Below are 72,089 nucleotides of genomic sequence, written 5' to 3'. Positions count from 1 at the left end.
TGAAGTCACTAATAAACGTAATTTGTTTTCCAACAGTCAGCTTATCCCCTGGAGTTGTGACGTCTTAGGCATCGCTCAGATGTGAACACAGTGTAGGGCAGGTGTACAAAGGATAACCTTTTCGCACAATTAGAACAGTCGGGCAAATATGTGACCGCAGAACATTACCTTGGTTGATGTCGTTTAATGCAGTGAAACGACACAGGGAATCTGGGCTGCACTTCCGATTAATGGAACAGTCATATTGAGGAAGCTGTTCACCTTAAACTATGAAGTTATCTTAAATAGAGTGGACGATTTATAGATAATGTTCTGCGGTTCTTGAGGACGATATACTGCTACAATTTCGCAAGTTGTTTGAAGATTCACGCTGGAAGAAGCTAAAGCTCTCTAATTTGTCCAGTATGAGACTGTTTTTCATCCATGTAGAACATTTTTGCAAGGTGTAATAATGTCGAAGTGAATCCTGAATTTCAGATTTCTGAATCTCTCTATTACCACTGCACTCACAACTTCTGAAAGGGTGACACGGATATGAGATAAAGCTCCATTAGTAAAGCTGTGAATAAAAACTCTGAATTAACTAAATTTGGCAGATTGATGTCACTTCAACAATGGGATCAATAAGTTCAAAGATTAATATGGCCGATAACATCGGCTGCTAGAAAAAAAGTACTATTTGCTGGAATCCGTGAACGTAGGTTGAATATCATACGACATACATAAAACAGTGCAGTGCCTATATACTTTCAACAGATACTGTAGTTCTGTCCTGGTGGTCGCAGAAAGACACTATTGAAGAATTATCGAAATGGGTGATCCTACAAAGGAAAACTAGTGCGGTCGGGTATTTCTCGAACGAGTTAGAAAACGCGAGCCTTCCACGTAAAAGAGACGTACAAGTACATGAAGCAGAAAGATGACAAAAAAAAAAAAAAAGACCTTGGAAGCGAGATGTGGCTGCTTGTGTACCTTCTTGTTTGAGGAAGATCATAGAGGAAAAGTTCATCTTAATCAAAGGTTACCTTTACACAGTGCCTTTGTGAAACATCACTATAGACTATTTGGAAGCAATGCATGGTCTTCCATTAAGACTCGAGCGGCACACAGCATCGACAAGTCCTGGTCACAATGACGATCAACATATAGCGGTAATTATCCGTCCACTTCCCCTTTTCCATTGGAGGCTCTGACATCTTCAGTCTTTACACTTGGTATCTTTCACGACACAGTAATTATGAAAAGCAGAGTACTCTGAAAGAAGAAATCTGGCAATTCTACAGAGAAGGTGTTATGAACGCTCGAAATAGCCACGTTTCCGACCAAGAAAACTCAAACTTACACAAGAATTTAAGAACACCTTCGGCATTATTGTCTGGGCATGTATCTGCAATCACACCGGCCGGCTCATACCGTATGACAACGCTTACAGTAAACTGTAAGCTTCCTGATTCGTTCACATGAAGCGAGTATGTTTCGCTCTTTTTTTGACTCAACAGTGGTGTCGCTCACTTCAAGCAGGGCATCTCTGTCTTCTTTTGTCCGGTACCTTATAGTTTTGACGATCTCCACCCTACTTTCAAATGGTTCAAATGGCTCTGAGCACTATGGGACTTGACATCTGAGGTCATCAGTCCCCTAGACTTAGAACTACTTAAACCTAACAAACCAAAGGGCAGCACACACATCGATGCCCGAGGCAGGCAGGATTCGAACCTGCGACCGTAGCAGCAGCGTGGTTCTGGACTAATGCGCCTACTTTCCAAACAAGTATCTGAAAGCTTCTTCACTGAGTTGATGCAATGAACAAGAATGTATATTCTTTGAATTACATCAAGAAAGTGTATTTCTCTGTAGATTTTGCCGCATCCTATAATACAAGATCAAGAATGTGGTGGAACATATCAAACAAAATGCTCTTGAAGTGTCTTTTAGTATTCTCGCCCGAACACCATTTCGATAAACTTTCATGTTTGTGCCATTGTCGTAGCTTGACCTCTGCAATCATGAATATAGAATCCTAGTTGATCTACTTTCGACAGAACGAGTTTAGTCCAAATTTGTCCTGTTGCTGAAGTGACGTTCTGGATGTCGAGCAAGTGCTCTTCTACAGTAGCCGCATCTACTGCTAAATTTACAAACCTATGAATCAATGTCATTTGGTTAGTGTGGCTTTATGAAGAGTACTATAAAGTATGATAGGAATACCACTTTTTGTTTAAAACATATCTCACATTCTATCCATTTTTTTACAGTTTATATGATTAAATTATTGTTCATGCTTTTGATGCCTATTTTCTAAATGAACTCAATTACAGAGTCCATCACTTGACTGCGTGTTTGAAGGAGATCCAAGAAGTTTACAACAAAAACAAAAAACAAAAATTTCGGTATATTCGAATACACAAGCCATTTACGAACCCTTGTTTCTCCATTTGTTAAAGTTCTTAAACAAAAATGAGCTGAAAACTTCATTCTATTCGCATTTAAGGGATATTAAAGATTTACAATTTTAGTAGGTCCATCCTGTACAGTTTCATTTATCATGGAGGGTGTTAACGTATTAGACCAAGTGCCTGTGATGGAATTTCTAATTACTTCACAACTGCTACTACTAGGCCACCTGATTGTGGAGTAGCAGGAGGTCGACATACCAATGCTTCATATTCGCATGTATCTAAAGAAACAGGAGCTGCGACGATACCCCGGCATTCTCTAGGCACACTTTTACCTGACTGAAGTTATTGGTCGAAGAAATTTTTCGAAAGCTTCCTTTTGTGAGTTCAAAAACTGTTCATGTTGTAGCTTTTCCTGGATCTTTTCAGCACCTGAATCCTATTTTCTAAATCTGTCCCTTTCACGAGTCATTTCCTTGTTGACATTTTTAACTTCACAAAAATGGTTCAAATGGCTCTGAGCACTATGGGACTTAACATCTGTGGTCATCAGTCCCCTAGAACTTAAAACTACTTAAACCTAACTAACCTAAGGACATCACACACATCCATGCCCGAGGCAGGAATCCAACCTGCGACCGTAGCGCTCACGCAGTTCCATACTGAAGCGCCTAGAACCGCACGGCCACACCGGGCGGCTTAACTTTACAGGACAGGCAAAAACACTGTATCTTCACACAGAGTGCACACATAACGCGTGAAACGGCGTGAACTGGAGAAGTGCCTTACGTTTAAACTGACCGCAATGAACAAATCATTCTATATGAAACACCTGCTAACGGAAAAATGTAACGCAACAATGAGTAGAAAGGGCGCGAAGAAGAGGTGAGAAACAATGACTCGCGATCTTCTTAATTTACGCAGAAGCAACAGTCAAGTGTTGACAATAGATATTATTACAGCGCATCGGTATCATAGTCCCTGGTTCCCTCGACTCCGATGCAAGCATAATTTTCTGGAACATACTCAAGTGGCCACATTCAGGTGAGGTTGGGTATATAATTGAATTAGATCACATTAAAAGTAGTTTCAGAGAAACCTTACTTTATTTTTTCAATTTCTCTGTAACAACAAAATTACGGATGACAGCTTTCAAATATCCTTCCAATGTTTTGCGCGGGGCCGCTGGAAGAGCGGTGCCCTGTGCGGATGCATCCTCTGCTCATGCCTAAGGCCGGCCCTGAGTGTGGTAAATTTTTGTATGTACAAGGGAAGTTTCAAAAGATATAGGGAAGACTGTATCTTGCAAGGCGATTATATCCCAGGCTATAGCTACGCCAAGTAACATGGAGTTTCGTTGACTCTAAGAGAGATAACAGCATATTAATTGTTACCATCGAATTCGTTTATAGGAACGAGAGTTTTTAACTAGTAAATCGACATATGGAACTCAAAGTCCTAATTGAAGACGTCGGATCAAAAAGAACGGACATGTGACTGGATCGTGTATCTTCAGTGTAGAATATATGGATATCCCCAGTTATTTATCTCTTTCTTCCACCGAAGTGGTAATGGGATAAGATTCTAGCTTGTATTGTCTGGTATATATTATGGGAAAAAGCGCAGTTATCGCCTTTTTGCACAGAGATCTTCAATCGGTGATTCAAAAGTTATGACAGGTCGCGGACGAATATAGCAGAACGCGTTAGGAAGCAAGAAATTTCGATGTACGAGTGTTATTACTGGAAGACAGTTTTCTGCTACATTTGAAGTGAAACCAATTTCTGAAGAGAAATCAGTGAACACTTTGGTCATGAACGTAAGCAGACTCATGTCATCTCATACGTAAAGAACTCTGGCTAGGCACCAAATGGTAAAGAAATGCGCTGAGGTTCGAGAGTAAAAATGTACCCAGCTGTATTCTAGTGGTATTCTCCAGGTGCACTACATACTTCGTATGCACGTAGAGAACTAGTTATTTCGTACGTTCCACATTTACATCCACATACGTACCGGTACTCCACAAGTAGGCTTTGTGTGTGTGTAGGGAGAGGGGGGCGATTTTGTGCACCAGTACCACTTCCCCCTTTTACTGTTCCAGCCGCTTATGGATAGCGGAAAGGACGATTGCTGATAAGTCTCCATAATTGCTGGTAAGTCTCCGTGTGGGCTCGAGTATCTCTACTTTTATCTCCAGGCTCTTTGCGTGATGATGTAAGCAGGTGGAATCAATCTCTTGGTTGGCTCTTCTAGGAACGGACGCTCTCGGAACTTTAGCAGTAGCACACACCGCGGTGCAGAACGCTGATCTTAGTGTGTCTGCCACCGAAACTGGCTGAGCATCTCCACGTTCGATGTTTTCGAAATCTCTGCGGTTTCCACGAAGAGCGTATCTGGGTGATATAAGAATTGACCAGTGATGCTGCTGAAAATGAAATACAACAAATTTGATAAAGGCTTATTGTAGTTCTAAAAATTGCTTTTATAGTACTGACCGTACAACTACGCCAGCAGACGTAAGCCAACAAAATCAAACTTCATGGAGGTATATTCCGCCTTTACAACTAAATTAAAGGAAGTTCGTGTTCTGACGTACGTGTTACACTTCTTTCATTTGTGAAACTTTTTCAGTGGCCTGTAATATATGTTTGTTTCCTGTATATGGTAAATGCGATATACAATAGTCTCAAGTATGTTCGTATGCTACGTTTTATCTTGTTTTTCTCTCATTTTTTCTGCAGCACAAGTATCGTGAGGTTACATCATCGTTTGGTGTTACGACTTCCGATGTTATTGATCCGTCTGTGTCGTCCTCTGAATCCTCCGGATGGCCGATTGTCGATATCTTCCGATCACATTTATTTCAACACTTGACTTCCACTATTTATTGTATACTGAATGTTTGTTTAGAGCGTGTAGAACTGCTAACTGTGGCTGAGTATTTATCATTCGTCTTACGTTTTTGTTGTGGAGTGCATGTATGATTTGATAATTGTTCATTTGCAATGAATTTGTGTGTGTGTGTGTGTGTGTGCGTGTGTGTGTGTGTGTGTGTGTGTGCGTGTGTGTGTGTGTGTATGTGTGCGTGTGCGTGTGCGTGAGAGAAAGAGAGAGAGACTGGGGGGGGGGGGGAGGGGAGATGAAGTTATTTGTTATTGTGTCTAGTTATGTTTTTACATCTCTGCTTGCTATTTTTTTAGGGGATAGCATTGAGATTATTACAAATAGAATGGATATATTACTGTGATAAATTTTGCTTGTGATAGAGAGGTGGCAGTCATTATAGGTTAAACACCTCACAGAAGAATACAATTTTGTAAAGGGCAACTTCCACTAGTTTAGCTGCCGTCCAAACTGAATAGTTCATGTTGAAATAAAAGCGAGTATGACGTACCTTAATTACATTCCTACAGCTGGCGCATATAATTCTGCACAAGGATAATAAATCTATCACCACATAAACGGCTCGTGTGGATTTCTATTAATAAACTACGCCACTGTGTGCTAAAGTGACGAACGGAAATAGTAGTATTTACTAATAACTGAATACCCAGCGCATTTACTGTGAATTCGAAAATATGCACAGTCCATTAACAACAACTATTCAAACGATGTGTGGAGAGATGAAACAAGTGCCACTTTAATTACGTGCTGCTCGATTTTCGAGGTAACAGATCGCAGCAACATACAAGCGCACAATGCGAGCAGAAAGTTCTGGCACTCAAATTAGATCGCTGTTTATTAGGTACAATGATGTAGCACACTTTGAGACTCAGTACCTCATAAATTACTAAATTTTGGCCGTAACTAACCATCTTATGTCATTATGAGGTACTGAATTACCAAAGTATTAAATTAATACTTTTTTTTATAGATAGCTGTCATTGTTATCTACGAAGGACCGTAATATAATTTTCTGTTGATTATACTGTATTCCTCAAAATCTTTAGTTATTTTCTCACGAACGAGATGAGGTAGTAGGCACCTATTGTGCAGTTAAATAATAAATTAGGGAACTTCACATTGCATGTGCTATGTATATGTTGCTCACCTAATTAGGAATATACACCATTTTCATATAGCTGTTAGCTGTCTACAGATGATAAGTGTATTTGAAGAAAAACGTAGTACTTTATATTCCAATAATAATTTCTTATTTTCACTGTATCTAATGAAATCTGGTAGTGCTAGACATCAGCAGTCAAATTTATTATGTATCGGGGAATGAGACATTAAGAGAACCAATGATTCGTATTGTGGTGCGAATGATCAAGCCATGAGAGAGTTACAATACAAACAGAAATGAATGATCGTCATAAAAAAGGAATGTTGATTAAAATGTCTCAGCGCTAAGTTTAGGCTGTGGAGAAAAAAATATATTGAAGTAGGATCAGTCTATATATAACTCTGCAAATGCATTGAGTTGAAACACTATCATTGCGGAATTATTTGTGAATTTTACAGACTGCGGAACAATAAAGACGTGAACACTCATCAGCCACACCATTGCATTTCAACTAATATCTTTGTGTTTGAATTTCACATATCGGAAGAAGTCTTGCACTATTTCGTGCGCAGTAATATAATGACTAAATTTCATCACACGAAGTTCTGTTAAGTGAACTAATTCTCTGGCTAAAAGTGAAGTTTTTAAAAACAAAGTGCGAATATTACGGCCCATAATAATTGTAGCTGGTTGAAATAAACAGTGTATAACTGAATGGCTGCTTACTGAGGAGATATTGTTAATTTAGTTCATTACTGGTTCAGCCATATGTTGACCACAAATGATCCTTTCCCTCATTCTTTCAAATTTGTCATGTCTGGTTTCCAACACCTCTTGAATTCATTAATGTTTGTTGCGCCGTAACCATCCTCGCAAACTCTGGCTCGCAGTACATCGAAGAAGCTATCAGGAGGGGGAGAGTAAATTGACTTGCATCATGATCAACGTGTAGTTGTTGAGACTTCTTTCTTTCATGTTAACCATTGTCTTTGTGAAAAGTGAAACCAGTAGACTACGATATAGAATTTTCAGCAAACTGGGTGCAGAATACCACAATGTAGCAATTTTAGACAGTCATTTGTTTAACATCCAGAGCCCAGATTCCTTTGGTTGCCTTGGAAGGAAAGTAACAAGACCATTAAAAGTGAAGGGAGAATCTTTTTTGTTTTTTTTTCATGACTTGATTGCGGTCTGTTCAAACGAGCTTCCATAATTACAACTGGACATTTTAGGTTGGGGCAAATTCCCAGGATAAATGCCTAGGCAAATGCCCAAACTTCATAAATGACCAGGCATTTATGCGTTTTAAAGATTAATTGGTAAGCGGCCCCCACAGAAAACTGTAAGCTGATATTTTGTGTTGGAATATGAATTTTGCGACACTGCTTCTTCAGTGATTATGTAAGCAAGTTAAAAAAGCTGCGCAAGAATTAGGGGAGAGTTATTTGAGTGTAAACATAAATTTTTACATATTTAATGAGGTCAGTTCTTGAGGTAGTACACAATAAGAAAAAGGATATGACACTCAAGTATTAAGACATCAGGGAATAACTTCCATGGTACATGAGGGTGCTGTAGAGGGTAAAAACTGTAGAGGAAGACAGAGATTAGAATACATCCAGCAAATACACTCCTGGAAATGGAAAAAAGAACTCATTGACACCGGTGTGTCAGACCCACCATACTTGCTCCGGACACTGCGAGAGGGCTGTACAAGCAATGATCACACGCACGGCACAGCGGACACACCAGGAACCGCGGTGTTGGCCGTCGAATGGCGCTAGCTGCGCAGCATTTGTGCACCGCCGCCGTCAGTGTCAGCCAGTTTGCCGTGGCATACGGAGCTCCATCGCAGTCTTTAACACTGGTAGCATGCCGCGACAGCGTGGACGTGAACCGTATGTGCAGTTGACGGACTTTGAGCGAGGGCGTATAGTGGGCATGCGGGAGGCCGGGTGGACGTACCGCCGAATTGCTCAACACGTGGGGCGTGAGGTCTCCACAGTACATCGATGTTGTCGCCAGTGGTCGGCGGAAGGTGCACGTGCCCGTCGACCTGGGACCGGACCGCAGCGACGCACGGATGCACGCCAAGACCGTAGGATCCTACGCAGTGCCGTAGGGGACCGCACCGCCACTTCCCAGCAAATTAGGGAGACTGTTGCTCCTGGGGTATCGGCGAGGACCATTCGCAACCGTCTCCATGAAGCTGGGCTACGGTCCCGCACACCGTTAGGCCGTCTTCCGCTCACGCCCCAACATCGTGCAGCCCGCCTCCAGTGGTGTTGCGACAGGCGTGAATGGAGGGACGAATTGAGACGTGTCGTCTTCAGTGATAAGAGTCGCTTCTGCCTTGGTGCCAATGATGGTCGTATGCGTGTTTGGCGCCGTGCAGGTGAGCGCCACAATCAGGACTGCGTACGACCGAAGCACACAGGGCCAACACCCGGCATCATGGTGTGGGGAGCGATCTCCTACACTGGCCGTACACCACTGGTGATCGTCGAGGGGACACTGAATAGTGCACGGTACATCCAAACCGTCATCGAACCCATCGTTCTACCATTCCTAGACCGGCAAGGGAACTTGCTGTTCCAACAGGACAATGCACGTCCGCATGTATCCCGTGCCACCCAACGTGCTCTAGAAGGTGTAAGTCAACTACCCTGGCCAGCAAGATCTCCGGATCTGTCCCCCATTGAGCATGTTTGGGACTGGATGAAGCGTCGTCTCACGCGGTCTGCACGTCCAGCACGAACGCTGGTCCAACTGAGGCGCCAGGTGGAAATGGCATGGCAAGCCGTTCCACAGGACTACATCCAGCATCTCTACGATCGTCTCCATGGGAGAATAGCAGCCTGCATTGCTGCAAAAGGTGGATATACACTGTACTAGTGCCGACATTGTGCATGCTCTGTTGCCTGTGTCTATGTGCCTGTGGTTCTGTCAGTGTGATGATGTGATGTATCTGACCCCAGGAATGTGTCAATAAAGTTTCCCTTTCCTGGGACAATGAATTCACGGTGTTCTTATTTCAATTTCCAGGAGTGTATTTCAAATAAAGTATAGTTTATATTTAGTAGCTAGCCAGTAGGTAGTATTTATACTTATATCACGTTACTGAAACAAATTAAAAAGTTTCTCTCAGTCACTGTATCTAAGTCAAGCACTTTTTCTATTCTGAGGGCACCTGAAACGGGTTTTGATATGCTTTCCCATTTTGTTGGAATGTGACTGTTTGTATTCCTTAAAACAATATTTACAAGATACTCCATTCCCTTTTAAATTGAAAAAGTTCCAAACAGATCATTTTTTCTTAACCAGTTTGCAATTGTTCAACAGCCTATTGTCTACAACACAGCAAATAACACAAAGACGACGTTATGTTGCTTCTCACTCAACCACATAGACTTCAATAACTGTCAGTGGGTCAGACCAGTGTCGCCAGTTCACGTTAACTAAATAAACCACAGAATTACCTGATATCACCAGCCACTCACTCAAAATTTCATCTACTCCTTATTTGCAATAATAGCAATGGCAGTAATATATACTTCAAATAGCTGCAATTAGAGTAGAAATAGTCTATCCACAATGATTTTAGCTAGGGATGTGTCACGTACTGATTGAGATTCCACTTTCGAAGAATCGCGGATTCTCTAGGAATCGACTAGTATAGTAATCGAACGATTACAGTGTCTTGGGCGTCGATTTTTGTTATTAAATCTTGTTTAGATTAGTGTTGTCGTCTTATCTTCATAACAGTGCAGTCATATGAAAGTAGATAAGGAAAGGAGCAGAATAAAAAGCTATAAGTTGTATCAAATGTTGCTACATCTCAGAATAAACCATTTCTTTTGTTTTTTCACTGAAAACGGTTTAACATTTAAGAATACATTTATCATAAAGAAACACGTGCCAAATGTTTAATACAGTCAGTAATAAGTTTTCTATCAATAATCATTCCTCAATGGTTTTTTGAGATCTGAAAATTATGATAAGTGTGTTACATTACAAAGCGATGGCTTACGGGCCATCTTTTGAAACCGGATTGTCACTTTACAGTTGTTCAGCGGTGTGTGTGAGTGTGAGTGTGAGTGTGTGTGTGTGTGTGTGTGTGTGTGTGAGAGAGAGAGAGAGAGACCGAGAGTGAAGAGTAGAATTGGGAAAAATAAAAAGAACAAAGGACATTATAGATGATAAATGGCTGTCAGCAACACGCGCCCATCCTTAGCACAGCAAGTTGTTATGCTAGATAAAAACAATTGTTTCTCTCTCTTCTATCCTCTCTTTCTTAGTAATAAAGACAAATGTCAACGTTTGCTAACTTGTAGCATCGGTAAATTATACATTCCAGCAATACAAAGTTAAAAATTACTTTTTTATAAATACCCAGATTTTGGGCATTTAAAATTGCTTTGGGCAAATTCCCGGGAAAATGCCCATTTATAAATGTCCTGGCCACTGTGTATTTGACCGGCCCACATCACTAGTCGTCTTCCTATCCTGTCCACTCGCCAACGGCGTGTGAAACAAATGATTGTCGGTAATCCTCTGTACTGGCTGTAATTGCTCGAATTTTCTCATCGTGGTCATTATGCTAGATGTATGTAGGAGGAAGTAATATGTTGTCCAACTCTTCCCGGGAAGTGTGCTCTCGAAATTTCAATAGTAAACCTATCCGTGACGCACAACGCCTCTCTTGTGAGTCTGCTAACGGAGTTCGTTGACCATCTCGATAACGTTCTCACGCCGACTAAACGATCCCGTCACAAAACGTGCCGCTCTTCTTTGAATCTCCTCTATCTCCTCTACCTCTTAAGGAACCGATATTGACGAACGTGACTCGAGAATCGGTCGAACAAGCGCCTTGTAAGCCACTTCTTCGTGGAAGAGTTAAATATCCATGAGATATTTCTTGTGGACCTTATCAGTCTGGCGTATGCTTCTCGCACTATTTCTTTTGTGTGGCCATTCCACTGGTCATCCTGGGTAGTTTACTCCCAACAGTAGATACCGTTTCCAACACTTTGTCAACAATAGTATAGTTCCACAAAAGTGGATTTTTTTTCTTTTTTGCACGCAACATGTTAAATTTGTATACGTTCAGTGTCAGTTACCATAGCCTGCACCCATCGCCAGTCCTCTATGACATTCTGAAATCGATACCGTCTCCTGGCGTTGCTACTTTGTTACGGACTACCGCATCATCAACGAACAGGAGGAATAGAGGGCGTTGAGTTTCACAGGAACTGTTTGCGGGACCGATGTTGATTTTTAGAGGAGATTTCCGTCATAATTGTTAATCATAAAACATGTTCCCTAATTCTACAACAGATATAATACGTCAACGTTACAGGCCTACATTTGTGTGCAATAAGCATCTAAGAAGATTTACAAGTTAAACAAAACTGCGTTATTCGGTTTTTGCCTAGCAGGACGTCCTGGCAGCCGGCTGTTGCTACAGTAAATATGCAGACTGAAAGTCATATGTCAGACTTCTAGTTATGATGCAAGATTCAGTTGTGAGTCTACCCTTTTTATTACCTTCTTCTCCTAACTGAAACTGATAGCATCAAAGTCGTGCGGCAAGGTCACACAATCATACTGCCCTGCTTGGACTCCCATAATATAGCGCTCTGAGGTACGATACGTAACGAGAGAGTGTTTATCTTTCCACCGACAGCAGCTTTCCCTTTTGTGGTTATTATGTCACACAGTTAAGGCTATTTATGGTGCTGAAATAAGATAAAACTACGTATCTCATGAGTAATTAGTCATTTACCTTAGCCACGAGTACGTTTTCTGTAGCACCAGAACAGAAATTACAACCTTTAGTCCTACTGCCCTCATATCTAGACCCGCAGACGTACCAGGGGACCTGGAAGATGGGGTTGGCAAAGAGCCATGTTTGACGATGCTCTAGCCGCCACATGTATAGTCCGTTCAGAAAATATCCCTCTAAAATTCGCAAAAATCTCATAACTTTTTTTCACAAAGCTTCTTGACACAGTTGGGAAAGAGAATTTTCCAGTCAACTGGATATTGTTTTAAGAGTTTAATATGTGTGAACGAGACGATGTATTTTCTTAAAAAAATAAAGCAGAGTACACCAGTTTTTTACGGAGAAATGAAACATCCGAATCAAACGAATTTTGGTTTTTTAATGCAAAATATGTATTGACACTAAATAACGAAAAGTGTGAGGTCATTCACATGAGTACTAAAAGGAACTCATTAAACTTCGGTTACACGATAGATCAGTCTAATCTAAAACCCGTACATTCAACTAAATACCTAGGTTCAAATGGCTCGGAGCACTATGGGACTTAACATCTGAGGTTATCAGTCCCCTAGAACTTAGAACTATTGAAACCTAACTAACCTAAGGACATCACACACATCCATGCCCGAAGCAGCATTCGAACCTGCGACCGTAGCGGTCGCTCGGTTCCAGATTGTAGCGCCTAGAACCGCTCGGCCACTCCGACCGGCTAAATACCTAGGTATTACAATTGCGAACAATTTAAATTGGAAAGAACACATAGAAAATGTTGTGGGGAAGGCTAACCAAAGACTGCGTTTTATTGGCAGGACAACAAGAAAAGATAACAGACCTACTAAGGAGAGTGCCTACACTATGCTTGTCCGTCCTCTTTTAGAATACTGCTGCGCAGTGTGGGATCCTTACACGGTAGGACTGACGGAGTACATAGAAAAAATTCAAAGAAAGGCAGCACGATTTGTATTATCGCGATATGTGGGAGAGAGTGTCACACAAATGATACAGGATTTGGGCTGGAAATCATTAAAACAAAAGGCGTTTTTCGTTGCGTCGGAATCTTCTCACGAAATTCCAATCACCAACTTTCCCCTCCGTATGCGAAAATATTTTGTTGACACCGACCTACATAGGGCGGAACGATCACCACGATAAAATAAGGGAAATCAGAGCTCGTACGGAAAGATATAGGTGTTCATTATTTCAGTGAGCTACACCACACTGGAATAACAGAGAATTGTGAAGGTGGTTCGATGAACCTTCTGCTAGGCACTTAATGTGATTTGCAGAGTATCCATGTAGAAGTAGATGTAGATATTTATTCACATTACACTGTGAATAAATGTTTGTGAAGTGACCGATTCCAAGGACGATTGCTAAATTGCCAATCATTGTTTAATTGTTGTGTATACAGGGCAGTGGCCTATCTAGGTGTAGCGTGTGTCAATCAACGGTCGACTTCGAAATAATTGTGGAGTATTCGCTGTTACAATACCTCCCGATCGTCAAAATAACGGTGCTACCACCGTGGTCAGATCTTCAGTTTGCTTTCTAAACTGCGGCGTTGGTCCCAAAACATTGCGGAGGAGCTTGTGTCGCGTTACAAACTGTAGCGGAAAACCACCAGCAGATAGATCTAATTCACATGACGTGACGTGCCCAGATATCGCTATGTTTCTAGAGTCCGACCGGCGAACTGTTTACTTCGCATTCAGTCATAATTGACTGCAGATGAAAAATGGCTCTAAGCACTATGGGACTTAACATCTGAGGTCATCAGTCCCCTAGACTTAGAACTACTTAAACCTAAATAACCTAAGGACATCACACACATCCAGGCCCGAGGCAGGATTCGAACCTGCGACGGTAGCAGCAGCGCGGTTCCGGACTGAAACGCCTAGAACCGCTCGGTCACAACGGCCGGATGACTGCAGAAGAGTTTAAATCAGTGAACATATGTACGTTTTACTCCATAAAAAGAGAATGAATATTTATTCATTCTCTTCAGAACCGATGCCCAGGGCATTTAGGAGAATCTCGCCTCAGCTGTCTCACCAAAACACACAAATATCCGCATTACATGTCATGAGACTATCACGTTAAGTTTTCTGGGCGACCATATCGTGTGAATGGTTTGATACGGTCAGTACGTCTTACTCACTTGTGCCATAAAACAGCACTTATGTTCAATGTCCTCCAACTGCCTCTACAGTATTTTCCCTCTTCCACTCTCTCTAGGGCTGGGGAAGTTATTCCCATATGTTTCACATGTCATGTCATCTTGTCCCTTCTTCTAGATAACGTTATCCATATAGTTTTTCCCCTCCAGTTCTGTGGGAAACCACAATTCTTACCTTACAAGTCCTCTTAATTGTTTTCGGCCTTCTGTACCACATCTCAAATGTTCCGTATCTTTCTTTCCGAAATTTCAATAGTTCACGATTTACCTCTACGTATATTGAGCTTCAGACGTACTATTTCAGTATTTTCCTTCTGATTTTAAGGCTTATTTGGTATGTTTTTATATTCTTTGTCTGTCTTAGTATACTGCTTGCGTCCTTGTTATTTGGTCCGCTATGCATTATTTTGCTTCCGAGGTAGAATTCCTCACTTTCCCTACTAAAGTATGAGAACTCAAACCCCTTTCCTATTAGATGGTTCCTCAGTATTTTGCTCCTCCTCAATAACTTCATGTCATTCTCACACTACGTTCAGCGAACTGTTCATTCAATTGAAAGGGTCTTGTGGTTCTTCCTCACTTTCACCACGGAGATAGCAATGTCATCTGCCAATCTTACTACTGATATACAGGGCTATTACAACTGATTGAAGCGATTTCATAAATTCACTGTAGCTCCATTCATTGACATATGGTCACGACACACTACAGATACGTAGAAAAACTCATACAGTTTTGTTCGGCTGAAGCCGCACTTCAGGTTTCTGCCGCCAGAGCGCTCGAGAGCGCAGTGAGACAAAATGGCGACAGGAGCCGAGAAAGCGTATGTCGTGCTTGAAATGCACTCACATCAATCAGTCATAACAGTGCAACGACACTTCAGGACGAAGTTCAACAAAGATCCACCAACTGCTAACTCCATTCGGCGATGGTATGCGCAGTTTAAAGCTTCTGGATGCCTCTGTAAGGGGAAATCAACGGGTCGGCCTGCAGTGAGCGAAGAAACGGTTGAACGCGTGCGGGCAAGTTTCACGCGTAGCCCGCGGAAGTCGACGAATAAAGCAAGCAGGGAGCTAAACGTACCACAGCCGACGGTTTGGAAAATCTTACGGAAAAGGCTAAAGCAGAAGCCTTAACGTTTACAATTACTACAAGCCCTGACACCCGATGACAAAGTCAAACGCTTTGAATTTTCGGCGCGGTTGCAACAGCTCATGGAAGAGGATGCGTTCAGTGCGAAACTTGTTTTCAGTGATAAAGCAACATTTTTTCTTAATGGTGAACAGACACAATGTGCGAATCTGGGCGGTAGAGAATCCTCACGAATTCGTGCAGCAAATTCGCAATCCACCAAAAGTTAACGTGTTTTGTGGAAACTCACGGTTTAAAGTTTACGGCCCCTTTTTCTTCTGCGAAAAAAACGTTACAGGACACATGTATCTGGACATGCTGGAAAATTGGCTCATGCCACAACTGGAGACCGACAGCGCCGACTTCATCTTTCAACAGGATGGTGCTCCACCGCACTTCCATCATGATGTTCGGCATTTCTTAAACAGGAGATTGGAAAACCGATGGATCGGTCGTGGTGGAGATCATGATCAGCAATTCTTGTCATGGCCTCCACGCTCTCCCGACTGAACCCCATGCGATTTCTTTCTGTGGGGTTATGTGAAAGATTCAGTGTTTAAACCTCCTCTACCAAGAAACGTGCCAGAACTGCGAGCTCGCATCAACGATGCTCTCGAACTCATTGAAGGGGACATGCTGCGCCGAGTGTGGGAAGAACTTGATTATCGGCTTGATGTCTGCCGAATCACTAAAGGGGCACATATCGAACATTTGTGAATACCTAAAAAAACTTTTTGAGTTTTTGTATGTGCGTGCAAAGCATTGTGAAAATATCTCAAATAATAAAGATATTGAAGAGCTGTGAAATCGCTTCAATCATTTGTAATAACCCTGTACTTTCATCCTTAGGTAGAATTCCAGTTCTGAAACTTTGTCTCATTTCCTTCATTCACATCTGCTTCTACAGTTTTAATCTGTAAACCACCGTACCGTGCGAGGCGCAATGTGTGTGGAGTACCAAATCGTTTTCTCCCTTTTTCCATTCTCCAAGTTTACCCACAGGATCTTATAATCGTATGTAAGTTTGAGGAAGTGATCCGTTGCTTGACTAATGTTGAAAGGTTCATTTCCGCATGGTCTGCCTTCTATCTGGTTGGATACGGCACGTTACGAGTTCTTCTACATTGCCAAACGCTTAATCCTCGCAGTACCAAAGGCGAAAGGGGAGGGGAGGGAAATTTGTGCTCGTCTTTTGAAATTATCATAATGTGGTGTGGTACACTATATTTTAAATGTCTGAAAAAGATTATGTCGTCTTTGATAATTTCTTGTATGAGATTCCGTAACTGTTTTAAAATTTTCACTACAACTAAACCCAAAAATTTAAGTTTTAGTACTGAATGTGGCTTTAAGCAGATGTATGTTGTGAAAGAAAATCAGCGACAATTTACAAAATTTATATATTTTTTAAATATTTTGTGCTGGGCACAAAGTAGCCATTCCTTTGGTGAAAAAATTAAATGCATCAGTGTTGCATTGTTTTTTGTTTGCAGTTTCAACAGATGTCCTTAGTTATTTGCAGCACGTATTCCAATCTCTGTTTTCCTCTGCAGTTTTTACCCTCTGCAGCTCCCTCTACTACCATGGTAGTTATACCCTGATGTCTCAACAAATGTCCTATCATCCTGTCCCTTCTTCTTCTCAGTGTTACCCATTTATTCCTTTCCTTGCCCTTATTCGGAAAACGTCCCCATTCCTTACTTTATCACTATACTTCATTTTCATCATTCTTCTGTAGCAGCACATATCAAATGCGTCGAGATTCTCTTCTTTTTTCCACAGTACATGTTTCACTACCACAAAACGCTGAGATCCAAACCTACATTCTCAGGAATTATTTCATCAAATTAAGGTCTAGGTTTAATACATTCTCTTGGCCAGTATTGTTGTTTGCTCCGTCCGTCGTAAGTTATTTTGCTGATTACGTAGCACCGTTCCTTAACTTCATGTATTTCATGATCACCAATCTTGATATTAAGTTTTTTGCTGTTTTCATTTCTGCTACTTATCGTTACTTTCGTATTTCTTCGATTTACTCTGAATTGATATTCAGTACTCATTAGACTGTTCATTCCTTTCAGCAGATCCTCTAATTCTTCACTTTCACTGAGGACAGCAACGACATCAGCGAATCCTATCATTGGTATCTTTCCACGTTGGATTTTTATAGCACTCTCGAACCTTTCTTTGATTCTCGACATTGATTCTTGGACGTAAAGATTGAAGATTGCCGGCCGCGGTGGTATCGCGGTTCTAGGCGCGCAGTCCGGAACCGCGCGACTGCTATGGTCGTAGGTTCGAATCCTGCCTCGGGCATGGATGTGAGTGATATCCTTAGGTTAGTTAGGTTTAAGTAGTTCTAAGGGACTGATGACCACAGCTGTTAAGTCCCATAGGGCTCAGAGCCATTTGAACCATTTTTTGATTGAAGATTAGGGGCGAAAGACTACTTCCGTGACTTACACCTTTCTAATTCGAGAACATCATTCTCGATCTTACACTCTTATTGATCGCTCTTGGTTCTTGTACATACTGTGTATTACCCGTCTTTCCTATAGCTTACCCCTGATTTTCTCAGAGTTTCGAACATCAAGCATCACTTGACATTGTCGAAAGCTTTTTCCAGACCGGCAACTTCCATGAAGGTTTCTTGATTTCCCTTTAGTGCCTTTACCTTTCCGAAATTGAAGCTCTTCGTCATCTAACACATCTTCAGTTTTCTTTTCAATTCTTCCGTATACTATTCTTGTCAGCAGCTTGGGTGTAGGAGCTGTTAAGCTGATTGTGTGATTATCACACTTATTATGTGGATAACTTTTTCACAATGTAATGTGGAAAAACATTATTTTAATTTTCCAATGTAATGTATAAAGTCAGATGGCTTATCTCAGGACTCATATATTCTACACACCAACGTGAATAGTTGTTTTGTTGATACTTCATCCAATGATTTTAGGAATTCTGGTGGAACTTTATTTATCCCTTCTGCTTATTCGAACTTATGTCTCCCTAAACCTCTTATAAATTCTGATTCTAGTACTTAATCTGCAACGACTTCTATTTCTCATTCTACTACGTCATCAGACAAGCCTTCCCCCTCGTGAAGGCCTTAACTTTTCACCTATCCGCGCTCTCCTTTGCATATAACAGTGGAATGTCTATTTGTCTCTTAATGTTACCACACTTGCTTTTTATTTCACCGAGGATTGTTTTGACTTTTCTATAAGTTTAGTCAATCCTTCCTACAATCATTTCTTGTCGATATCTTCACATTTTTCCTGCAGCCATTTCACCCTAGCTTCCTTTCACTTCCTAGTTCTCTTATTCCTAAGTAACTTGTTTTTCTGTTTCCATGAATTTCCTTCTTTCATCGTTCAACTGAAGTATTTCTTCTGGTACTCATGGTGTCCTCGGAGCTACCTGCTTTGTAGCAAACGTTTTTCCTTCCAACTTCTGTGATTACCCTTTTTGGACATTTCCATTCCGCTTGAAATGAACTACCTACTGAGCAATTCCTTATCGCGCTATCTTCTCCCTCAGAGAACTTCAAGCGTATCTCCTCTTTCCTTAGTACTTCTGTAACCAACTACTTTGAGCATTGATTCTTCCTGGCTAGTCTCTTCAGCCTACTCTTCTTCACTACTAAATTGTGATAGAAGTCTGTATCTGTTCCTGGATGAGCCTTACAATCCAGCATCTGATTTCGGAATCTCTGCCTCATAATTACGTAATCTAATTGAATTCTGTGGTGTGCGTACTGTAAGACCTTCGGTACACATACCAGCAGATTATTTGACTTGTCGCTCTAACGAAGTAGGCGAGTGTCCGCGATATGTCTCGTGGTCTTATCGTGGCGTGTTTATCTTCTGACGTTAGGTCAGACGACAGAAATGCCACTTGCACGCTTAGAGTAGCAGATTGACGGTGACCAACTTTAAACAGAACTTTATTAATTTTCACACACATTTATTAAAATGATAACAAGCATAAAAATAACTTAACTTGGTTCTGGGTGCTATTTACAATTGACAATCTGAAGTTCCTTTGGTCTTGGTACGTTAATCTTATTCTCACATATCTCTGATACTTGCAAAGTGTCTATTCATTTATATTCATGGCTATGTACAGGAACATGATAATCTTATTAGGCGCAGACTGAAACTTGACTATAGACTGGTACAGACTAATGCGAACTGGTACAGACTAATGCAGACTAATCGGAGGTCTGTACACTCGTTATAATACCTCGAACATTCACGTATCACTGCGCGAGTGTGATCCGCCAGGAGAAAAGGTTCTACGTTAGCATCAATCTCACTGGCTGCGTTACATATTAATACGCGGATCGGCGGAAGCAGAATTTGGTCCGTCTTTATGGCAGCGCCATCTCGTAGTGCGGAGACGGACGAGCGCTGCGCCTGCGCTGTTGTGCTTAGCGGGGCGCGCCCTATTGGGAAAGTTGTGTACGCGCTGACTACGCGGAACTATGTACACAACAAATTCCTTCCGCATCCCAAGTATACCTCCTCCTGTTGCTATTATTGAACAGAGCATTCGCTATTTCTACCTGAAATTTATTACAGAGCTAAATCAGTCTTTTCCCTCTCGCAATTACAGTACCAAGCCGATATTCTCCTTTAACATTTTATTCTACTCCTTCCCCTACAACCGCACTGCCATCCACCATGATTATTCGATTTTCATGTCCCTTTACTTACTAAATTACCTGATCAATATCCTTAAATACTTTCTCTTTGTCTTCGGCTTGTGACATCGTCATGAGCGATCTGTTGTGGGAGTTGGTTTGGTGTCGATTCTGACGATAATAACCCTATCATTGAACTGTTCATAATAATTCCCTTTTGCGCTACCTTCCTATACGTAACGAATCCTACTCCCGTTATGGCATTTCCTGCTGCTGTTGATATTACCCTACACTCATATCGCGAGAAATAGGGCCCTCTTTCCATTTTACTTCACTGAGTCCCACTATATGTGGATTGAGCCTTAACATTTCGATTTTCAGATTTCCTACTTTCCTCACGACGTTCAGACTTTTGCCATGCCACCTCCCCGACTCTCTGATGATTCAATCTTTCTCATTATGACCTCCACTTGGTAGGCGCCTCCCAGAGATCCGAATGAAGGACAAGTAGGCAACCTTTCGCCAAGGAGAAATCATCAGTAAACTATTTCAACTATAGGCCCCATGTGCTGTGGATACACATTATGTGTCTTTCATGCAGTGGTTTCCACTGCCTGCTGCATTCTCATGCTGTTGATCACTGCTAATTCTTCCGCCTTTAGGGGCAGTTTACCGCCCAAAGGGCAAGAGACCGCTGTGAACGCCTGTCCGCTCCTCCGCCGTCTTTGGCAAGGCCGTTGTCTGAATGAGTGACTTCTTACGCCGGGAGTCTTCGGCCGACATTGATGATTTTTATTCAAAATTTAAGCGGTGGGTGTGTTCGATGGTTGGACGGAAACCATATTTGATTACAAATAAAATACGCCACCCATAGACTACGAGTGCGATGTGTGTTACCAAGACTCTGCTGAGAGTTTGTTTCAGGTTCTGTACCCTAATTATATATCAGTACGTATTTAAGAAGTACGTTGTTAATAAAAGATAAACATATTCATCGAAATTATTTTAGTTTTTTGTGTTGAGCACAAATTAAGCTCTGGCCGGTGTGGCCGAGTGGTTCTAGGTGCTTCAGTCCGGAACCGCAGTGCTGTTGCGGTCGCAGGTTCGAATCCTGCCTCGGGCATTGATGTGTGTGATGTCCTTAGGGTTGTTCTAAGTCTAGGGGGCTGATGACCTCAGATGTTAAGTCCCATAGTACTAAGAGCCATTTGAACCATTTGAACAAATTATGCCCCCCCCCCCCCCCCCCCGCTTGGTATTACGCGTTATGGAAAATACGTTGATATTTCAAGGCTTAATTTCAGAGTAACACTTGAAACCAACGTTCTCAATTACTTGCTGAATGTGTTCTTATCTCCGTCTTCTCCTTCGGTTTTTACCCCCTATAGATACCCCCCCCCCCATGAACCATGGACCTTGCCGTTGGTGGGGAGGCTTGCGTGCCTCAGCGATACAGATAGCCGTACCGTAGGTACAACCACAACTAAGGGGTATCTGTTGAGAGGCCAGACAAACGTGTGGTTCCTGAAGAGGGGCAGCAGCCTTTTCAGTAGTTGCAAGGGCAACAGTCTGGATGATTGACTGATCTGGCCTTGTAACAATAACCAAAACGGCCTTGCTGTACTGGTACTGCGAACGGCTGAAAGCAAGGGGAAACTACGGCCGTAATTTTTCCCGAGGGCATGCAGCTTTACTGTATGATTAAATGATGATGGCGTCCTCTTGGGTAAAATATTCCGGAGGTAAAATAGTCCCCCATTCGGATCTCCGGGCGGGAACTACTCAAGAGGATGTCGTTATCAGGAGAAAGAAAAGTGGCGTTCTACGGATCGGAGCGTGGAATGTCAGATCCCTTAATCGGGCAGGTAGGTTAGAAAATTTAAAAAGGGAAGTGGATAGCTTAAAGTTAGATATAGTGGGAATTAGTGAAGTTCGGTGGCAGGAGGAACAAGACTTCTGGTCAGGTGACTACAGGGTTATAAACACAAAGTCAAATAGGGGTAATGCAGGAGTAGGTTTAATAATGAATAGGAAAATAGGAATGCAGGTAAGCTACTACAAACAGCATAGTGAACGCATTATTGTGGCCAAGATAGATACGAAGCCCACACCTACTACAGTAGTACAAGTTTATATGCCAACTAGCTCTGCAGATGACGAAGAAATTGAAGAAATGTATAATGAAATAAAAGAAATTATTTAGATAGTGAAGGGAGACGAAAATTTAATGGGTGACTGGAATTCGAGTGTAGGAAAAGGGAGAGAAGGAAACGTAGTAGGTGAATATGGATTGGGGCTAAGAAATGAAAGAGGAAGCCGCCTGATAGAATTTTGCATAGAGCACAACTTAATCATAGCTAACACTTGGTTTAAGAATCATGATAGAAGGTTGTATACATGGAAGAACCCTGGAGATACTAAAAGATATCAGATAGATTATATAATGGTAAGACAGAGATTTAGGAACCAGGTTTTAAATTGTAAGACATTTCCAGGGGCAGATGTGGACTCTGACCACAATCTATTGGTTATGACCTGTAGATTAAAACTGAAGAAACTGCAAAAAGGTGGGAATTTAAGGAGATGGGACCTGGATAAACTGAATGAGCCAGAGGTTGTACAGAGTTTTAGGGAGAACATAAGGGAACAATTGACAGGAATGGGGGAAAGAAATACAGTAGAAGAAGAATGGGTAGCTTTGAGGGATGAAGTAGTGAAGGCAGCAGAGGATCAAGTAGGTAAAAAGACGAGGGCTAGTAGAAATCCTTGGGTAACAGGAGAAATATTTAATTGATGAAAGGAGAAAATGTAAAAATGCAGTAAATGAAGCAGGCTAAAAGGAATACAAACGTCTCAAAAATGAGATCGACAGGAAGTGCAAAATGGCTAAGCAGGGATGGCTGGAGGACAAATGTAAGGATGTAGAAGCTTATCTCACTAGGGGTAAGATAGGTACTGCCTACAGGAAAATTAAAGAGACCTTTGGAGATAAGAGAACCACTTGTATGAACATCAAGAGCTCAGATGGAAACCCAGTTCTAAGCAAAGAAGGGAAAGAAGAAAGGTGGAAGGAGTATATAGAGGGTCTATACAAGGGCGATGCACTTGAGGACAATATTATGGAAATGGAAATGGAAGAGGATGTATATGAAGATGAAATGGGAGATACGATCCTGCGTGAAGAGTTTGACAGAGCACTGAAAGACCTGAGTCAAAACAAGGCCCCCGGAGTAGACGACATTCCATTGGAACTACTGACGGCCTAGGGAGAGCCAGTCCTGACAAAACTCTACCATCTGGTGAGCAAGATGTATGAAACAGGCGAAATACCCTCAGACTTCAAGAAGAATATAATAATTCCAATCCCAAAGAAAGCAGGTGTTGACAGATGTGAAAATTACCGAACAATCAGTTTAATAAGCCACAGCTGCAAAGTACTAACACGAATTCTTTACAGACGAACGGAAAAACTAGTAGAAGCCGACCTCGGGGAAGATCAGTTTGGATTCCGTAGAAATACTGGAACACGTGAGGCAATACTGACCTTGCGAGTTATCTTAGAAGAAAGATTAAGGAAAGGCAAACCTACGTTTCTAGCATTTGTAGACTTAGAGAAAGCTTTTGACAATGTTGACTGGGATACTCTCTTTCAAATTCTAAAGGTGGCGGGGGTAAAATACAGGGAGCGAATGGCTATTTATAATTTGTACAGAAACCAGATGGCAGTTATAAGAGTCGAGGGACATGAAAGGGAAGCAGTGGTTGGGAAGGGAGTAAGACAGGGTTGTAGCCTCTCCCCGATGTTATTCAATCTCTATATTGAGCAAGCAGTAAAGGAAACAAAAGAAAAATTTGGAGTAGGTATTAAAATCCATGGAGAAGAAATAAAAACTTTGAGGTTCGCCAATGACATTGTAATTCTGTCAGAGACAGCAAAGGACTTGGAAGAGCAGTTGAACGGAATGGATGGTGTCTTGAAGGGAGGATATAAGATGAACATCAACAAAAGCAAAACGCGGATAATGGAATGTAGTCGAATTAAGTCGGGCGATGCTGAGGGTATTAGATTAAGAAATGAGACACTTAAAGTAGTAAAGGAGTTTTGCTATTTGAGGAGCAAAATAACTATTGATGGTCGAAGTAGAGAGGATATAAAATGTAGACTGGCAATGGCAAGGAAAGAGTTTCTGAAGAAGAGAAATTTGTTAACATCGAGTATAGATTTAAGTGTCAGGAAGTCATTTCTGAAAGTATTTGTATGGAGTGTAGCCATGTATGAAAGTGAAACATGGACGGTAAATAGTTGGACAAGAAGAGAATAGAAGCTTTTGAAATGTGGTGCTACAGAAGAATGCCGAAGATTAGAAGGGTAGATCACATAACTAATGAGGAAGTATTGAATAGGATTGGGGAGAAGAGAAGTTTGTGGCACAACTTGGCCAGAAGAAGGGATCGGTTGGTAGGACATGTTCTGAGGCATCAAGGGATCACCAATTTAGTATTGGAGGGCAGCGTGGAGGGTAAAAATCATAGGGGGAGACCAAGAGATGAATACACTAAGCAGATTCAGAAGGATGTAGATTGCAGTAGGTACTGGGACATGAAGAAGCTTGCACAGGATAGAGTAGCATGGAGAGCTGCATCAAACCAGTCTCAGGACTGAAGACCACAACAACAACAGATACCTCTAGTACAGTAGAAGCTACTCCCGAATGTCTTAAAAAATAGGTCCTCTCATTCTGTTGCCTCTTCTTCTCAATGTCTTCCACATGTCTCCTCGCCGATTCTACGGAAAACCTCATTTCTTATCAATGTACCTAATTTTCTACAATCTTCCGTAGCATAAAATCTCGAACGCTTCCATTCTGATTTTTGTGATTTTCCTACATTCCATTATACACCATCGTACAACTTTTGCTTCAGACATGTGTTCACAGGTATTTTTACTCCAGTTAAGAACCATGTCAAATACTAGGAGACTAATTTTGGCCGGGAGTGCCTTCTTCGTCCGTGTATGTCTGACAACCTTAGTTCTACGGATTTCGCTCCGTCTGCAGCTACAAGCAGCCATAATGACAGGGGAAAGCCTGAGGAAGGTCTGAGGAAAAGACTGAAAACGGTTGCTAACAAATAAAATGTCTGAAAATGTGTTCGAGACTGTTTTTATTTGATTTCTAGCATTTTACCCCGATCTCTGTGCTTCAGTTACAGATTTTTTTAGAAAAATTTGGATTATTACTTTTCCTCAGTTCTATGAGATTAACTTTGCTGATAAGAATTCTACATCTACATGGATACTCTACAAATCACATTTAAGTGCAGACGGTGGTTCGTGAGTCATGCTTCGCTGTCTTAGTCGACTCCATTTCTAGGTACTGGTGATCAAACCAAAGTGACCTCAACAGCATTACGTGAATTTAGAGCGTTCGTTGACGTATAAATTGTGTTGCTCATCCTTTCCCACTAAATCTTCGACTGTGCTATCCCCATGCCTTGGTATTAATTTTGTAGGTACCTGAATCCAAATGTGAGTTGATTTCGTTGTGCAGTATTTGTTGCGTTAGCGTCTTCCGTACCAGGAATCACAACCCGTGGTCAGGTAGGCCAGTCTGCTGTCCGTAAGGTTCCGCTTTTAGGACCGGAATAATGCTGAGGTGGCACGGTTCAAGACACCAGCACAGGTAAGTGGCGACATCGGTTAACTCATGCAGCACAGTCTCGATCCCTCTATGTGAATAGAACCGGACTCACGTCATAATATAATGAGCATGAGATGTGCGCTATTTGTTTTGATCACTCTGTAAATTCTGTTCTTTACGCAAATATCAATATGCATAGCTCACACAGAGCAAAACCGTGCAGCTGAGTAATCCTTAACTATTGCTACAATATCCTTGCGTTGCTACATCGCCTCTGCCAGAGAGCAAATGCAAATTTACCCACGTGCTAAGTTGAGCAGTGTTGAGAAGCAAACGTATTTTGAAGAAGGGTCAGCGAATTCTCTTTAGGTGATACGAGATTGATGCAGTTAGAGTGCGAATATTTTTCATGAAATTATGGAGGGAGAAGCTAAGGTGATTATTTGACAGTTTTTCTGGAATGTTGAGAGATGGAGGTGAGCACACAAGCACGTAGTATTGTTTTACGTTATTGAGATTAAAGTAACGACGATAAGATAGTAGGATGGCTGTATGGATTGCTTTGAAAGGCACGTGAGATTCCCATTGCTTAAAGTTATTTCTTAAAGTCATGTGATGTAAATACCATAGTGAGTATTCAGTTGATTTTTAGAGCATCATTTTGCGATGTAGAGTTTCATTTGAATTTAGTCAGAAGTCATTTCTTACAAGTTAAAATTGCCACCCTTCGTTCAGTTTATTATGTACACACATACACACACTGTACTTTGTAATACGTAACTCTCAGCCGTAGTCTTTGATGTTTCTTTACTGCTTTAAGGTACACACTGCTTTGAACAAATCTGAAAAAAAACGTTTTTCATGACACGAGATACGTGAAAATACAGTTTTATTGCCAGGAATTTGTTTGTAAGTTCGGCTGTGCTTTTATTTCAGAAGTCTGGTTACAGTAAGGGTAGCACTGCATTTTTTTTTTTTAGAAATAGATAGCTTTAACTTGTACACAGTCATATTAAGTCTTTGCATAAATCAGTATAGCCAGAGTTTTGCACAGTACGTGAGAAGTTTTAGCAGACAGTTTTAGGAAGATATTAATACTACAGGTATTTAAAAAAAATTAATATTAAATTTATTGCTTTTACTGGTGGCAAGCTTCTAAAATGATACAAAGGTGAGTAAAAAACTTTTACTTGTGGATGATGAAATTGTATATTCCGCCAACCAGCAGCAAATTCCCATCAGACCGACGAGAACGTTGACCGACGGCATTGTTTAGAAGCCAGTGACAAATTTAAAAATTACACAGTTGCGTAATTACAGGGCCCGGATATTGATGGAATAGATACGTAAAAGAGATCTCAGGGACGCGGAAATAAAAGGTTTATATAGTAATACCCTATTGAACACTAGTAGCGTTCGGCTGTGGCCACCAAACATTTCGTCGGCAACTCTCAGCTTTTGAAATTAAATTGGCGTAATTATTTGCCCAACGTTACAGAGCGAGACTTACATTTTTGAAACAGCCATCGAAAACAAACGAGAGAGAGCTCACAGCTCCTGCTTTTATATAATCCAAAAGCAAATTACGGCGACTGCCTTCAACTTGCTTTACAGTTTCGATACATAAACATTTCTCTAGAAAATGTTTTAGGTGAACAGCAAAAAAATACATTCCTTTCATTAAATTGTGATATTTTCTCCTCACTTTACACATTTACTTACACAGAAAAAATAAATTCTTATTGTATTTTAGCCTTAATTGAAAAATTGGAGCGTATTCTATTAATTATTCAAAAAGGCAACATTTCAGACGCACTCAGACTAAGAGAAGCGGACAAGCGATGAAGCTACACACGTTGTTTGTATCTTACTGGGTTAACCCCGCCCGCCATCAACCCGATAGCCTGTCATTAAAAATTGTAGGCTTTTGAACTCGTGGGAACGACGTTAAAGTGTGTTATTGCTCTACAAGAATACATTAGTTTGACACCAAAGTTGTGAAACAGCCTTTCCATTTGCTTATGTCAATACTGGCTCATGTAATAATTATAAAATTGTCTTTCCTCTTCTGTGGGCAGTGCACATGCCCAAAATGTCAGTTAAGTTTTCGTACTGCAAATTTGGGTGTCATCACGAGAGGTAGTTTTTAGTTATCATCTCTAAAAAAATAGAGTTACATAAGTATTTTTTAAGTTAGTTTTCTGGCTCATGTCTCACGTCCTAGTGCACAATGACACCGCGGCGCTACAGAGCTATAGCAGGTCACTGCAGGGTAGAGTTGTGGCGATTCGTGAATGAGTCGTTCATTTGAACGACTCTAAATAAAGAATCTTAAGAATCGAATCGTGATACGGACGAATCGTCGTTCAATAGAATCGTAAGAACGATTGCGTGTTTCCGAGTCGTGTCGATTAGAAGTTCCAACGATTCATCGATTCTTAGTATGCTATGCTCCGAAGGCAACTTCCGAATCATGCCGAGTCGTGCCGAATGTTACGACCGCCAGATGGCAGTCAAGTGGAGGATGCGTGTGATTTTATTTTATTTTTTTCTTTATTGTGATTTTAAAACCAGTGGAACACGTCGGCTGGCAGCAGCACAATACGCTGCTCTTCAGCCGAAGACAGTACAATGATATAAACAGAGAAGATACATCACTTGGAAAAACGGCGGGAAAAAATTGTAGACATATGGATGCGTGTGAATAAAGGAAGCAATTTTGCACGGCCTTTCGCACAAATCGACTCCTCTTTCCTGGCATACTGAAAAAAACAATAGATGCAATCAAATCAAACGTGACCTTTCATCAATTAAGGCATTATACGTATAAATCGAGAACCACACTTCTACATCTACATCTACATCTACATCCATACTCCGCAAGCCACCTGACGGTGTGTGGCGGAGGGTACTTTGAGTACCTCTATCGGTTCTCCCTTATATTCCAGTCTCGTATTGTTCGTGGAAAGAAGGATTGTCGGTATGCCTCTGTGTGGGCTCTAATCTCCCTGATTTTATCCTTATGGTCTCTTCGCGAGATATACGTAGGAGGGAGCAATATACTGCTTGACTTTTCGGTGAAGGTATGTTCTCGAAACTTTGACAAAAGCCCGTACCGAGCTACTGAGCGTCCACTGGAGTTGATCTATCATCTCCGTAACGCTTTCGCGATTACTAAATGATCCTGTAACGAAGCGCGCTGCTCTCCGTTGGATCTTCTCTATATCTTCTATCAACCCTATCTGGTACGGATCCCACACTGCTGAGCAGTATTCAAACAGTGGGCGAACAAGCGTGCTGTAACCTACTTCCTTTGTTTTCGGATTGCATTTCCTTAGGATTCTTCCAATGGAACTCAGTCTGGCATCTGGTTTACCGACGATCAACATTATATGATCATTCCATTTTAAATCACTCCTAATGCGTACTCCCAGATAATTTATGGTATTAACTGCTTCCAGTTGCTGACTTGCTATTTTGTAGCTAAATGATAAAGGATCTATCTTTCTGTGTATTCGCAGCACATTACACTTGTCTACATTGAGATTCAGTTGCCATTCCCTGCACCATGCGTCAATTCGCTGCAGATCCTCCTGCATTTCAGTACAATTTTCCATTGTTACAACCTCTCGATACACCACAGCATCATCTGCAAAAAGCCTCAGTGAAATCCCGACGTCATCCACCAGGTCATTTATGTATATTGTGAATAGCAACGGTCCTATGACACTCCCCTGCGGCACACCTGAAATCACTCTCACTTCGGAAGACTTCTCTCCATTGAGAATGACATGCTGCGTCCTGTTATCTACGAACTCCTTAATCCAGTCACACAATTGGTCTGGGGTCCATATGCTCTTACTTTGTTCATTAAACGACTGTGGGGAACTGTATCGAACGCCTTGCGGAAGTCAAGAAACACGGCATCTACCTGTGAACCCGTGTCTATGGCCCTCTGAGTCTCGTGGACGAATAGCGCGAGCTGGGTTTCACATGACCGTCTTTTTCGAAACCCATGCTGATTCCTACAGAGTAGATTTCTAGTCTCCAGAAAAGTCATTATACTTGAACACAATACGTGTTCCAAAATTCTGCAACTGATCGACGTTAGAGATATAGGTCTATAGTTCTGCACATCTGTTCGACGACCCTTCTTAAAAACGGGGATAACCTGTGCCCTTTTCCAATCCTTTGGAACGCTACGCTCTTCTAGAGACCTACGGTACACCGCTGCAAGAAGGGGGCAAGTTCCTTCGCGTACTCTGTGTTAAATCGAACTGGTATCCCATCAGGTCCAGAGGCCTTTCCTCTTTTGGGCGATCTTAATTGTTTCTCTATCCCTCTGTCGTCTATTTCGATAAACGTTGTAACTTGTAACGTTATATGCATGTTTTCTCATAAATAAACTATTTCTGGCGTATCTTATCATGACACAGTTCGATTTTAACCCCATTGACAATTTCAGACATGTCCTGCCACCTGTGAGTAAGATGTAGAACTTTTTGCATTCCGTAAGAATCGTTCCATCGCAGACTAGAATGAATAGTGAACGAATCGTAAGAATCGATTCTCAATGTGAGATTGAATCGTAGGAATCGAATCGGGAAAAAGAATCGTGTTGCCCAACTCAACTGCAGGGGCAAAACAAAATGTTGTGGAGGCGGGACGATTGGCTCGTGCGGTGACCTCTGGCGGCGATTCCAGGAAACCCGCAGCTCAGCTAGATGCCCATCGTAGCTGGAACGCGTGCGAACGGGGGCGGCTGGCCACGCCTCCACTCATACTTGCTCCATATACGTGAGAACCGGCTGGGGCCGTTGTTACATGAAATCGAAGCAAAGCTGTATCAGCTCTACAAAAATTAGTTCTGTATCGCAGAGCTGCCCTAGAGAAAAATTTGATTATTATGAATTTCACTTTCATTATTGTCTAGCATGTGTATTGTTCTTGAGATCCAGGTCTATTTTAGGGAACTTACATTATCACTAGTTTCTACTTGGCACCACTGTCTACAGATCGTGGAGTATTTTCAAAATAAGTGATTCGAGTTCTTGATCGCTGAGTTCGTCAACAAACAATACTCGTTTATGGTTTTTAGTGTTCTCCACAGGCGTTTCAAGAACATCTCTTCGGAGTCACTGTTACAAAATTCATTCAATGTATATCTGCAAAGTCTGTGTGAGGCGACAATTAAGCACGTTCTCAAACAGTTTTTGTTTATTGACGAAGGCAGTTTTTTACTTGTCCATTACCTCGCCAATGCAATAATATCTTCTATAAGTTCACTGAGTAACTTGTGTGCGGATAGATGTGTCAACCTGCGTGTACACACCGAAGACTAGTCATGTGCACCGTACTTCTCACTGCGTTGGCTGGCGTGCAGTTCTCAACGGTGAGTTTGACTTATGAACTGCTCACTTTATGTAACACTTATTTACTTTATATACTTTGGATTCCCAACGTCATTCGCTTGAGCCTCCTATTGAGACCATTGCCCACCAGTTCACATCGCCATCTTCATTTATAAAAACACTCAGAAATAAATGAGCCTTTTCTTCTTATCCAACCCAGTCTGTTCGTTCCCTGGATAGCATTTACTTCTTGTACAAATTAACTGACACAGTTTTTACATTTGTCTTTCTTTCAAGTGGCGTATTTTACATGAATAATGTGTTGCTCGTGTGTTTTTGGTATGTTAAGCCGAGTCTGTTACAATGCATTGCTCGTGGTCTGATGTTCACAAAATTCTTTACTTCTCTCTTTTTATATTTCATAGATTGAGTACTATTACCTAGATTATCGTCATGTTGCCATGTACTCATGAAATAATCCCGTTCTAGATACGGGTAGGCAATGAGCAAAACACAAAATCCAAACAATAGAGACCGCGATCACGAAATTAACACATGGCTCCGAAATCGCATATGGCACAAATCTGAACTCCTGCTCCGCATAAACCCACATAACTCGTGGTCTCACACCATTTAACATATAATCGATCATGCTGATGAAATCGTGCCAGTATACCTTTGCATAGCAATTCTCTATTTCAAAATAGAATTCATATCAACTCTCATGAAATAGATAAGCAAGAGATTAACATACACATAAATATTCACATACAAAATAAAATACCAGTCCAGTTGCACCTTGTGCTAGCTTCTGATTGACTTACATGCTAGAAATACTATCTTTCATGCTGCTTACATACTAATATTTACCGTATAGTTATTACATGACCCGTGCACCTTTCTTTCAGTAAATTATCAGCTCAGTTTAGTGACGCCCTATATAGCACAAATGGGACCAGAGAACGCACTCTATAAGCAGTTAACTGTCAGGTTTAACTAATTGCCCTATACTTGGTAGTATTCAGTGTAGAAGTGCATCACATATTTATTCCATAGAAATTAAACTTGAGAAAAAAAAATGTTTACGACAAGATAACTAGTTACACTGAATATTACTGTCTCTTGCTCTATATACACTTAGTTGCAGGTAACAGTTCATCTGTTTATGTTTGTACTAGGCAACAAATTACGAAAAAATAACTTTACTTCCATTTGGCCCTTTTTTATCACTTTTCATTATCCTATACTTTAAATGATCTATACAGATATATCTTCCATACTAAACTTGTCAAACTAATGCTGAAAATATATAGATATTTTTACTGACAAAATACTCAATCCTCATTTCCATATTTCACAGTTTTGGTGCCATAGTGATACTTTCTCATCACTGTTGACCAAACATACTGTCATGAAAACACACAGAAAATCTTCCTAACTACTACTTACACTCAGCGAGTACTAAAAACTAAAAGATCTGTATTGCTTCTAATGTCAAAGAGACGTCAGCAGTATTATCACCTTCAGCATAAAATTTCAAGCAGAGTATATATTCACCATACTGAGTGGTAGCTAAAATAGAAAAGACAAAATACTTCGCCATCTGTGCAAGTATCCTTACCAAACATATTCCTTCAGATCCTTCCGGTGATAAAGTCCTGTAACTTTCAACGATTCAGGATAGGCCAATAGGTAACTTACTTCATGAGGTATATGGAGAATCTCGCATGGAACAGTGTACATTAGTTGCCATATCTTGTTTTTTTCTTAATAAAAGAAGATGTGTTATCAACAAGATTTTATCTCCAATTTTGAATTCTTTCATCTTTCCCAGTTCCTTAGCATAAGCTGTCTTTCTCAAAGCGGCTGCTGAACTAAGAGCAACCAAGGCTTGCCTAATTCTTTCCTCACATGACGGTTTACTCTGTTAACTGGGGAAGAGGATTCACCCATTCATTTCTCTCAGGCGTATGAAACATCAGCGTGGCTGGCGTTTGTTGTGTGGAAGTGTGCGGCAGGTTATTTACCACTTGCTCAAATGGCGTAACGAATTCAACCCATTTGGTTTGCTTGTATATACGTTCTAATGAAGCGGTTGAATTTGCGAAAAATCCGTTCACTAGGATTTGATTCTGGGTGAAAATTACTTATTAAAATCTGCTTGATGCCACTGTCTAGCAAAAAAATTTTCCGTTTTCTGCCAGTGAAATTTGGTGCATTATCGGATAATATGACATCCGGTTTTCCGAATCCCTGAATATAATCTTCCTTGACCCGTTTCATTATGGGTGTTGCAGTGGCAAACTTTGTGGCATACAGTCGCACATATTTTGAAAATAAGTCGTACAAGGCGGCCAAGGGTTTTACTCTACGCCTTTCTTGTGGATGTGGGCCAGATACGTCGAACGGAATCATTTCTCCAGGTTTGTGAGTCAGTATAGGATGCAGAGCTACTTTGATAGAAAGATTAGATGGTTTACTTTTCTGACACACTGTATACGTGCGTAACAAACGATGCATGCACCAGTGGAAATTTGGAATGTTACAGTACTGCGCGATCCTTCGTTTGCATGCCATATAACATGTTCTTCAAATCTGTCTGGAATGCAAACGCACCAGGACTCAGGTTGCCTATGAAACAATACATTATTGTGCAGTTGGTAGTACTGTGACAACTTATGATTAGGCTGTTCTGCGAGCGTGTGCTTTACTTTCGCCCAATTTGTATCTGCATCCTATAGTGTGTCTATATTTCTGCATATTTCTAGATGATAGTGTTTATGCAGTGGATCTTTCAGTTAAAGTACCTTGAAATGCGACATTTGTTCTAGAAGATCCGAATATTCTGGCAGACCTTGCGAGCCTGGATAGAGCATCCGCTACATTGTTCTTCCCACTGATATGGACTACTTCATAATATACTCCTGTAATGGGAGAGTCCATCGGCTAGTCGCTGGTGTAAAAACTTAAACGTCAGCAGAAAACTCGAGGCCTGATGATAACAATTCACTTTGATATGTTTACCATGAATATGGTAGTTGGAATTTTTTAAAGGGCCAAATCACAGCTAATGCCTCTAATTCAGTGGCTGAGTACGACCTTTCACATTCCGTGAGCACGCGGCTTGCAAAACTAATCACCTTAATTTCGCGTTTGCCCTCGACGTCGCCTACCTGAAACAAGCACGACCCCAAACCAGAACAGGACGCGTCGGTCGCGATGCAGAAATTCTTCTGCATGTTCGGGTGGTTCAAGATATTCGACTTTACCAGTTAATTCTGTTAAATGCCTCCTGACATTTGCTGGACTAGTGCCATACCACATTCTTTCTCAACAAGTTCAGCGAATCAGGATCGTTCATAGACTGATCGGGCACGAACTTCCTGAAGAAAGATGCGAGGCCGAGAAACGCCTTTAACTGCTTCTTAGTTGATGGAGGCGGGAATTTTTCTATGGCCTTTAATCTTTTCGGGGTCAGGCAAAGTTCCTATCGTCGAAATGATATGCCCAAGGAATTTGATTTGGTTCCTTGGGAATTTAGACTTGTTCATACTGGCAGTAACTCTGTACTTTGAAAACTTATTGAGCACCCTGTCCAATAAAGACAGGTGTTCCTGCTAGGTAGCTGTTGCGATCAGCAAATCGTCTACATATAATGTGACCTTGTCTAACAGTTCGGGTCCTAAAACCGTATCTAGTGCTGAGATAAATACTTCGTCACTTACATTCCGACCGAAGGGAAGCACTCGAAATTGGTGCGATCCTCCGGCGAAGATAAAAACAGTGTATTTCCTCGAATCTTCTGAGAGCGGCACTTGCCAGAACTAACAGAGTAGGTCTATCGATTACAGATACCGAACTCCGTGGAATTTCTGTAGCTGCTCCACTAAAACCTACTGCCTGGTTCTTACTGGAACAATTATTTTGTTGATAGATCGTGCATTTAGAACGAGGCGCACCCCTCCGCCTGCCTTGCCCACAGTTAATAATGGGCTGCTGTATGGTGAACACCCCATTGTATCATCTTCCGAAGCTCCTGTTTGACAGCCTCCCTTTTCGACCACGGGACGGAATTGGTTGCTTGGCAGCAAGTTTTATTTGGTATGACTTCCATCCGATAAACATAATCCTTAATCACGCCAGGCTTTAATGAAAATACCTCGGCGTGTTTCTCGAGGAAGATACGTAATTCCATTTTCTGTTCATCCGATAAGGATTTCGCTTCATCGGATTTGCATCGTATGAGCGAAGAATCTATTTCGATTTACCAACTGTTCTTTAGTTCAGGCACAAGCTTCGTATACTGTGAATGGTCTGCACTTTATTCTTGATAATATTATCTTGCTTTTCCAGCCGCAGTCTTCTGTGTTTAGCTTTTGTTTTTATCAGATTCAAAACAAACTCCTAACCTTATATGGCATTTCCTATGCGGGAGGTCGGTCTTCACGTCCCGTTCCCGGATGAAATACCATGCCTACGAGACAGGACACGGTTAAATTTTTTCCGTTCTCGAATTTTATACCTATCCTTGCCTGCAACGTAACAGTCTGGCCTCTGGCACCAATAGCACCAGATACCGCGCAGTTTTGAGCTGCTAAGTCGGAATCTTTACAGACTGCATAATTTTCTTAACCCTCCGTTGCTCGTGCGGATGACATTCGTCATCCGCATGACTTTCCCTCTCAATTTTCTCTGACAGGGCTGGACTGAGTTCGCGCCATTTTCAGTACCTTTCTATTAAATCTGAGGCTGTTAGCTCCAATCATTGTCGGCTTTCAGTTACGAAAGCTACATTGTTTATGAGACATTATTATAGTCCGGAGGATACTTGTCATCCGCGCGAGTTCTGCTGCCACAATCTGAAACAAAGTAAGTCTGTATCACTTTATTGCTTTCCTAGATTCAATCGATCTTTCATGTGCGTAAATTCAGACGTATTGAAACTGATTTTAGCTACCTTCCATGTTACGTAGTATTACCTTTATTTTTAAATTGTGGAAGAAATGTCAAAGGCAAAAAACCTCGGACAGAGTTTAGTAGAGATCCTAATGTACGGGTTGAAAGGTTCAGTGAGCTGAGTGATGAAGATGCTCACAGTGATAGCGCTGACTCAAGAGACTGAGGATTCTGTTCATGAAAGCGGTCATGGTTCAGGGACAGAACACAAAGTGTCAGAAAATTATGAATATGAATCACAGGAAGAAATAACTGAAGAGGATGCGCATTTTCTTAGGGAAAGATGGAATAACTAAATGGACAAAAAATAAATATCCTACCAGTGTTAGAAGCAGATCTTGTAATTTTATTCTACAGTCGCAGGTTCGAATCCTGCCTCGGGCATGGATGTGTGTGATGTCCTTAGATTAGTTAGGTTTAAGTAGTTCTAAGTTCTAGGGGACTGACGACCTCAGACGTTAAGTCCCATAGTGCTCAGAGCCATTTGAAACATTTTTGTAATTTTATTACACATTTGCCTGGACCAAAAAATCAAGCTCGTATAAAAAAGACAGATATAGAAATTCTGAATTTGCTCTTGGATGAAAACATAATAAGCCTTATCGCAAAATGCATTAATACATACATCAATTAAGTTTGTGGTAACTTCTCTAGGGAAAGGGACGCTAAAGAAACAGATGCGATAGAGATCAGAGCTTTCATTGGTTTGTTATATCTATGTCGATCTTTGAGATGTTCTAGGAAGAGTACATCGAAATTGTGGGATAAGTAAAAAGGAAACGGACTCGAATCACGTTACTTATGCATAAGTGAAAACGGATTCACATTTCTGTTGATATGTCTGAGGTCTGATAATATCCGCGATAGAGGTGTACGCAGAGAGATTGACAAGTTGGCTGCTATCAGAGGTATCAGAGAGGTACTTGAACTATTCACGAACAATTGGCCAAAATATTTTTCACCTAGTGAATATCTTATGGCTGACGAACAGCTTTTGGCATTTAGAGGAAACTGCCCGTTCAGGCAATATATTGCTAGCAAACCAGCAAAGTATCGGTTAAGAGTGTTTGCTTTCGTTGATGTAAAAACAGCTTACACTTTCGATTTAGTACCGTACGTCGGTAAGCAACGACAGGGACCATGTAATGTCAGTAATTCAGCTGAATATATTGTTCTTCGAAAGGTCAAATTTTTTCAAACGTTGGAATATAATATACTGTGTACAAATATTAAATGTATAATATTTAGATTTAATAAAAAAATCGTAAAACCAGTAATAAAGACCGTTCAAAATATAAAAATAGACCTCTTGCTTTGTAGATGACACCAGACATCCGCGCGAGTGACGATGTCACGAATTTTCGCGCGGGTAACGGAGGATTAAAGAAATTAGCTTCTATTATGTTTATGCTTGCACCGGGATCTAAAATCAGTGTCGTGGAAATACCTCCCACAACTTCTTGAACAGCGGCTTATACGTACTCCGAAGGACCTTCAATATTATTGTCTACCTCATTATATAACTCTTGACGGATGCCAGTCTCATCGTTGTATCGGAATGTGTTTATCTGTTCATTCCAACTACAGGGTTATTACAAATGACTGAAGCGATTTCACAGCTCTACAATAACTTTATTAGCCTATTTGAGATATTTTCACAATGCTTTGCACACACATACAAAAACTCAAAAGGTTTTTTTAGGCATTCACAAATGTTCGATATGTGCCCCTTTAGTGATTCGGCAGACATCAAGCCGATAATCAAGTTCCTCCCACACTCGGCGCAGCATGTCCCCATCAATGAGTTCGAAAGCATCGTTGATGCGAGCTCGTAGTTCTGGCACGTTTCTTGGTAGAAGAGGTTTAAATACTTAATCTTTCACATTACCCCACAGAAAGAAATCGCATGGGGTTAAGTCGGGAGAGCGTGGAGGCCATGACATGAATTGCTGATCATGATCTCCACCACGAGCGATCCATCGGTTTTCCAATCTCCTATTTAAGAAATGCCGAACATCATGATGGAAGTGCGGTGGAGTACCATCCTGTTGAAAGATGAAGTTGGCGCTGTCGGTCTCCAGTTGTGGCATGAGCCAATTTTCCAGCATGTCCAGATACACGTGTCCTGTAACGTTTTTTTCGCAGAAGAAAAAGGGACCGTAAACTTTAAACTGTGAGATTGCAAAAAACACGTTAACTTTTGGTGAATTGCGAATTTCCTGCACGAATGCGTGAGGATTCTCTACCGCTCAGATTCGCACATTGTGTCTGTTCACTTCACCATTAAGTAAAAATGTTGCTTCATGACTGAAAACAAGTTTCGCACTGAACGCATCCTCTTCCATGAGCTGTTGCAACCGCGCCGAAAATTCAAATGTTTGACTTTGTCATCGGGTGTCAGGGCTTGTAGCAATTGTAAACGGTAAGGCTTATGCTTTAGCCTTTTCCGTAAGATTTTCCAAACCGTCGGCTGTGGCACGTTTACCTCCCTGCTTGCTTTATTCGTCGACTTCCGCGGGCTACGCGTGAAACTTGTCCGCAAGAGTTCAACCGTTTCTTCGCTCACTGCAATCCGACCCGTTGATTTCCCCTTACAGAGGCATCCAGAAGCTTTAAACTGCGCATACCATCGCCGAATGGAGTTAGCAGATGGTGGATCTTTGTTGAACTTCGTCCTGAAGTGTCGTTGCACTGTTATGACTGATTGATGTGAGTGCATTTCAAGCACGACATACGCTTTCTCGGCTCCTGTCGCCATTTTGCCTCACAGCGCTCTCGAGCGCTTTGGCGGCAGAAACCTGAAGTGCGGCTTCAGCCGAACAAAACTTTATGAGTTTTTCTACGTATCTGTAGTGTGTCGTGACCATATGTCAATGAATGGAGCTACAGTGAATTTATGAAATCGCTTCAATCATTTGTAATAGCCCTGTATTTCCGCCATTCCATCCCGCCGGCCTTTGGTGGCCGAGCGGTTCTAGGCGCTTCAGTCTGGAACCGCGCGACCGCTACGGTCGCAGGTTCGAATCCTGCCTCGGGCATGGATGTGTGTGATGCTCTTAGGTTAGTTAGGTTTGAGTAGTTCTACGTTCTAGGGAACTGATGACCTGAGATGTTAAGTCCCATAGTGCTCAGAGCTGTTTAAGCCATTCCATCCCTCTACTGGCAACAGGGAGCTCGATAAAGTCGCGTTGAGTTTGACGCCCCGGACGCTGTCGTCGGTGGCGCTTGAACCACATCGACCATCCGGACGTCCTGATTGTAGTTATTCCTTTTTCGGTTTTCAAGCGTACCTTGCTCTTGATTATTTTGCGACCACTGATTATTGTGGTGTTGGCACCTATTGTTTTGTCGGTTCACGTTTCGGTTGTTATGATAACCGGGATGGTACCGATTACCATTTCGTCTCTGCCTTTGAAAGAATGCCTGTCCGCTTTTTGGACCACCATTGTTGCCGTTCTGGTGTGCATGTCTGGTTTGCGATGTTCCGCCGTTACTTCGCAACCCACCGTTACGGCTATTATTGTGGCCATGTCCGTTTGCGGACTGCGAGCCATTGTTGCCAGTGTTGCTTCTCGCATCTTCCTTTTTAGGTCCATGGTATCAAACACTGACAAAATCTGTTATAAAGATCAAAATCAGGGACTTTTCCCTCATGTGAAGAGGCAACTTTGCCTTTAAGATGCGTAATACATCTTTGTGCGCGACCGACTCGTCACAGTATCTCGTTAAATTAACGTATTTTTCAAAATACTTCCGAAGTCCACCCTGCTTTGGATTGTAAATTTATGGGCTGAGGACCTGTTTTCTAAGGCGCTCTTGTATGCTCGCTGACCAGCACTTCGCAAGAAAAGCCTTTTCAAATTGTTCTAAATGTGTACAGTTCTCTGCTGCTTCGGTAGCCCATAAAGCACCGTCTCCCTGTATATGTGAGGCAACGAATTGTATTCTTTGACTTTCATTCCATGACTTGGGCAATAAGCTGCGGAATGAAAGTATGAAAACTACGGGATGGGTTTCTTTTTGTCTGGGATAAAGACCTGAAATTCTCTTTGTTTTAACAGGCTTTCTTCCTGAAAGGTCTCTTAAGGTTGCACCTGCCCCCATCTCATCACGCGATTGTTTTACAGCGAGGTTTACAGGCTGATACGCTTCAAAGTATGTCCCTGAGTTTTGTGGACCAGCAATGCATGCGTCCTGCATTTGCATATCGATAGTCGATGCTTCTCGTGACGGCTGTGGTATTGTTTCCACCGCACGTCGCACCTCTCTTAAACGTGATGAGACTTCGTCTCGCCACTGTGGAAGGTCGTGATGATCATGTGCTTTATGTGGTCTATTTCAGAGTAGAGCGTTTGTTCTGCCGTGCCGAGTTCGGCCATCGCTTCGCTCCTAGGGCGTTGTACTGCGCCTTTCCACTCTGAGTTTATCTTACTCGTGAGCATTTTGTCTTTCTGTTCAATCCACTTGGCGAATTCGGTATTAAATTTTTCAATCTGCTCACCTAGCCTGGTTTTTAACAATTCTTCTTCTCTCTTTCTACGGACAGGCTGCCGACACGTGTTAATTCGCGCATCGTATCATCCATAGACTTCTGTGTTGATTGTATTGTTTCCACATCTTTTGACAGTTTGGAAACAGTTTCTTGTAAATTGTTGTACGCCTTCTTTAGGCCGGTAATTTCGGATGGTATTGTTCCTAAATCAGTGTTAATTTTTTTACTAATTCCTCATTTACCTGAATGGAAATTTGAGTGACCAATTATTTGTCACGTTCAGTCAAGATATTATTTAATTGAGAAGTCAGCGCTACATCTCTTTCAGCAAGAGTAGTATTGACCTGCATAGAGATTTGTAGAGCCAACTGTTCATCCCTTTTAGAAAGGGTGCTGTTTATGCGTGAAGCAAGCGCCTCATCGCGTGCGTTAATTGTCTTTACCAGTTACTTATCGCGACCATTAATCATGTGAGTAATTTTATTGAATAACAGAAAAACGATCTACTGCGGGAGGAGGTATTTGATCGGCACTTTCAATTCCTTGTGCCGGCGTATTAGCTTCTGCCTCCACATGTTGAGCATCGGATTCTGCCACCGTTGGATCGGTACTATTGTTGCCGCTATCGATGCTGGGGGAATTAGATTAGGAAATGAAACACTTAAAGTAGTAAAGGAGTTTTGCTATTTGGGGAGGAAAATAACTGATGATGGTCGAAGTAGAGAAGATATAAAATGTAGACTGGCAATGGCAAGGAAAGCGTTTCTGAAGAAGAGAAATTTGTTAACATCGAGTATAGATTTAAGTGTCAGGAAGTCGTTTCTGAAAGTATTTGTATGCATACATGGAAGTTAAACTTGGACGATAAATAGTGTGGACAAGAAGAGAATAGAAGCTTTCGAAATGTGGTGCTACAGAAGAATGCTGAAGATTAGATGGGTGGATCACATAACTAATGATAAGGTATTGAATAGAATTGGGGAGGAGTTTGTGGCACAACTTGACGAGAAGAAGGGACCGGTTGGTAGGACATGTTCTGAGGCATCAAGGTATCACAAATTTAGCGTTGGAGGGCAGTGTGGAGGGTAAAAATCGTAGAGGGAGACCAAGAGATGACTACACTAAGCAGATTCAGAAGGATGTAGGTTGCAGTAGGTACTGGGAGATGAAGAAACTTGCACAGGATAGGGTAGCATGGAGAGCTGCCTCAAACCAGTCTCAGGATTGAATACCACAACAACAACAACATCGACATTATTTTCTGGAACACTTATCATTTGCGGAATATATGTTTTCAGGTTTACCTACCTTCGGCATAACACAAATTGAAAATACAATTTGAAATAAAATCTCTTGAGAGCGCATAGAATAATTAGCGTAAACTGACCAGAAACTAATTGTTGTATTACAAAAATGACCATATCACTCGTTTCCATCCCGCTTGCGCGCAGCGGAAAAGTAGCCATCTTAGTATAGCACTTAACAACAATGCCTACTGCAATTACAAACTACGCAAAATGCAGAAAATTCAAAACTGACCATGAATTCAATGAGCTACGCGTTGCAGACTACGAAAGCAGAGGCAACTACTAACATGTTCACAACTACCGGTATATCTTTCTTACCGTGTTGCTGTTTGGAGTATGCTTTAATTCCGTTACATCAGTTACTTTCATTCATGTTTCGTGTAGCCGTCATCAGATTTTTCTTTTCTCGAACAATACAGTCGATTTATGAAAAACAGAACAAACATGCATCCATTAACATCACACAATTTTTTTGTTCGAGCCACATGTTGGGGGCTAATTAATATTACTGGTATTTAAAACAGTTGTAATATTAAATTTATTGCTTTTACTGGTGGCAAGCTTCTAAAATGATATAATGGTGCATACAAAATTTTTACTTCTGGATGATGAAATTATATATTCCGCCAACCAGGATCAGATTCCCATCAGACCGACGAGAACGCAGACCGATGGCGTTGTTTAGATGCCAGTGACCGATCTAAAATTTACGCAGTTTGCGTAATTACATTGCTCGGATATTGATAGAATAGACCGGTAAAAGAGATATCAAGGACGCTGAAATAAAAGTTTTATGAAGTAATACCAGATTGAACACTAGTAGCGTTAGGTCTGGCCACGAAACAATTCGTCGGCAATTTTCCTTCGCTGCAGCCCGAAAAAGTTCTAAAATGTAGAGTAATATTTTGATATGTGAAATTAATGAAAGATTAAAGTACAATCTTAATTAAAACATGGCTTTTGAAATTAATTAGCGTAATTGTTTGCCAAACGTTACAGAGAAACACTTACATTTTATAAACAGCCATCGAAAACAAACTAGAGAGAGAGAGAGAGAGAGCTCACAGCTCCTGCTTTTATACAATGCAACTTGCTTAATTCTGTAGCTGAACGGCAATGAAATATATTCCTTTCATGAAATCGTGATCTTTTCTCCTTACTTTACAGATTTACTTACACAGAAAAAATAAATTCTTATTGAATCTAGCCTTAGTTAAAAAATTAGCGTATATTCTATTAATTATTTAAAAAGAAACATTTCAGACTCACTCAGACTGAGAGAAGCGGACAAGCTATGAAGCTACACACATTGTTTGTATCTTCCTGGGTTAGCCCTGACCGCGACCTGTCCGATAGCCAGTCATTAAAAATTGTAGGCTTTCAAACTGATGGGACCGACGTTAAAGTGTGTTATTGCTCTGCAGGAATAGATTAGTTCGACAGCCCCAAGTTGTGAAACAGCATCCTCATTTGCCTATGTCAATACTGGCTCATGTAGTAAGTTGTCTTTTCTCTTCTGTGGGCAGTGCACATGCCCAAAATGTCAGGTAAGTTTTCATATTGCAAATGTTGGTGTCATACACGAGAGGTAGTTTTTAGTTACCTCTAAAACAATAAAGATACATCAATACTTTTTAAGTTAGTTTTCTGGATCATTACAGCGTGTCATTGCAGGAACAAAACAAACTGCAGCTACCCTTTGGTTAAATGATGGTTTGCGTCATGCTGTTTCCTCTTGCGGTCTGCGAACGTATTGTTGGGATTACAATGTATATCATAAATTTAAATATGTACCTTTAAAAAAGAAAATTTTTTCCTTTTGCAGTTATAATTAATGGTATGATTATGCATTTTCCGAATAAGTTCCTTTACTGACGCTCAAGGGCACACGTCTTTTATGATTTCCAGGTCGCAACAGATGATAACGGGTCCATTGTCTAGGGGTAGCGTCTTTGTATAGTTATCCAAATGATCTGGGTTCCAGTTTGGAACCCAGCTACTGCTCAGATTTTCAGTAAAAATCATGAGCAGTGACGACCGAATACTCCAGGCTTAAGGAGACACCCTTATTCTGCCAACGGCCTTGTCAAACTGTCCTTCAGGGACGAAAAAATCGATAATGGTCAATAGCTTGAGGACGCAGAAGAGAAATTTTTGAGAACATTGATCTTAGAGCACAGCGGTTTTTTATAGCTTAAAACTGAGCATGAACAGTCACAACCGCAAGAAATTTCTTTATTGAGGTTACGGGTTTCGGTCGGTTTTAGACCGTCTTCAGCCCTGACATCATGATGGCAGATGGTGGCTGTGATCGGAGCTGGCGCTAGATTCGACGAACGCTAGCTGCGTTCATAAGGTCTGGGCAGTTACCGTTCGTGGAGTCTAGCGCGAGCTCAATTCACAGCCTAAATCAACCATCATGATGTCAGATCAAAATAAAACCGAAACTGGTAACATTGGGAAATAAAAAAATGAAGTTTCTTGCGGTTGTGTTTGTTCATGGTCATCTTTAAATAAATCAGAAACTACTGCATCTACACGATATGCAGCCAATAAGTGTATTGATGATCTCCCCATTGGTAAAAGACTCCGGATTAGTCACCCATTCGGATTTCTGAAAGCGGACTGCCAACAGTGTGTGAACCACGAGAAAAAGCTTTTTTGTAGCCAAGATCGCGTGTTGAAATATTTTTATTTCCTCAAAGACCGGTATCGACTTGATTTCGCTTTGGTTGTGTGAGATTCATAGTAATATTTCCAGACGATCTGAAGACCCTGAAGGAAATGATAAGGTTAGAAGAATTTCTGGTCAGACGAAGATAGGGTAATATCAACAGTAGCAGAAAGTGATATAACGGGAGCAACAGGAGTTCCGAAATTGAATGGAGGGAGAGGAGCAAGTTACTGCGAAAATTTCGATCATAGGGTTGTTCTCATCAGAATCTACAGAAAACCAACGCCGGAAACAGTAACTCAGGTATACTTGTCGTCGTCACAAGCAGAAGATGGAGAGAGAGAGAGAGAGAGAGAGAGAGAGAGAGAGAGAGAGAGAGACAGCAGTTATATGCGGATATTGAATGTGTAACTCAGTATGTAAAAGGAGATGATACCCTAATAATCATGAGGGATTTAAAGGCGGTAGTAGGGCAACAAATAGAAGAAAGGTTTATGGGAAAAAATGAGCTTGGTGGTAGAACTGAGACAGGAGAAAGACTAATAGAGTTCTGGAATAAACATCAGTTAGAAGCAGCAAATAGTGTGTTTAAGAATTACAGGAGAAGGAGATACACTTACAAAATACCCAGAGATACGGGAAGATTACATGTTGATTACATAATGGTCAGACAAAAATTCCGATATCAGATACTGGATTATAAGGCGTACACAGGCGGATATCTACACTCGGATCACAATTTAGTAATGAAGTATAAGCGAACAGTGCGGAAGAATCAATGCCAAAATAGATGAGATATTGAAGTAGTTAGGGGTTGATTAGATGCTCTTGAACTTCTGAGTCTATAGATAACGCGGCAATGAATCTCTTAGTCAATTAAAAAAATTAACATCTCTCAAAATAATAATCATAGTAATTGGAAAGAAAAACGTAGGTACAATGATGGGAACTGCGAAGAAACCGTGGGTAACAGAAGAAATACTGCACTTGGGTGGCGAATGAAGGAACTAAAAGGAATGGTCAGGGAAATTCAGGAACACAGAAATATAAGAAATGAAGTAAACTGGAAATACGGGTAAGGAAAGGCGAAACTGGTGCTGGAAAAATGTGTGGAAATCGATAAAGAAATAGTCGTCAGTAGCACTTGTACCAATTAGGGTGGTTGAAGAGATGAGAGATGGATTTTATTGACTGGTAGCCTCTTGAGCTGGCTGTTTATTTTATTTAAATCTTTAATGAAAAATTAGGTCACCTGTGTCTTCGGGACGTCTGCTTCCTGGTCGCTGGAGCCGGTGATATCGTAAAAAAAATGGCTCTGAGCACTATGGGACTTAACATCTATGGTCATCAGTCCCCTAGAACTTAGAACTACTTAAACCTAACTAACCTAAGGACAGCACACAACACCCAGCCATCACGAGGCAGAGAAAATCCCTGACCCCGCCGGGAATCGAACCCGGGAACCCGTGCGTGGGAAGCGAGAACGCTACCGCACGACCACGAGATGTGGGCAGGTGATATCGTAAGTGCGGAATATCTGTGAGTCGCAAGTAATCAGATACGATACACAGTTTGCTAACGAAAAACGGTATAAATAATATGGCTTTTTCAAATCGACGTACTCCTTACGGCAACACTACAGACTTGGCATCAATGGAAGTTTTAAACATTCAGTGGCAAACTAACACCAGGACGCGTGTATGAACTGCAAATATTTTTAACAATTAACTAAATATTTTCCAATATCAGTCGACATAAAAGTTTTCTGAGTATCGTCCGACGCCATAATTTCAAAAACTGTACTGGAGAGACTAAAACCTAATTATAAAGTAGACCCAGAAGAAGGCCACTTTACCCCTTCCAGTATAGTCTTTTGCTATATGAGGCGGTATGATATTCAGAAAACTTCTGGCTCAACCGACTCTAGCCGCGGAAGTCTACCTAATTATATTTCCAAAAACCTTTAAACTAAACATATTTCCCTAAAAGACTCGAAACGACTGCCTTCAGTAAGATAATGAAAACATAGTGCACGGTGGCCATTAAAACCGTGAAAAAAAATTTGCAATCCCTCCAAAATTTTGGCGATTGGCATATACTCCCCACACAACATCACACCAAAAAAGGTAGCACAAATGAATAATCAAAGCAAATAACTTTAGTCAGAACAATCAGTAACTACACGGTATAAGCATATATGAAAGTTAATGGTGATGTAAGCCTACCACCACTACCGTTTTGCAAGCTATAACCCAACTAGTGTATATTCTGTAGCAAGCATTAGATGATAGTTTCACAAGTTATCGGGGACTAACTGTTCACCAAACGGTTCATTCTAAGGCAGTGCCATCCGCGATACTAAATGTAGGGGAACCTGGCCTAAAATGAAATACTAGGATAAAATGACACGCCACTTGTTTCTCGAATACCATGATACTCAGCTTTAAATCTAGTGTAGTGCGCAATTCATAAGTTGGTGGTAGTGGTACTGTGTTAATGGCATGCTCCTCTTGTGTTTATTGTCCGCGGTAGAGCTCATAGTCGTAATCAACAGGTGCTGATCTAATATCGGTAAGTACAATAAGGCTCTAAACACGTGATTTATTATATTGTTATAAAAATGTAAGTTAAGGTCAGGGAAACGTATTCTTTTCTTTGTTTGTTGACTACAAAGTTTTGTTGATAGGCATAAGCTGGAGATGCGTCTGTTGTTTCGAGTACAAACTGGCTGTCCAGGTAAAATGATACACCAGTTACTTGGGTATAATGAAACAGTGGTTCATTTTACCCATATATAGTGTGCCATTTCCCCTGGCAAAAAAATCGTATATTTTGAATGTTTATTGTTGTGTTTACGTTTTAAAATTAATTATAATACTAAAAACAACAAAACAGTGTTCATAAGATAATGAAATTATATATCGTAAATGTTTTATATACAGAAATATTTCTAGGCTTAGGCTATAACTGCTGGCTGATAGTAAGTGATGCAATATAATATCATACTCCTAAATTTAAGTATGCTGTCTATGTAGGATCATAAAACAATAGATGAGTAATACTTAGCTTCTTTTCAGCACAAATGGTTGGGACCTACGAGAGAGACACAGATCGTCAGTCATGGAGCGAAGACTCTATTAAACAAGCTATTCAAGCTATTGAAAGAAAAGATATGGGATGGCTAAAAGTTTCAAAGACATTTGGTGTTCCAAAAGCTACGTTACGTCGAAGAGTTATGGGAAAAAACAAACGTATCACTAGAGCAGACAAAGGCTCGGGACGATTCATCGCTACATTTTCTAAGAGACTTGAAACATTGCTGGTCGATCACATAAAAGATTTAGAATCCCGACTGTTGGGTCTTACATGTAACGATATACGAAAATTAGCTTTGCAGTTAGCAGAGCAAAATAGAATACCTCACAGATTCAGCAAAAAAGATGAAACGGCAGGCAAAGATTGGCTTAGGGGATTTCGAAAGAGAAATCCAGACATTTCTCTCAGAAAACCAGAGCCCGCTTCAGCAGCTAGAGACCAGTCTTTTAACAAACCGCAAGTAGTAAAGTTTTCTACTACTCTTGAACAAACTTTACAGAAAAATAATATTGAGCCCGCTAGAGTAAGGAATGTTGACGAATCAGCACTTTCAACAGTGAAGAAACCTCAAAAAGTGTTTGCGGCAACTGGTAAAAAACAAGTTGGTACAATCACCAGTGCAGAGAGTGGACAGCATGTTACTGTTGTATATGCTGCATGAGTTCATCAGGAAACTTTATCCCTCCAACTCTACTTTTTCCAAGGAAAAGATGGAAGCACGAGCTTTTAGATGGCGCACCTACAGGACCACTAGGGCTGCCCTAGTGAGTCTGGCAGGATGAAGGGAGTTTCATTTCTCACTTGGCCTAAACATTTTCAAAAGTATGCAAATGGGAGCAAACATAGCAAGATTTTATTACTATTAGATGAACATAGTACGCATAAAGGCTTAGAAGTAGTCACCTGGGCGAGAGAAAACAGCATAATTATGATTTCTTTTCCTCCTCATTGCACACACAAGGTGCAAACTCTAGACGTATGTTTCTACGGTCCCTTGAAGACTATGATCAGTCGGCCACAATGTGGTTAAAAAATCATTCTGGAAGAGTCATAACTCAATATCAGGTAGCTGAAATATTTTGTGAGGCATATGGGAAAGCTGCTACTATTAGTAATGCCTTAAGTGGTTTCAGGAAAACCAGAATTTGCCCGTTCAACCCACAAATATTTCTGGAGCACGAATTTTTGCCTTCTTTAGTAACAAACATTGATGAACAGCGCGAAGAGACTGGCAATGGAGAAGCTACAGTGGAGAATGAAGTTAAGCCAACACATTCAGAAGAATAATGTATCCAGAATGACTCGACATCAAAAGATTATGTTACACTTCCATACGGTTCTAATGAAAATATTGAGAATAGTCCAGGTACATACTGTTCCGAGACCCAACATATCCGATTCATTTTACCCCCTGTAACTAGAATAAAATGAAACACTGAAGTAATTTTGCAATGCAAATTTTCTGCAAAAATATTTTCTTTTTTAAAACATCTTGTGTACTAAAACATGTGTTTGTTAGTTATATTCGTGTTTGCAAGTTTGTACAAACAAATATAAATAAATATCGAGTACAGAGTCAGTTTTGCTTAGGATAGTGTTATTTTAGGCCAGGTTCCCCTACATTAGTTACTTCGAGGATAGCCTCTTTTTTTCCCACACATATTAGTGCGAGTCAGCAAAGTCTTCAAGTAGGACCTTAATTCCTTGAAGTACAGTTAGAACTGAGCACGGCGAATATACCGCACTAACTACTACATGTCGTGCGTAATAACCAACCCTCGCAGTTTCACAAAAATCGACACCCGAGACGAAATAACTGCAAAACACCAAGCACTCGCAGCCCGACCACCGAAAAAAAAAATATTGCTACCCACAGATTTGCAGTCATTTTCTTGGGAATTCCCAGCACACACGAAATCAGACAAAATACCTTCATCGCTTATACACTGGGCCTCGATCAGTCAGCAGATGGAGGCACACTTCACCGAATAAATGTTCAGCCTATGACTGTGCGACAACACTCACTGCTCTGCTAGATTTTCAGGTGACAAACTACCAACACAAATATGACGCTCCCTGCATGACGTGCAGCACACGTCTTCACCAAACCAAAGCTTGCACAGAATTAACAACCACTGCAACAGATGAATACTACCAAGCTCCAATACCAGTGCCAGTAGTCCAACAGCGTTAATCAAAAGCAAGAGATACACCATAACCAAGAAATGCAATTGGCAACTGCGCGTTCAGGCGGTCTGCGTGCGAGAGTAAAAGTTTGTGTCCGAAACAACCACATTCGCGTAATTGTGGAAATAATGACACGAAGCAAAGCTCGGTTTTCCTAGACGTGATGTCACAGTGTTCCGGAAAACGCAATCATATACCCGTTCAAGGCCTTCGCATGGAGGTCAGCAGTCAGTTCCTTACGAAGAGGCAAGCTCTAAACAAGACTCAACGGCAGTACACAACCACCAACAGACACTAAGTACCCATGCACCGCTGGCCTTGACTCAGCGCCCTACTAAGCTCGCCACTGGACACCAGGAAACAAATCAGCACGGCATACAAACAAGGAGCGTTCAGTAAGTAAGGCAACATTACCAATTTCTCTCGAAAAAAGGTGGTATTTGTAGCAGGACATTGCGCAATATTACGCTACAGTTTCATGAGGGCCCGATACGTGGTGATGCTATGCGTGGCTTTCAAAATGACGTCTGTGCGTGGGTGTGTGCCATACAGAGAGTTGAAACAGATTCTTTGGGCCGAAAACAAAGCATCTCAATTGTACAAATGATCTTGCATAATGGCTACGGAGACCTGGCAGTGAATAAAAGCACTTTGAGACATTTGTCGAGGCCTCTGTCATCATCCCGACAAACTCGCGCAGACATGTCCGACCTCCTCGCGTACCAGGTGGCCACACACAGCTTCTGCATCGCTGGAACGTCGTGACACTCTCATTCGAGGTGATCGGCAGATCACAATCAAACACCTTGCTGCTCAACAGGACGTCCCTGTTAATGGTGTTGAAACACTCGTCTGCCATTAAGAGTACTGAAATCCGTGTGCCCGCTGAGTTTCCCTCCACCGAAAGGAGAACCTTAAAGAGCAAGGAACGCACTCGGTGCGAATTGCTAGGCATGACTAGGCGATCGTGACAACTCTTTATCGAACTTCGCCAGAGACGATGGAACATCGGTTCATCATTTCGAACCAGAAGCAAAACGGCAACCCAAGGAGTAGCGCCGCACCACCTCTCCTCCGAAGAAAGAGTTCAAAGCCATCCTCAGCCATTAATGTCATGGTGACGGTCTACTTGGATTCTGAAGTGGTTATTCTGTTTGCTGTTTTCCTTTATGGTGCAATGATAAACTATGAAGCGTATTGTGCTACTCTCAGGAAATTGAAGGAACGACTTCAGCGCTTTCGTCGCCACACAAATGCAAACAAACTTCTCTTTCTCCATGATGAGGCCTCACAAAAGTTGGCGCACCAGAGAGGAGTTCACAAACTTCATTGGACTGTTCTTCCTCATCCACCCTACAGCCCGGATCTCGCACTTTCAGATTTCCATCTATTTCGCCCAAAGGAAGATGGAGCAAGACGTCGGCTCCGACGCCGATCAGTACAGTGTTACCATGTGGGCATACTGGCCCTCCCAATAGCATAAAGAACAGCCGATGCATTGAGAGGAGATCATGATGAGAAATAGGGATTTGTAGCCAAAATGGTGAGGAGCAATAGGGCTTATTGGAATGCTGAATAAAACAAACCTGCTACTGGAAAAAATGTGTTGTATTACTTATTGAATGCCCCTAATTATGTACCACGCCTCATTGTTAGTAATTTAACGGGAAAGAACACTCCTCCGCAAGCGTTGCAGATGATACCAACTGATGGTCTCTTCTACCATATTCGGTGGTACTCGAGGAAATCGCTTCCACGACAGGCTCCGTCCACAGCTCTGCGGACACGGCCGGCAGGCCTCACCACACAGATTAGCAGAGCTGTGCATCGTTATCTGCGGTTGTACAGATTCCCGCAGACGGCACTGACACAGTTAAGCGCAGAGCATAGTACGGATAGGTACAAGGAGTACACTTATAAAACTACTGCTCCGCTTGTTATACCGGCATGCCGTTAACCTAGTGACGACAAGGTTGATTTCTGTTACAGGGCAGCCACATATAACACTACTGCGGCAATAAATTCGCCAAATATGGCCTAGACTTGCAGTGGATGTTACCGTCTGAGAGGAGTTTAGACGTTTCACCCAGTTTGCCTGACGGAGAATAGGTTTTTTTTTTTGGTCATCAGTCTACTGACTGGTTTGATGCGGCCCGCCACGAGTTCCTTTCCTGTGCTAACCTCTTCATCTCAGAGTAGCACTTGCAACCTACGTCCTCAATTATTTGCTTGACGTATTCCAAACTATGTCTTCCTCTACAGTTTTTGCCCTCTACAGCTCCCTCTTGTACCATGGTAGTCATTCCTTAATGTCTTAGCGGATGTCCTATCATCCTGTCCCTTCTCCTTGTCAGTGTTTTCCACATATTCCTTTCTTCTCCGATTCTGCATAGAACCTCCTCTTTCCTTACCTTATCAGTCCACCTAATTTTCAACATTCGTCTATAGCACCACATGTAAAATGCTTCGATTCTCTTCTGTTCCGGTTTTCCCACAGTCCATGTTTGACTACCATACAATGCTGTACTCCAGACGTACATCCTCAGAAATGTCTTCCTCAAATTGAGGCTGGTATTTGATATTAGTAGACTTCTCTTGGTCAGAAATGCCTTTTTTGCCATAGCGAGTCTGCTTTCGATGTCTTCCTTGCTCCGTCCGTCATTCGTTATTTTACTGCCTAGGTAGCAGAATTCCTTAACTTCATTGACTTCGTGACCATCAATCCTGATGTTAAGTTTCTCGCTGTTCTCAGTTCCACTACTTCTCATTACCTTCGTCTTTCTCCGATTTACTCTCAAACCATACTGTGTACTCATTAGATTGTTCATTCCGTTCAGCAGATCATTTAATTCTTCTTCACTTTCACTCAGGAGAGCAATGTCATCAGCGAATCGTATCATTGATATCCTTTCACCTTGTATTTTAATTCCACTCCTGAACCTTTCTTTTATTTCCATCATTGCTTCCTCGATGTACAGATTGAAGAGTAGAGGCGAAAGGCTACAGCCTTGTCTTACACCCTTCTTAATACGAGCACTTCGTTCTTGATCGTCCACTCTTATTATTCCCTCTTGGTTGTTGTACATATTGTATATGACGCGTCTCTCCCTATAGCTTACCCCTACTTTTTTCAGAATCTCGAACAACTTGCACCATTTTATATTGTCGAACGCTTTTTCCAGGTCGACAAATCATATGAAAGTGTCTTGATTTTTCTTTAGCCTTGCTTCCCTTATTAGCCGTAACGTCAGAATTGCCTCTCTCGTCCCTTTACTTTTCCTAAAGCCAAACTGATCGTCACCTAGAATAGGTATCGAACCTTAATTTCGTAAGAACAGCTGTAGGTAGTTAACAAAAAGAAAATAATTTTGCAAAAGTAACGGTAACTGACTACTATTAATTGAAATATTTACACGATCGCCAGCCTAATTAGGCATAATAATGTAAAAGCATTATTTATTAATAACGTATTTTTTTACTAATTCAAAACGAACTTTTATTAAATACAATTCTGCGAGGTGCAATGAACACGTCCAAATGGACAAATTACACAGTGGTTAGCAGCAGTTGTCACTTTAACAGTTAAGCAGTCACAAGATTTGCAAATGAGCCCTTGTTCTTGTTTGCTTTAATCATTACTTTTGCCTTTGACTAATATAACCTAAACTTGTTCTTCACAACCCACACAAGACCAGATACCACATGACAATAGTCCTGTACAATTAATACACACATTTACTACACAAAATTAATAAGGAGACGCAGCATACAAACCTTCTACCTTTGCTTCTCAATAACCACTTCATGATTCATTACTCAAAAATCTACTAATCCGATTTATCCTTTTTATAATGATGGAAAAGAAACGTGGTCCCACACACCATTTCTTTCATTGAAACAACAAAACTATACACACTTTCAAAATTATGTAGCATTAAGGTAAAATTGGATTACTCTTTCATTTGAGACCATTAATTTTGTACTGTTTTAACACTCTTTGCTCTGACAATAACCTCTACGAATCAGAGATAATATCCAGTAAAATTTTACTTCGAACAACCTCAAGACAAAGTATTATGATACCTCTTGTGAAGAAAGTAGTTTTAAAAACAACTTTAAAGCAATAAATATTAAAACACTTTTGTTTTCCAATTAATAAACTTTCCTAAACTAATACTCAAGTTTATTTTCTAGTTTCGAAATACTCAAACATAAATAGGCTAGTCTCTTTTCTACGTAGGAAAAAAAACAAGTAAATTTCACCCTGCACATTAAGAGTACTGGCATAACTTTGCCACACATCAATAAAATGCACAGTAAAACTGTTAATGCTTTTTATGCAAAGGACACTCTCGGATTTCATCACTTAATGGAGAGGATCTTACTTGGATAAGTGCATAGGATGGACATATTGTTCCAACCCATTTTGAATATTAGGACTGAAACCTCCCCTTGGAAAAATTTATGATTGATTTTCAAACAGCTGAGCAAAACTGAACGTGCACAGACATTTCTCTCTTTACTTATTCAGATCATCAATAAACTGACACACAATATTTTTAGCACAACGCAATCTGACTTTCAATAATCCCTACAAAAGAATGACCCTGACTAATAATAACCTATACCTTTCATGAATCACTTACCTCACAATAATCTTCGTTACTCGAAGTACTGCAATACAGCGGGCGCCAATACTGCCAGCTAACTAAAAGATTCTAACTACTGAAGTCACTAACTACTGATAGTCATAGTTAGCAAATGAAAGTTTTTGATAGAGAACAAACAATGTATTTAACTTAATAGTGTTCAAAAGACATAATATATATATGTATGACATCCAGACTTACAAATTTGCTGTCTCTGATGGACACACGTCCAGATCATCCGCCGTCAAAACTCCGCCATCTCTCCCCACATCCATCACTGCTGGCGGCTCACCTCCAACTGCGCAACGCTACGCGCTGTTCACATCCAACTGCCCAACACTACAAAAGCGAATATTACAACAATGCCAACCAGCCACAGACTGCACACTAGCACAGCCAGTGATTTTCATACAAAGCGCTACGTGGCGTTACCAATATAAAAACTTGAACAGCCTACTTACAGGATTATATTTTCTCACAAGGGAACCTCCCCATCACACCCCCCTCAGATTTAGTTATAAGTTGGCACAGTGGATAGGCCTTGAAAAACCGAACACACATCAATCGAGAAAATAGGAAGAAGTTGTGTGGAACTCTGAAAAAAATAAGCAAAATATACAAACTGAGTATTCCATGCGAAAGATAGGCAACATCAAGGATTGAATGAACTGCGGAGCACCGTGGTCCCTTGATTAGCGTGAGCAACTGCGGAACGTGAGGTCCTTGGTTCAAGTCTTCCCTCGAGTGAAAAGTTTATTTTTTTGTTTTCAGACAATTGTCAAAGTTCAAGCACTGACATATAATCAATTTCGCTCTCCAAAATTCCAGGACATGTTCAGATGCTTGGACATATGCAGGATTTGACGGTCTACACACGGAAAAGTTTGAAAACGTTAAAAACATGTTTTGACAGAGCACAGAGAAAACTGTGCGACTGCGAAACTGTTGCATTCATTTGTTGCAGTTTATGTGACAAACTCTTATGTTTTCATCAGTTTTTTGAGAGTGATTATCACATCCACGAGAAAACCTAAATCGGGCAAGGTGTAAGAATCTTTTTACCCATTCGCCAAGTGTACAAGTTAGGTGGGTCGACAACATATTCCTGTCATGTGACGCACATGCCGTCACCAGTGTCGACGTGTTTCCTGTGGAGGAATCGGTTGACCTTGCGATTAAATGTTTTCGGTTCCCATTGGAGAGGCACGTCCTTTCGTCTACTAATCGCACGGTTTTGCGGTGCGGTCGCAAAACACAGACATTAAATTAAGTACAGTGAACAGAGACGTCAATGAACGAACGACAGATCATAACTTGGCGAAAATAAAGAAAGTAAAATCTACACTCGAGGGAAGCCGTGAACCAAGGACCTCTCGTTCCCCAGGTGCTCACGCTAGCCACGGGACCACGGCACTCCTGAGCGCATGTTGTCCTTGATGTTGCCTATCTTGTACATGGACTACTCAGTTTGTATATTTTGTTTATTTTTTTCATAGTTCCTTCCACACAACTTCTTCCTGTTTTCTCGATTGATGTGTGTTCAGTTTTTCAAGGCCAATCGACTGTGCCAACTTATAACTAAATCTGAGGGGGGTGCGATGTGGAGGTTTCCCTGTCAGAACCAAACACAACATTACTGGTTCATACAGTAACACAGTTCTGACCTTTCGTGGGAGTGTAGAAGTGGTTACGCAATCGTGGTGGCGAGCATGTGGCGGCTAGGTGGTCTTTCCATTGGCAGTAATTAGCTCTATTTACCGCTTCTTCGGGTTGGTAACATCGTTTTTAGAGCTTTTCCCAAATCTAAGCACCATTTTGCAGCCGCATATTAAATCCGAGGCCATTCCATTCCATTTGCATTACTGTAAGTCTCACGCGGCACCTGCGCTGTTCACTCGTCAGTTGCGGTACAGAAAATGGCCCAGGGATCACCAGCGCGTGCGTGCGTGCGTGCGTTTGTGTGTGTGTGTGTGTGTGTGTGTGTGTGTGTGTGTGTGTGTGTAGTGAGTGAAGTGTTATGAAACAATGTGTGTATAATGTGTGCAGTGACTGATGGTAAGATATGAGAGAAGGGTGTGGCATTACATTATTTAATATGTTATTTGCGATAAAAAGTATCGTATACAGGGAGTAAATCTGATTATGTCTAACCAGAAGTCATTAAATATATGTGTATACGAATTAGCTTATTTTAAATTGATCTAAACTTGTAAATACTTTGACATGTCCTATATCCTTGTAAATAGAGATCTACAGATGAATAAAGCTACTACTACTACTACTTGATACCGACTCACTACTGTGCTCTCTCACTTGCCGCCCAGTCTGAGCGCCACATCCACGTTTTCCAAGCGCACCAACTCCCTTCCGTTGCAGAGGGGAGCTACTTTGGGTTTCTCTGTATACAATACAAATTCGCTATGTATGAACCAGTTATTACGTAGTCGCCAGCAAACATATTTTAAAAAATCCCATTATTTAAACATATTAAGAACCCAATACAAATATACATAATTCAATTCCACTTCCCTCGAAATAGTACAAAGAACTTAACTTGCAAAGAGTAAACATGTCACACTGCCTTTCCACTTCTTTACGGTAGATCAAAGACATCACATAGTAAAGAATATACGCTTGACATTATGCAGGATTAATCAGTATAAACAATATTGATTGTAGTGTTACACACTGAAGGTTTTTGCGGACGTAACAGATGACGTTATTGAGGAAGAAATGGGAGCTGGTGTCGAGAACGTAGGGGATCCAGTATTGGAGTCAGAACTTAACTGAGCCTTGGAAGAGTTGCGATCAAATGATTCAGAAGATAACACTCCTTCTGAAATCATTGAGGAATGTGGCAGCCAAGCGATTGATGTTTAGAATCTTTAAGTCTAGACACATGACATCAGACTTTCTTAAAAATATCACCCACGTAATCCTGAAGACGCCAAAAGTACACAAGAGCGAGAACTATCACATAATTAGCTTACGGACTCATACATACCAGCAACTGGCAAGAGTAATACATAGAAGACTGGGAAAGAAAATTGAGGATGTATTAGATGACGATCACTTTAATTTTCAGAAAGGTGATGGCACCAGACAAGCAACCCCTAAGTTTTCAATTGCTTATGGAAGAAAAGTTTAAGAAAAATCCAGATACGTTCTTAGCTTCTGTGGAGCTGAAGAAAACGTTCGACAACATAAAATGGTGCAAGATGTTCGAAATTCTCAGATAAATAGGAGCAAGTCACAGTAATACGATATATACATGAAACAAAAGGGAAAGGTAAGTGTGGAAAACCATGAACGATGCGGACAAATTAAAAGGAATGAAAGACAGATGTTGCATTTTCCTCCTACTGTTCAATTTGTACATCGAGGAAGCAATAATTGAAAGAAACTAAAGTTTCAGAAGTGGGATTTAAGTTCAGGGTGAAAGGATATCGATAATTTGTCATTAAGTCAGTGAAAGTGAAGATGAACTATAGGACGCGATGATTCGAATGAACAGTGTAATGTGTACAGAATATGGGTTGAGAGTAAAGCACACAAAGACAAAAGTAATGAGAAAAAATGAAATTAGCTGTAAGTTCAACACCAAAACTGAGGACTGGGAAGTAGATGAAGTGAAATAATTGTTATACCTTAGAGCTAGAACAATGGATGACGGACGAAGGGGTTGTACACAAAATATAGACCAGCACTGGCAAACAGGGCATTCCTAGCCGAAAGATGTCTGCTAGTATTAAACAGTGGCCGTGATCTGAGTAAGATGCTGCTGAGAATGTACGTTTGGAGGACAGCATTGTATGGTAGTAAATCAAGGTCTGTAGGAAAACCGGCGCAGAAGAGAAATTCAGAGTCTGATCTGTGGCGCTACGGAAGAATGTTGAAAACTATGTGGAATGACAGGATATGGAATCCGCTGAATCGGCGAAGGAAGGAACGTATGGAGAAGAGTTGCAACATGTAGGAACACGATGATAGGACATGTGTTAAGACGTCAAGGAGTAGTGAGTATGATATTAGAGGTAGTTGTAGAGTGTAGAAACTGTTGGGGAAGAATGAGTCTGGAATACATCAAACAAAAAATTGAGGAAGTAGGGTGCAAGCACAAAGCAAGAGGTTTGCACAAGAGACGCATTCGTGGTGGATGCATAAGACTAGTCAGAACACTGAAGGAAAAAAAGAATAGAATAACTACAATCACACTTTGATTATATATGAAACCTTGGAAACAGATAAATTAAAGTTCAGTGCGTTAGTTAACGTGTATGTTATGTTCCGAGTAATGTTCCATTTTTTAATTATACCATAACCCATTGTTAAATATTAACCAGAAATGTCTTGATCGCACGCTCAATATCAAACGCTAGACGTAATGCCGTTAGTTCTCCGTCAACCTGCGAAAATACAATGAACTTTCGATAAATAATGCAGCACAATTATTATGCCAAAACGTGCTAGTTCTAAGAGACAAAATTGAGAAACAGTGTCAATGAGCACTGAAATATACTTTTCTTCTGTATAGTGTCTATGTTCTACGGCCTTTTGCCAGCGTTGTGTAAGTGAACGTATTCTCTGTTGGTGAAAGATCGTGCGCTGTACTCGTAATCATCTTTTCACTGCATGCGCACATCCAACGCACACCTATAGCTGTAGGACTGATTTTCTTGTTGTTCTGAAACGGTCTGTTCGAATAATGGAATCCTCAAGACGAGCCACGTCGAAAGGATGGACTGTGGTGGAACTCCCTGGAAAATTCAATCCCTTTATCTCCCAGCATTATTCTTAACAAATGCATACAGCCATGCACAGCACGTATACGTTTGCAGACAGTCATCACAGGTGCGCCTTCCGCAACCAACAGTTCAGTTATAATACTTTGCTTTTAACGTGTGTCATTTCGACAACTCAATACAGCTTTGCCATTTGTCGGAATTGTTCGAAATTTCGCACCCGTGCAAAAGAAACGTCAAATACGAAGCACCTAAAACGATATTTTGCTATACATAGTAAAGAGCGTAAAAAATAATTGGGGCATTATGTATTGTAATAGCCTCTTATAAGTTTGTTGTTAACATATGTTGTTGTTAAACGATGGAGATGGGTTCAGACTAGAAAGAACTAGTCGCTATGGTAGGATTACACGAGGTTTTTTGAGTCTCTTGAGGCGGTAAATGGAAGAGACATTAATAGTGAGAAACGTTTTAAATGCAAATAAGCTTACTGCACGGTGCTGCAACAAATATTTTACTCTAAATGGTAGTTTTCGCAGGCCAACAAAATCCGTCCGGGCTCCGGGCGTCGGCTTTACCGCAAGCGCAGACGGTCTCCCCTTTTCGGCGGAATTCTGGTGCCGCCTAAACGTATTCTTGCTTTTTAAGCGACGTTTAAAACCGCACAGTAAATTCGCCTTTCCTGCGCCGGCTTTGCCTTTTTTTCCTCCAGGGAATAGGCTATCACGTTACTTTAGGTCACATTCTGTGAGAGCTCTGGAGCCCAGAATTTGCACTCGAGACTATGCTCGCTTCAAAACGAGACTAATACTGTTCGCTTAATATCGGAAGGAAATCCAGAAGTTATTCTCAGAAAAGGAGAGTGGATATTTTAATTTAATGACCTCTTCGCCACATCTGTCATATATCGTGTAGGCCCCCGCAAACACGCAGAAGTGCCGCAACACGACGTGGCATGGACTCGACTAATATCTGATGTAGTACTGGAGGGAACTGATACCACGAATACTTCAGCGCTGTCTATAAATCCGTAGGATTACGACGGAGTGGAGCTCTTCTGAACAGCACGTTGCAAGGCAGTCCAGATATTTTCAGTAATGTTCCTGTCTGGGGAGTTTGGTGGCCAGCGGAATAGTTTAAACTCAGAAGGATGTTCATGGCGCCACTCTTTAGCAATTCTGTACGCGTGAGGTGTCGCAATGTGCTCCTGGAATTGCCTAAGCCTGTCGGGATGCACAATTGAAACGAATTGATGTAGGTGATCGAACGGGATGCTTACGTACGTGTCGCCTGTCAGAGTCATATCTATACGTAGAAGGGGTCCCATATCACTCCATCTGCACACGCTCTACACAATTCCAGAGCTTCCACCAGCTTGAACAGTCCCCTGCTGACATGCAGGGTCCATGGATTCATGATGTCTCCATACCCGTCCACGTCCATCAGCTTGATACAATTTGTAACGAGACTTGTCCGACCAGGCAACACGTATCCAGTCATCAACGGTTGGTGTTGAAAGACCCAGGCGAGCCGTAAAGCTTTGTGTCGTGCAGTCATCAAAGGTACACGATTTTTCCTTCGGCTCCGAAAGCCCATATCGATGATATTTCTTTGAATGGTTCGCGAGCTGACACTCGTTGATGACCCAGCATTGAAATCTGCATCAATTTGCGGGAGGGTTGCACTTCTGCCACCCTGAACGGTTCTCTTCAGACGTCGTTGGTCCTGTTCTTGCAGGATCTTTTTCCGACCGCAGCATATTTGGAGATCTGACGCGTTACCAAACTCCTGATATTCCCGGTACACTCCTGAAATGGAAGTAAGGGAAAATCGCCGCTTCATCGCTATCTCGGAGATACTGTGTCGCAACGCTCGTGAGCCGACTACAATACAACGACAAAACTCACTTAAATCTTGATAACCCGCCATTGCAGCAGCAGTGAACGATCAGACCCTTGTTTTATATAGCCGTTGCTGGCCGTAACGCCATATTTTGCCATTTCACATATCTTTGTATCTGAAAACGCGTACGTATACCAGTTTCTTTGGCGCTTCAGATATGAGTTTGGTAGTGAGAAACAAGCATTAACGAAATGTGGCAGCAATCGCCTCTACAGCAAAGTTTTGCGGTTATCGCCTTTGTATCTACCACCAGCACGCTGTTACTCGCCGTGGTACGGACGTCGCTAATGGCCAACACCGACTTGGAGTGAAAGTGCTGTGTCTCATCCTCGAAAACCTGATCGCGTCTGTTAATCACCTTCTCCGAAGACACTACCCGTACTGCTCTAAAATGTGCCCCTAGCAGTTTGTCACACTTTATTTTCCCATATTTTTGAGAAGATGGTGTATTCTACAATCGTAGCTAGCCTAAGCAACAATATTATCCTCAGTAAATCACAGTCTGGATTCCAAAAGAGTTGTTTAACAGAGAACGCCTTTTACACATTCACTCACCAAATTTTACAAGCATTAAGTAACAAAACATGAAGGGTTCACATTTTCTGCGACTTGTCTATGGCATTTGACCATGTGAATCACAATATTCTCCTAGATAAACCGAGGTTGTACGCAGCGCATGGTGTAGCCGAACATTTTCATACAGTAATGTTACTTGAAATAATGTTCTGAGGTGACTCATCTATAAGAAAAAATTTCTTCATAACTAAAACTGTGCTCTAAGAATATTATGTGACTTCCAACTACAATCGTTTGGTAGCCGTTTGTTTAAGGAGTTGGGCACAATATATTTATTACTTCACGATGTTTTTGTAAACAATACTGCGATAAGTAGTGGCTCAGTAGGTAGTTCAGTTGAAATGGAATGGACGTCTCTAAAAAGGGCAATCTCAGAAGTTGGGGAGAAAAACATAGCGACAAGGAAGGTAACTGCGAAGAAACCATGCGTAACAGTAGAAATATTTCAGATGAGCGACGAAATAAAGAAGTACAATAAAAGTTCAGGATAATTCAGGAAGACAGAAGTACAGTTCATTTAGGAATAAAATAAACTGAAAGTGCACGGAAGTTAAGGCAAGATCGTTGTATGAAAAATGTGAAGAAGTCGGAAAGGAAGTGATTGCCAGAAGGATGGCTCAGCATGTACAAAAGTCAGTTAACACTCGGTGAAGCTGAAGGCAAGAGTGGTAATATTTAAAGTGCAATGGGAATTCCATTGTTAAATGCAGAAGAGGGAGCAGATAAATGGAAAGAGTATATTCAAGGCCTCTATGAGGGGGAAGACTTGTCTGATGACGTGATAGAAGAAGAAACGGGATCCGATATAGAAGAGATAGCGATGGAATATTAAGATCAGAATACAAAAGATCTTAGAAAGTCTTAAGACTAAGTGAGAGAAGGAATAGATAATACTCCATCAGAATTTCTGAAATCACTGGGAGAACTAGCAAGAATACGGCTATTAAAGCTGGTACGTCTTATGTGTGAGCGATGAGCGATATACCATCTGACTTTCGGTGAAACATCATCCACGCAATTCCATAGACTGTAAGAGCTGACGAGTGCAGGAATTATCGCACAATCGGCTTAATAGCTCAAGCATGCAAGACGCTGACAAGGATAATGCACAGAAGAAAGGAAAAGGAAACTGAGCATGTGTTAAATGACAAGTTTTAATGACAGAAGCAAAACATAAGAGAAATCAAGACATGTTGATAGGATTTGTCCATCTGGCAAAAGCGTTTGAAAAAGTCGAATCGTGCAAGGTGTTCGAAAGTCGGAGAAAAATAAGGGGTTAGGTTCGCGTGAGACTGGTAATATATCTGCAAGGGCCAAGAGACAAAAATGAAAGTGAATGGCCAAAAAGACATGCTCGGATGAAAAAAGGTGTAAGAGAAGTATGTAGTCTTTCGCCCCAACAGTTCAATATTTACATCGAAGAACCAAGGGCGGTAGTAAAAGGAAGAATCAAGAGTGGTGTAAAGGTGGAAGGATATCAATGTTCAAATTCACTGATGGCGTTGGTACGCTCACTGAAAGTGAGGTAGAATTACAGGATCTACTGAATCGAACGAACGGTCTAAGAAGGACATTTAATGGATTGAGAGTAAATCGAAGCCGGCGGCTGTGGCCGAGCAGTTCTAGGCGCTTGTCCGGAACCGCCCTGCTGCTGCTATCGCAGGTTCGAATCCTGCCTCGGGCGTGGATGTGTGTAATGTCCTAAAGTTAGTTAGTTTTAAGTAATTCTGAGTCTAGGGGACTGATGACGTCAGATGTTTATATTAAGTCACATAGTGCTTAGGGCCATCAGCAGAACAAAGAATAACTACAAATCTACACGGGTGAAGTTCAATACCGAGCCTCTGACCGTGACTCTAATTGAACAGTCCTAAAGCAAGAAAACTCTCGTATTGGTTCAAATGGCTCTGAGCACTGTGTGACTTAACATCTGACGTCATCAGTCCCGTAGAACTTAGAACTACTTAAACCTAACTAACCTAAGAACATCACACACATCGATGCCCGAGGGAGGATTCGAAAATGCGACCGTAGCAGCAGCTCGGTTCCGGACTGAAGCGCCTAGAACCGCTCGACCACCGCGGCCGGGAAACTCTCGTATTGACACGCAGCACCAGTGTTGTAATGTTTTCAGATCATACAGTTCCCATAGGCTGCACGTGCTGTTCCCTCGCGGTAGAAACCTGGACAGTTTCCGCTGGAACCACATCAAAAGCAAACCAATGTTATGCTATCATAAAGCATTTCTGGGTCTCAACGTTCATACCAAAGTTTCGGCAATACTCAACGTTTATTTTGACCACTGTACCTGTGGGAAAAGAAATAGTTATAAATTTAAAATCGTATAAAATAAAAGTAGTGGAAAGAATTCTGCATTTTTCTAAGGACAAGCTCTTCTTTTTCTCTAATCCAAGTCAAGCTTTTCTTGCAATATTTGTAAAGACATGTAACACCAACGTATTCACAAAGTAACATAGCGACAAAAGGTAGAGCAGTGTCTGTTGTAAATCCTCTTCCGCCCGCTTCGAACAGTTGCCATGTCACTAGAAGAAAGTGGACTATGAGCACAAAACAGAGGCAGAGAGACTGCCCTAGTCACACGTCACACTGAGCCCGTCGTTTGCAGAGACTATTACGGTGTTATGAGGATCAGCCCTGTCGTGTAGCGGGAGTCACAGCTAAGGATAATACGCAAGCCCTGTGGGAGGCGTGGCGACCCAGCTGTGCGCTGCACGCGGCGGACAGCCACGCCCGTGCTCGCCCTCACATTCGTGCATCGTTAGATTGTATTTAATTAAAAATCCCGTAATGACTTCCGAGATTATTAAAACTGCTGCAACTGATGTACCTGTTCGTTAATTACACTACTGGCCATTAAAATTGCTACACCACGAAGCTGAAGTGATGCAGACGCGAAAATTAACCAACAGGAACAAGATGCTGTGATATGCAAATGATTAGCTTTTCAGAGCATTCACACAAGGTTTGCGCCGGTGGCGACGCCTACAAGGTGCTGACATAAGGAAAGTTTCCAACCGATTTCTCATACACAAACAGCAATTGACCGGCGTGACCTGGTAAAACGTTGTTGTGATGCCTCCTGTAAGGAGAAGAAATGCGTACCATTACGTTTCCGACTTTGATAAAGGTCTGATTGTAGCCTATCGCGATAGCGGTTTATCATATCGCGATATTTTTGCTCGCGTTGGTCGAGATCCAATGACTGTTAGCACAATATGGAGTCGGTGGGTTCAGGAGGGTAATACGGAACGCCGTGCTGAATCCCAACTGCCTCGTATCACTAGCAATCGAGATGACAGGCATCTTATCCGCATGACTGTTACGGATAGTGCAGCCACGTCTCGATCCCTGAGTCAACAGATGGGGACTTTTGCAAGACAACAACCATCTGCACGAACAGTTCGACGACGTTTGCAGCAGCACGGACTATCAGCTCGGAGACCATGGCTGCGGTTACCCTTGACACCGCATCACAGACAGGAGCGCCAGCGATGGTGTACTCAACGACGAACATGGGTGCACGAATGGCAAAACATCATATTTTCGGATGAATCCAGGTTCTGTTTACAGCGTCATGATGCTCGCATCCGTGTTTGGCGACATCGCGGTGAACGCACATTGCAATCGTGTATTCGTCAGCGCCATACTAGTGTATCACCCGGCTTGATGGTATGGGGGCCATTGGTTACATGTCTCGGTCACCTCTTGTTCGCATTGACAGTAGTTTGAAAAGTGGACGTTACATTTTAGATGTGTTACGACCCATGGCTCTACACTTCATTCGATCCCTGTGAAACCCTACATTTCAGCAGGATAATGCACGACCGCATGTTACAGGTCCTGTACGGGCCTTTCTGAATACAAAAAATGTTCGACTGCTGCCCTGCTCAGCACATTCTTCAGATCTCTCACCAATTGAAACCGTCTGGTCAATGGTGGCCGAGCAGCTGTCTCGTCACAATACGCCAGTCACTACTCTTGATGAACTGTGGTATCGTGTTGCAGCTGTACCTGTACATGCCATCCAAGCTCTGTTTGACTCAATGCCCAGGTGTATCAACGCCGTTATTACGGCCAGATATGGTTGTTCTGGGTACTGATTTCTCAGGACGTATGCACCCCAATTGCGTGAAACTGTAATCACATGTCAGTTCTACTATAATATATTTGTCCAATGAATACCCGTTTATCATCTGAATTTCTTCTTGATATATCAATTTTAATGGTCAGTAGTGTAATACAAGGATAACAAGTAAAAGGGAAGTATCGATTGTTTCCATCGATACCAGCCATCGGCTTTAATCCGTCACGTAATCATATCCTTCAATCTCATGCCATACATATCCACGGAGCTAAGACAGAACATTGACTATATATATACATTGCATCTACGATGGGCGTTCAGTGCAATCAATCCCACCGAGATGGTTCAAATGGTTCAAATGGCTCTGAGCACTATGGGACTTAATATCTGAGGTCATCAGTCCCCTAGAGTTAGACCTACTTAAACTTAACTAACCTAATAAAATCACACACGCATCCATGATCGAGGGAGGATTCGAACTTGCGACCGTAGCAGTCACGCGGTTCCAGACTGAAGGGCCTAGAACCGCTAGGCCACAGCGGGCGGCTCCACAGAAATGGTCCTTCTTTTTCTCTCCTGTTAGGCGACAGGGAACATAGCGGGCATACACCTTTGAGAGCCCAGCAGGTAGACGAATTTGTCTGCACTACCATCAGAGACGTTAAGTTGTACAGCGAGTTGTCCGCAGCTCGTGGTCGTGCGGTAGCGTTCTCGCTTCCCACGCCCGGGTTCCCGGGTTCGATTCCCGGCGGGGTCAGGGATTTTCTCTGCCTCGTGATGACTGGGTGTTGTGTGCTGTCCTTAGGTTAGTTAGGTGTAAGTAGTTCTAAGTTCTAGGGGACTGATGACCATAGCTGTTAAGTCCCATAGTGCTCAGAGCCATTTTTTGTACAGCGAGTTGTTTGATTGTGAACCGTCGATCACCGCGAATGACAGTGCGCGTTCCAAAATTGCGGAATTGAAAGCTGTGTGTGGCCGGCCGGCACGCAGAAGATTGGTCGGGTTTGCGTGCCCTATTTGCCATGATTACTGATTTCTCACCCAACCATTCACCGTGCTTTTGTTCATTGCCAAGTGTCCATAGACATTCTGCAAGCGCCTATGAGTGTTTACGATGCTCCGATTTTCCACCAAAAGAAACTCAGTGACCGCTCCCTTCTTGGAACATATCTACGTTACATAAGTTACTTTGGAGGCTCCGTATAGCGCCGTCACCTTTCGGAACTTCATGAAACTACGGGGGATGCAGCGGGAATATTGCACGATGTCACACAAAAAATTCATCATATTTTCAGTCCAAACTGGCCGAGGAATAAATTGTGTTGCATTAGTTACCGAACGCCCGTCGCATATTACGTTGTGTTGGCAGACATACCTACACTGTCTAGACACTTCTTTGTGGACATTAAGATGGACTGCGTCCACTCTATACGTTTATGACGGCTTCCACTCTGGTGGGAACACTTTCTATGAGGTGTCTGAATGTCTCTGGAGGAAAGGCAGCGCATTTTCCGTCAAGAGCCGGACCTGGAGAAGGTCTTTTGAGGGCACTGAGGTCTGGAGAGGAGTCAATGGTGTTTGTTTGAGATCATCTCGGAACTTACAATGTTTAAAATATATAACCTTAATTACAACTTCTTTCTTGAAACTGTATGTCTATACAGTCCACGCCGTGTTACTGTTTTTTGTGGAATACAAAAAAAAAAAGTTGTCAGCGCTACAGGATTTCAATCCTAAGGGTCCGGGTTCGATTCTCGGCTGTATCAGAGATTTTCTCCGCTCGGGGACTGGGTGTTGTGTTGTCCTAATCGTCATCATTTCATCCCCATCGACGCGCAAGTCGCCGAAGTGGCGTCAAATCGAAAGACTTGCACACGCCGAACGGCCTACCGGACGGGAGGCCCTAGTCACACGACATTTACATTCATTTATGCCTAAACACCGTTTGTGTAAATAACACTGGTGGAAACTTACATGCAAGAAGCCCTAAGAAATTGCACTGAAAAAATGTTCAAATGTATGTTAATTCCTAAGGGACCAAACTACTGAGGTCATCGGTCCCTAGACTTAAACACTACTTAAACTAACTTATGCTAAGAACAACACCCACGCCGATGCCTGAGAGAGGACTCGAACCTTGGGTGGGAGAGGCTGCGCAATCCGCGCAATCCGTGACATGTCGCCCTAAACCGCGTGGCCACTCCACTCAGCGTACCACGGAAATAACAATGCATCTTGTTAAAATGTTACTACGAACATCAAGTAAAAGGTTTTACTAACTGTTGCCAGTTCACCCTGTAACAATTTTATCTCAAAATGGCACACCTTTGCTCGTGTTGTTTCACCAAAATAGTCCATTGGCAGACTGATGGTTCAGTTGAACCTACACCCCCAGTGGCCTCCCTTCTGCTCTTTTACTCACGTACGCACACATTCAGACTGACATTAGACAGATAAAAACATGAAATCACTATTGCCTTTAGTTACATATACAGGTTGGTCAGAAAAGGTCTGAGAAGGTTGCGAAGAAGGTTGCAGGGTAGGTTGCGCTGAGAAACAATTGTTAAGAAAAATTAGATACGTTGTGGTGTTTACGACTTACGTAACACACAGTTAGACAGTCAGATCATTCCACGAGCAAATTCAAGCGGCCAGCCAGAAACGGTGTTGCCAAACGTGTTCTAAATTTGGTTTCCTAAAACCGAACAAGAGAGTGATACAAAAATTTGACATGGGTCGGGAGTAAGGATCGAATCCTAGCCAAAAGCTTAGTAGTCTCGTGCAATGTTATCTACCCTATGAGAACAACTGACACTAATTAAACCTGATGGACCACTTGAATTTGCGTGCGCAACGGCCATATTGGCTAACTTCAATGCTAATTAACTCGGAAAGATTCCCATGTATCGAATTTTTTCTTAATAATTATTTCTCGTCACGACTTACCCTACAACACTCTTGCAAGCATTTCACATTGTTTAGGATCACCCAGTAAATGGGTCGACTCTATCCCTTTAAACGTCTGTATGAAACCGGGTTATTGCGCATGAAAGTCTTTATCAGTTATTCCAAAGAAATACTATATTATCCTCTGCAGAGACAGCTAACGTAACTGATCAGCATAGAACTTCAACATCATGCATGTACCCTTCCACAGTCAACTGTAGTACTGTGACAGCAACTTTAAACTGCGAGAGTATTTCAAGTCTGAGTGAAAACAAATTGTATTCAACATTGATATTTTTTTATTTGCTTTGATTTTTACTGTTCTTTACATGTATCTCATTTTATTTCATGTTCACACAAAGATTTTGCTACGAGATAAATATGTACTTTTTGTGTAGTAAAACTATTTTCGGCGCCAGAGATCAATAACAGAAATGCTTCCTTGGCTCACATGACGCTGATGTGGCTTACAGTCTCTGGCGTCGCAGTGTAGCAGATGTTTAACATTCCACGGTATAAGAACAAGATGGCAGTTGCGATACTGTCGATGCAAAAAATTAAGTATTGAAAGATAAGTAATTTCTGCCTCACACCGATGTGCCCTTCCGTCAATGAAATCGCTACTGAAAACTTAAGACAATTTTTAAATAGGAAATGGAGCTGGGCGGCGCTAGGACTGAGGTACCGACACTATTTTAAGCACACAACAATGGATGCCCACCTAGTGACGTACTTTAGTAGTGTGGCACCAGATTATTTAGTGTCAGAGCCTTCACATGAAATAAATTAAAGGTAGATTATCTGCTCACGGTTCACTTGTTTATGTAAGAAATATTTATAACTGATGCATTGCGCAAGAAAGTGCGTACTGCAATTGTAGTTCGCAGTCTGTTTTCAAACAAAATTAAGCAAACAACTGTTCAGTACTCTTTGTAAATAGATTCACCGTTTACTTACGTTATGTGAAGATGACTAGTTCTAATTGTTGGATGTGAGGTCCGCCAGTTATGCAAAACAACGTTTTTTCTCAGTACGCAAACATGTTTCGGCTAAACTGTGCCATCATCAGTGGGTTTTCGTTTTTATTTATTCTGTGATGTGAACATTTTTGGTTAATGATTATAAAATTATGTGCATCTTTAGTTCAAACAATAGATCGTTTCTTTTTTTAAATACCTTTGCATTCGGTATGCATGAATTTTCTCGATCACTTATGTGTTAATTACTACAGTCAGCTTGTCATCTGCAACCAAACGATGTATATGAGAAAGTTTTTTCCTGGGGGTTAACCTATCTTCTAGAATGTAATTTGTTTGTCACGATGTTTTCACTCCTATATTCGTTTTTATTTTCGTTTTCATGTGGTAAGCACTTCCATTATCCGCATCATGTTGAGGTGTTGTGATGCACACGTAACTATAACAAGGATTTTCCACATATAACGTAGTAAAACCCTTTTCACTTCACCAAAACTCAGCTTGATTTTGGTTCGTTGTGTGTCCCAGCCCAGTCAGTGTTCATTTGTTCACCAAAGACTTCGGTGCCAAATTTGAATTTTGTTCGCATTTTATGTTTGTGTGTGCGTGCGTGTGCGTGTGTGTGTGTGTGTTCTCTGTGCGCTTCTTAGCTGTGTGTGTCGTCTTTTATACGGTATTCCCTTTGGGTGTAAATGGTGCATCTCTGCAGATTTTAGTGTATCTGTTTTTTCTCTGTCTGTGCTTGTGTGTGTGTATGGGGTGTGTGTGTGTGTGTGTGTGTGTGTGTGTGTGTGTGTGTGTAGACTTTATCTGTTTGTGCTGTTTTCATTTATAAAGTTCCTTTTATGTGTTAAATAGTGTGCCCTTGCAGAATGTAGTGTTTTCGTTTAAGACCTGTTTTCCTTGTGCTATTGACTTCTGTATGTGGATGTTTTCCACAATGGTCAGTTTGCTGTATAGACTGTAACTGAGTTTCAGTATTCTTAAGTCTGTTTCTATTGTGGTTGGCTGGTGATTGTGGGCTAGAAGGTGGTCAGCAAATGTGCTATGAGAGCTGTTGCTTTTTAATGCTCTGATATGTTCGGAATATTTGGTTTTGAAGTTTCTGCATGTTTGTCCTATGTAGACTGACTGGCAAGTGTTGCATGTGAGTTTATATATTCCTCATCATCATAATCATCATTTAAGAGTGATTATGCCTTTCAGCGTTCAGTCTGAAGCATAGCCTCCCTTATGCAGTTCCTCCATGATCCCCTATTCAGTGCTAACATTGGTGCCTCTTCTGATGTTAAACCTATTACTTCAAAATCATTCTTAACCGAATCCAGGTACCTTCTCCTCGGTCTGCCCCGACTCCTTCTACCCTCTACTGCTGAATCCATGAGTCTCTTGGGTAACCTTGCTTCTCCCATGCGTGTAACATGACCCCACCATCTAAGCCTGTTCGCCCTGACTGCTACATCTATAGAGTTCATTCCCAGTTTTTCTTTGATTTCCTCATTGTGGACACCCTCCTGCCATTGTTCCCATCTACTAGTACCTGCAATCATCCTAGCTACTTTCATATCCGTAAACTCAACCTTGTTGATAAGGTAACCTGAATCCACCCAGCTTTCGCTCCCATACAACAAAGTTGGTCGAAAGATTGAACGGTGCACAGATAACTTAGTCTTGGTACTGACGTCCTTCTTGCAGAAGAGAGTAGATCGTAGCTGAGCGCTCACTGCATTAGCCTTGCTACACCTCGCTTCCAGTTCTTTCACTATGTTGCCATCCTGTGAGAATATGCATCCTAAGTACTTGAAACCGTCCACCTGTTCTAACTTTGTTCCTCCTATTTGGCACTCAATCCATTTATATTTCTTTCCCACTGACATTACTTTCGTTTTGGAGATGCTAATCTTCATACCATAGTCCTTACATTTCTGATCTAGCTCTGAAATATTACTTTGCAAACTTTCAATCGAATCTGCCATCACAACTAAGTCATCCGCATATGCAAGACCGCTTATTTTGTGTTCACATATCTTAATCTCACCCAGCCAGTTTATTGTTTTCAACATATGATCCATAAATAATATGAACAACAGTGGAGACAGGTTGCAGCCTTGTCTTACCCCTGAAACTACTCTGAACCATGAACTCAATTTACCGTCAACTCTAACTGCTGCCTGACTATCCATGTAAAGACCTTTAATTGCTTGCAAAAGTTTCCCTCCTATTCCATAATCTTGTAGAACAGACAATAACTTCCTCCTAGGAACCCGGTCATATGCCTTTTCTAGATCTATAAAGCATAGATACAATTCCCTGTTCCACTCATAACACTTCTCCATTATTTGCCGTAAGCT

The sequence above is a fragment of the Schistocerca cancellata genome, chromosome 5, assembly GCF_023864275.1.
Source record: "Schistocerca cancellata isolate TAMUIC-IGC-003103 chromosome 5, iqSchCanc2.1, whole genome shotgun sequence".
In the NCBI taxonomy this organism is placed as follows: Eukaryota; Metazoa; Arthropoda; class Insecta; order Orthoptera; family Acrididae; genus Schistocerca; species Schistocerca cancellata.
The sequence above is the reverse complement of the archived record's forward strand: the minus strand, read 5'-3'. Positions refer to the sequence as shown.